The sequence below is a fragment of the Phalangium opilio genome, unplaced genomic scaffold, assembly GCF_054372755.1.
Source record: "Phalangium opilio isolate 3A_F unplaced genomic scaffold, DU_Popi_V2 ptg000056l_1, whole genome shotgun sequence".
NCBI lineage: Eukaryota > Metazoa > Arthropoda > Arachnida > Opiliones > Phalangiidae > Phalangium > Phalangium opilio.
This window is the reverse complement of record NW_028324175.1, coordinates 1,480,385-1,551,299: the sequence shown is the minus strand read 5'-3', so window position 1 is coordinate 1,551,299 and position 70,915 is coordinate 1,480,385. Positions and strand designations below refer to the sequence as shown.

At 45.6% G+C, this 70,915-nt stretch overlaps 10 non-coding genes across 10 annotated transcripts; all 10 read left to right on the top strand.

The window, feature by feature from the left end:
* Positions 1-21,472: 21,472 nt before the first annotated feature.
* On the top strand, positions 21,473-21,545 carry TRNAS-GCU (transfer RNA serine (anticodon GCU)). Its single transcript has one exon. It is a non-coding gene; the product is annotated as a tRNA-Ser (tRNA).
* A 13,621-nt stretch (positions 21,546-35,166) lies between these two features.
* On the top strand, positions 35,167-35,239 carry TRNAS-GCU (transfer RNA serine (anticodon GCU)). The gene has a single exon. It is a non-coding gene; the product is annotated as a tRNA-Ser (tRNA).
* Positions 35,240-35,607: 368 nt separating this feature from the next.
* Positions 35,608-35,680, top strand: TRNAS-GCU (transfer RNA serine (anticodon GCU)). Its single transcript has one exon. It is a non-coding gene; the product is annotated as a tRNA-Ser (tRNA).
* Positions 35,681-37,367: 1,687 nt separating this feature from the next.
* On the top strand, positions 37,368-37,440 carry TRNAS-GCU (transfer RNA serine (anticodon GCU)). Its single transcript has one exon. It is a non-coding gene; the product is annotated as a tRNA-Ser (tRNA).
* Positions 37,441-40,452: 3,012 nt separating this feature from the next.
* On the top strand, positions 40,453-40,525 carry TRNAS-GCU (transfer RNA serine (anticodon GCU)). The gene has a single exon. It is a non-coding gene; the product is annotated as a tRNA-Ser (tRNA).
* A 1,837-nt stretch (positions 40,526-42,362) lies between these two features.
* TRNAS-GCU (transfer RNA serine (anticodon GCU)) lies at positions 42,363-42,435 on the top strand. The gene has a single exon. It is a non-coding gene; the product is annotated as a tRNA-Ser (tRNA).
* An 11,684-nt stretch (positions 42,436-54,119) lies between these two features.
* TRNAT-GGU (transfer RNA threonine (anticodon GGU)) lies at positions 54,120-54,192 on the top strand. Its single transcript has one exon. It is a non-coding gene; the product is annotated as a tRNA-Thr (tRNA).
* Positions 54,193-56,425: 2,233 nt separating this feature from the next.
* On the top strand, positions 56,426-56,498 carry TRNAT-GGU (transfer RNA threonine (anticodon GGU)). The gene has a single exon. It is a non-coding gene; the product is annotated as a tRNA-Thr (tRNA).
* Positions 56,499-58,777: 2,279 nt separating this feature from the next.
* Positions 58,778-58,850, top strand: TRNAT-GGU (transfer RNA threonine (anticodon GGU)). The gene has a single exon. It is a non-coding gene; the product is annotated as a tRNA-Thr (tRNA).
* Positions 58,851-68,330: 9,480 nt separating this feature from the next.
* Positions 68,331-68,403, top strand: TRNAS-GCU (transfer RNA serine (anticodon GCU)). Its single transcript has one exon. It is a non-coding gene; the product is annotated as a tRNA-Ser (tRNA).
* Positions 68,404-70,915: the final 2,512 nt, after the last annotated feature.

Sequence of the window (70,915 nt, the reverse complement as noted above, 5' to 3'; positions counted from 1 at the left end):
ATACTAAAAACATTGAGCTATGACAAACAGGAGCCGAGATATTAAGCAAAATGTTCGTCAACTTTGGTATCGTCTCACTTATTTTTATTATGTTAATTATGATTTTTGCACTAAACTTTGGAGGCTCATAATTAACTCTTGTTCTACAAGAGATACTGGGATCTCCTTTGGATATGTTATAGTACTCTTTGCTCCCCATACAAGGATAATTTAAACTTGAGGCTACCTCAATATCGTCGTCAACTTACTTTTTGTCTCACTTATTGTTAGAAGGTTACTTTTGATTTTTGAAAATATACTTTGCAGGCTCGTAACTCTGTTTCTACTGGAGATACGGGGATGTCCTTTGAGTATGTTATAGACCAATTTGTCCTTCATCTAGCCATACTAAGAATTAGGGCTACGACAAACAGTAGTCGAGTAATTAAGCTAATCGTATACAAACAAACCCCTCCATAGGAAATACATTAGACTAAATTCTGGAGGCTCGTAACTCTGGTTTTACCAGAGATACGGGGATGTAAATAATGTGACCTTGACACAAATGTTCGGATAATTATAAAGGTCTTTGCACGTTCCAAGAAAAAAAAACTTCGTGGTTTCGAACCTGTGGCCTTCCGAGAGTGAGGCGGATGCGATAACCGCTACACTAAAGATATGTTATTATTTTTAATCGAAAGAACAGGGTCAAGTAATTAAGCAATACGTGAACAAACAAACCCCTCCATAGAAAATGCATTAGACTATGCTTTGCAGGCTCGTAACTCTGTTTCTACTGGAGATACGGGGATGTCCTTTGAGTATGTTATAGTCCAATTTGTCCCCCATCTAACCATACTAAAAACATTGAGCTACGACAAACAGTAGTCGAGTAATTAAGCTAATCGTAAACAAACAAACCCCTCCATAGGAAATGCATTAGACTATACTTTGCAGGCCCATAACTCTGTGTCTACTAAAGATAAGGGGATGACCTTAGGATATGCTATAGTCCAAATTGTCCCCCATCTAACCATACTAAAAATATTGAGCTACGACAAACAGGGGCCGAGATATTAAGCAAAATGTTCGTCAACTTTGGTATCGTCTCACTTATTTTTATTATGTTACTTATGATTTTTGCACTAAACTTTGGAGGCTCATAACTCTTGTTCTACAAGAGGTACTGGGATCTCCTTTGGATATGTTATAGTACTCTTTGCTCCCCATACAAGGATACTTTAAACTTGAGGCTACCTTAATATCGTCGTCAACTTACTTTTTGTCTCACTTATTGTTAGAAGGTTACTTTTGATTTTTGAAAATATACTTTGCAGGCTCGTAACTCTGTTTCTACTGGAGATACGGGGATGTCCTTAGGGTATGTTATAGTCCAAATTGTCCCCCATCTAACCATACTAAAAACATTGAGCTACGACAAACAGTAGTCGAGTAATTAAGCTAATCGTAAACAAACAAACCCCTCCATAGGAAATGCATTAGACTATACTTTGCAGGCCCATAACTCTGTGTCTACTAAAGATAAGGGGATGACCTTAGGATATGCTATAGTCCAAATTGTCCCCCATCTAACCATACTAAAAATATTGAGCTACGACAAACAAGGGCCGAGATATTAAGCAAAATGTTCGTCAACTTTGGTATCGTCTCACTTATTTTTATTATGTTACTTATGATTTTTGCACTAAACTTTGGAGGCTCATAACTCTTGTTCTACAAGAGGTACTGGGATCTCCTTTGGATATGTTATAGTACTCTTTGCTCCCCATACAAGGATACTTTAAACTTGAGGCTACCTCAATATCGTCGTCAACTTACTTTTTGTCTCACTTATTGTTAGAAGGTTACTTTTGATTTTTGAAAATATACTTTGCAGGCTCGTAACTCTGTTTCTACTGGAGATACGGGGATGTCCTTTGAGTATGTTATAGACCAATTTGCCCCCCATCTAGCCATACTAAGAATTAGGGCTTCGACAAACAGTAGTCGAGTAATTAAGCTAATCGTAAACAAACAAACCCCTCCATAGGAAAAACATTAGACTAAATTCTGGAGGCTGGTAACTCTGGTTCTACCAGAGATACGGGGATGTAAATAATGTGACCTTGACACAAATCTTCGGATAATTATAAAAAAAACTTCGCGGTTTCGAACCTGTGGCCTTCCGGGAGTGAGGCGGATGCGTTAACTGCTACACTAAAGATATGTTATTATTTTTAATCGAAAGAACAGGGTCAAGTAATTAAGCAATACGTGAACAAACAAACCCCTCCATAGAAAATGCATTAGACTATACTTTGCAGGCTCGTAACTCTGTTTCTACTGGAGATACGAGGATGTCCTTAGGGTATGTTATAGTCCAAATTGTCCCCCATCTAACCATACTAAAAACGTTGGGCTACGACAAACAGGGGCCGAGTAATTAAGTTAAACGTGAACAAACAAACCCCTCCATAGAAAATGCATTAGACTATACTTTGCAGGCTCGTAACTCTGTTTCTACTGGAGATACGGGGATGTCCTTTGAGTATGTTATAGTCCAATTTGTCCCCCATCTAACCATACTAAAAACATTGAGCTACGACAAACAGTAGTCGAGTAATTAAGCTAATCGTAAACAAACAAACCCCTCCATAGGAAATGCATTAGACTATACTTTGCAGGCCCATAACTCTGTGTCTACTAAAGATAAGGGGATGACCTTAGGATATGCTATAGTCCAAATTGTCCCCCATCTAACCATACTAAAAATATTGAGCTACGACAAACAAGGGCCGAGATATTAAGCAAAATGTTCGTCAACTTTGGTATCGTCTCACTTATTTTTATTATGTTACTTATGATTTTTGCACTAAACTTTGGAGGCTCATAACTCTTGTTCTACAAGAGGTACTGGGATCTCCTTTGGATATGTTATAGTACTCTTTGCTCCCCATACAAGGATACTTTAAACTTGAGGCTACCTCAATATCGTCGTCAACTTACTTTTTGTCTCACTTATTGTTAGAAGGTTACTTTTGATTTTTGAAAATATACTTTGCAGGCTCGTAACTCTGTTTCTACTGGAGATACGGGGATGTCATTTGAGTATGTTATAGACCAATTTGTCCCCCATCTAGCCATACTAAGAATTAGGGCTTCGACAAACAGTAGTCGAGTAATTAAGCTAATCGTAAACAAACAAACCCCTCCATAGGAAAAACATTAGACTAAATTCTGGAGGCTGGTAACTCTGGTTCTACCAGAGATACGGGGATGTAAATAATGTGACCTTGACACAAATGTTCGGATAATTATAAAAAAAACTTCGCGGTTTCGAACCTGTGGCCTTCCGGGAGTGAGGCGGATGCGTTAACTGCTACACTAAAGATATGTTACTATTTTTAATCGAAAGAACAGGGTCAAGTAATTAAGCAATACGTGAACAAACAAACCCCTCCATAGAAAATGCATTAGACTATACTTTGCAGGCTCGTAACTCTGTTTCTACTGGAGATACGAGGATGTCCTTAGGGTATGTTATAGTCCAAATTGTCCCCCATCTAACCATACTAAAAACGTTGGGCTACGACAAACAGGGGCCGAGTAATTAAGTTAAACGTGAACAAACAAACCCCTCCATAGAAAATGCATTAGACTATACTTTGCAGGCTCGTAACTCTGTTTCTACTGGAGATACGGGGATGTCCTTTGAGTATGTTATAGTCCAATTTGTCCCCCATCTAACCATACTAAAAACATTGAGCTATGACAAACAGGAGCCGAGATATTAAGCAAAATGTTCGTCAACTTTGGTATCGTCTCACTTATTTTTATTATGTTAATTATGATTTTTGCACTAAACTTTGGAGGCTCATAATTAACTCTTGTTCTACAAGAGATACTGGGATCTCCTTTGGATATGTTATAGTACTCTTTGCTCCCCATACAAGGATAATTTAAACTTGAGGCTACCTCAATATCGTCGTCAACTTACTTTTTGTCTCACTTATTGTTAGAAGGTTACTTTTGATTTTTGAAAATATACTTTGCAGGCTCGTAACTCTGTTTCTACTGGAGATACGGGGATGTCCTTTGAGTATGTTATAGACCAATTTGTCCTTCATCTAGCCATACTAAGAATTAGGGCTACGACAAACAGTAGTCGAGTAATTAAGCTAATCGTATACAAACAAACCCCTCCATAGGAAATACATTAGACTAAATTCTGGAGGCTCGTAACTCTGGTTTTACCAGAGATACGGGGATGTAAATAATGTGACCTTGACACAAATGTTCGGATAATTATAAAGGTCTTTGCACGTTCCAAGAAAAAAAAACTTCGTGGTTTCGAACCTGTGGCCTTCCGAGAGTGAGGCGGATGCGATAACCGCTACACTAAAGATATGTTATTATTTTTAATCGAAAGAACAGGGTCAAGTAATTAAGCAATACGTGAACAAACAAACCCCTCCATAGAAAATGCATTAGACTATGCTTTGCAGGCTCGTAACTCTGTTTCTACTGGAGATACGGGGATGTCCTTTGAGTATGTTATAGTCCAATTTGTCCCCCATCTAACCATACTAAAAACATTGAGCTACGACAAACAGTAGTCGAGTAATTAAGCTAATCGTAAACAAACAAACCCCTCCATAGGAAATGCATTAGACTATACTTTGCAGGCCCATAACTCTGTGTCTACTAAAGATAAGGGGATGACCTTAGGATATGCTATAGTCCAAATTGTCCCCCATCTAACCATACTAAAAATATTGAGCTACGACAAACAGGGGCCGAGATATTAAGCAAAATGTTCGTCAACTTTGGTATCGTCTCACTTATTTTTATTATGTTACTTATGATTTTTGCACTAAACTTTGGAGGCTCATAACTCTTGTTCTACAAGAGGTACTGGGATCTCCTTTGGATATGTTATAGTACTCTTTGCTCCCCATACAAGGATACTTTAAACTTGAGGCTACCTTAATATCGTCGTCAACTTACTTTTTGTCTCACTTATTGTTAGAAGGTTACTTTTGATTTTTGAAAATATACTTTGCAGGCTCGTAACTCTGTTTCTACTGGAGATACGGGGATGTCCTTAGGGTATGTTATAGTCCAAATTGTCCCCCATCTAACCATACTAAAAACGTTGGGCTACGACAAACAGGGGCCGAGTAATTAAGTTAAACGTGAACAAACAAACCCCTCCATACGAAATGCATTAGACTATACTTTGCAGGCCCATAACTCTGTGTCTACTAGAGATACGGGGATGTCCTTAGGGTATGATATAGCCCAGATTGTCCCCCATCTAACCATACTAAAAACTTTGGGCTACGACAAACAGGGGCCGAGTAATTAAGCTAAACGTAAACAAACAACCCCTCCATAGGAAATGCATTAGACTATACTTTGCAGGCTCGTAACTCTGTTTCTACTGGAGATACGGGGATGTCCTTTGAATATGTTTTAGTCCAATTTGTCCCCCATCTAACCATACAAGTAACCTTCTAACAATAAGTGAGACAAAAAGTAAGTTGACGACGATATTGAGGTAGCCTCAAGTTTAAAGAATCCTTGTATGGGGAGCAAAGAGTACTATAACATATCCAAAGGAGATCCCATTATCTCTTGTAGAACAAGAGTTATGAGCCTCCAAAGTTTAGTGCAAAAATCATATGTAACATAATAAAAATAAGTGAGACGATACCAAAGTTGACGAACATTTTGCTTAATATCTCGGCCCTTGTTTGTCGTAGCTCAATGTTTTTAGTATGGTTAGATGACGGACAATTTGGACTATAACATATCCTAAGGACATCCCCGTATCTCTAGTAGACACAGAGTTATGGGCCTGCAAAATATAGTCTACTGCATTTCCTATGGACGGGTTGTTTGTTTACGTTTAGCTTAATTACTCGGCCCCTGTTGGTCGTAGCTCAATATTTTTAGTATGGTTAGATGGGGGACAAATTGGACTATAACATACTCAAAGGACATCCCCGTATCTCCAGTAGAAACAGAGTTAGGAGCCTGCAAAGTATAGTCTAATGCATTTTCTATGGAGAGGTTTGTTTTTTCACGTATTGCTTAATTACTTGACCCTGTTCTTTCGATTAAAAATAATAACATATCTTTAGTGTAGCGGTTATCGCATCCGCCTCACTCCCGGAAGGCCACAGGTTCGAAACCGCGAAGTTTTTTTTTATAATTATCCGAACATTTGTGTCAAGGTCATATTATTTACATCCCCGTATCTCTGGTAGAACCAGAGTTACGAGCCTCCAGAATTTAGTCTAATGTATTTCCTATGGAGGGGGTTTGTTTGTTTACGATTAGCTTAATTACTCGACTACTGTTTGTCGTAGCCCTAATTCTTGGTATGGCTAGATGAAGGACAAATTGGTCTATAACATACTCAAAGGACATCCCCGTATCTCCAGTAGAAACAGAGTTACGAGCCTGCAAAGTATAGTCTAATGCATTTTCTATGGAGGGGTTTGTTTGTTCACGTATTGCTTAATTACTTGACCCTGTTCTTTCGATTAAAAATGATAACATATCTTTAGTGTAGCGGTTATCGCATCCGCCTCACTCTCGGAAGGCCACAGGTTCGAAACCGCGAAGTTTTTTTTTTGCTTGGAACATGCAAAGACCTTTATAATTATCCGAACATTTGTGTCAAGGTCACATTATTTACATCCCCGTATCTCTGGTAGAACCAGAGTTACGAGCCTGCAAAGTTTATTTTCAAAAATCAAAAGTAACCTTCTAACAATAAGTGAGACAAAAAATAAGTTGACGACGATATTGAGGTAGCCTCAAGTTTAAAGTATCCTTGTATGGGGAGCAAAGAGTACTATAACATATCCAAAGGAGATCCCAGTATCTCTTGTAGAACAAGAGTTATGAGCCTCCAAAGTTTAGTGCAAAAATCATAAGTAACATAATAAAAATAAGTGAGACGATACCAAAGTTGACGAACATTTTGCTTAATATCTCGGCCAATGTTTGTCGTAGCTCAATGTTTTTAGTATGGTTAGATGACGGACAATTTGGACTATAACATATCCTAAGGACATCCCCGTATCTCTAGTAGACACAGAGTTATGGGCCTGCAAAATATAGTCTACTGCATTTCCTATGGACGGGTTGTTTGTTTACGTTTAGCTTAATTACTCGGCCCCTGTTGGTCGTAGCTCAATATTTTTAGTATGGTTAGATGGGGGACAAATTGGACTATAACATACTCAAAGGACATCCCCGTATCTCCAGTAGAAACAGAGTTAGGAGCCTGCAAAGTATAGTCTAATGCATTTTCTATGGAGAGGTTTGTTTTTTCACGTATTGCTTAATTACTTGACCCTGTTCTTTCGATTAAAAATAATAACATATCTTTAGTGTAGCGGTTATCGCATCCGCCTCACTCCCGGAAGGCCACAGGTTCGAAACCGCGAAGTTTTTTTATAATTATCCGAACATTTGTGTCAAGGTCATATTATTTACATCCCCGTATCTCTGGTAGAACCAGAGTTACGAGCCTCCAGAATTTAGTCTAATGTATTTCCTATGGAGGGGGTTTGTTTGTTTACGATTAGCTTAATTACTCGACTACTGTTTGTCGTAGCCCTAATTCTTGGTATGGCTAGATGAAGGACAAATTGGTCTATAACATACTCAAAGGACATCCCCGTATCTCCAGTAGAAACAGAGTTACGAGCCTGCAAAGTATAGTCTAATGCATTTTCTATGGAGGGGTTTGTTTGTTCACTTATTGCTTAATTACTTGACCCTGTTCTTTCGATTAAAAATGATAACATATCTTTAGTGTAGCGGTTATCGCATCCGCCTCACTCTCGGAAGGCCACAGGTTCGAAACCGCGAAGTTTTTTTTTTGCTTGGAACATGCAAAGACCTTTATAATTATCCGAACATTTGTGTCAAGGTCACATTATTTACATCCCCGTATCTCTGGTAGAACCAGAGTTACGAGCCTGCAAAGTTTATTTTCAAAAATCAAAAGTAACCTTCTAACAATAAGTGAGACAAAAAATAAGTTGACGACGATATTGAGGTAGCCTCAAGTTTAAAGTATCCTTGTATGGGGAGCAAAGAGTACTATAACATATCCAAAGGAGATCCCAGTATCTCTTGTAGAACAAGAGTTATGAGCCTCCAAAGTTTAGTGCAAAAATGATAAGTAACATAATAAAAATAAGTGAGACGATACCAAAGTTGACGAACATTTTGCTTAATATCTCGGCCAATGTTTGTCGTAGCTCAATGTTTTTAGTATGGTTAGATGACGGACAATTTGGACTATAACATATCCTAAGGACATCCCCGTATCGCTAGTAGACACAGAGTTATGGGCCTGCAAAGTATAGTCTACTGCATTTCCTATGGACGGGTTGTTTGTTTACGTTTAGCTTAATTACTCGGCCCCTGTTGGTCGTAGCTCAATATTTTTAGTATGGTTAGATGGGGGACAAATTGGACTATAACATACTCAAAGGACATCCCCGTATCTCTTGTAGACACAGAGTTATGGGCCTGCAAAGTATAGTCTAATGCATTTCCTATGGACGGGTTGTTTGTTTACGTTTAGCTTAATTACTCGGCCCCTGTTTTTCGTAGCTCAATGTTTTTAGTATGGTTAGATGGGGGACAAATTGGACTATAACATACTCAAAGGACATCCCCGTATCTCCAGTAGAAACAGAGTTACGAGCCTGCAAAGTTTAGTCTAATGCATTTTCTATGGAGGGGTTTGTTTGTTCACGTATTGCTTAATTACTTGACCCTGTTCTTTCTATTAAAAATAATAACATATCTTTAGTGTAGCGGTTATCGCATCCGCCTCACTCCCGGAAGGCCACAGGTTCGAAACCGCGAAGTTTTTTTTTATAATTATCCGAACATTTGTGTCAAGGTCACATTATTTACATCCCCGTATCTCTGAGATCCCACAACGCCGCTCCCGGGTGGGCTCGAACCACTAAATTATTTGTTAACTGCTGAACGCGCTAACCATTGCGCCACGGAAGCTCAGAAATTAAATGGTTGTCACGTATTGTGGAAAAGTTTTGACTTTTTACGCTACATCTGAGACCCCACAACACCTCTCCCGGGTGGGCTCGAACCTTCAACCTTTCGATTAACAGCTGAGCGCTAATCATTGCGCCACGGAAGCCCAAAAATTAAATGGTCGTCAGGTATTGTGGAAAAACTTTGGCTTTCCACGTTACGTTTGAGATCCCACAACACCGCGCCCGGGTGGGCTCGAACCACTAACCTATTAGTTAACAGCCGAACGCGCTAACCATTGAGCCACGGAAGCTCAGAAATTAAATGGTTGTCACGTATTGTGGAAAAGTTTTGACTTTTTACGCTACATCTGAGACCCCACAACACCTCTCCCGGGTGGGCTCGAACCACCAACCTATTGGTTAACAGCCGAACGCGCTAACCATTGAGCCACGGAAGCTCAGAAATTAAATGGTTGTCACGTATTGTGGATAAGTTATGACTTATTAAGTTACATCTGAGACTCTACAACACCTCTCTCGGTTTGGCTCGAACCACCAACCTTTCGGTTAACAGCCGAACGCGCTAACCATTGCGCCAAGGAAGCCCAAAAAATAAATGGTCGTCAGGTATTGTGGAAAAACTTTGGCTTTCTACGTTACATTTGAGATCCCACAACACCGCTCCCGGGTGGGCTCGAACCACCAACCTATTGGCTAACAGCCGAACGCGCTAAGCATTGAGCCACGGAAGCTCAGAAATTAAATGGTTGTTACGTATTGTGGAAAAGTTTTGACATTTTACGCTACATCTGAGACCCCACAAAACCTCTCCCGGGTGGGCTCGAACCACCAACCTTTCGATTAACAGCTGAACGCGCTAAATATTGCGCCACGGAAGCCCAAAAAATTAAATGTTCGTCAGGTATTGTGGAAAAACTCTGACATTTTACGTTACATTCGAGACGTCACAACACCGCTCCCGGGAGGGCTCAAACCACCAGTCTTTTGAATAGCAGCTGAACGCGCTAACCATTTCGCCACGGAAGCCTAAATATTAAATGGTCGTCATGTATTGTGAAAAACTCTGACTTTTTACGTTACATCTGAGACCTCACAAAACGCTCCCGGATGGGCTCGAAAAACCAAAATTTCGGTTAAAAGCCGAAAGCGCTAGCCATTGAGCCACGGAAGCTCTGAAATTAAATGGTCGTCCGGTATTGTGGAAAAACTTTGACTTTTTACGTAACATACTTTTTGCTTTAATTCAAGCAATGTAACGATATTCATTCAAAAAACTGTTAAAATTCAATTTTCAGTAAGAAATCGTATTCACGGATTTTGTGTCTTGAAGAAGAAAAACCTGCGATTTTTTCGGTACTTTTTTGAATGAATTTTTTTCTGGAGAAATTTTTGACCGAATTCAGCTTAATTCCCTATAAAACACTCATTGAAAGTGATTTCATCTCGATTGAACAATAAATAAAAATGTACCTTGATTTTTAATAACATTTTCAAAATCGACGTAACTCGGCCTAAGAAAAACATTTTGAGTATTTGTTCACTGTTTTCAAATATAACCACTGAAACCATTATTTTTGTAATTTTTGCGTTAATTCAAGCAAATGTAACGATATTCATTCAACAAACTGTTAAAATTCAATTTTAAATAAGTAATCGTTGTCACGGATTTTGTATCTTGAAGAAAAAAAAACATGCGATTTTTTCGGTACACTTTTGAATGCATTTTTTTCTGGAGAAATGTTTGACCGAATTCAGCTTAATTCCCTATAAAACACTCATTGAAAGTGATTTCATCTCGATTGAACAATAATTAAAAATTTACCTCGATTTTTAATAACATTTTCAAAATCGACGTTTCACGGCCAAAGAAGCATATTTTGAGTATTTCTTCACTATTTTCAAAAATAACCACTGAAACCATTATTTTTATACTTTTTGCTTTAATTCAAGCAAATGTAACGATATTCATTTAACAAACTGTTAAAATTCAATTTTAAATAAGAAATCGTTGTCACGGATTTTGTATCCTGAAAAAAAAAACATGCGATTTTTTCGGTACTTTTTTGAATGCATTTTTTTCTGGAGAAATTTTTGACCGAATTCAGCTTAATTCCCTATAAAACACTCAATAAAAGTGATTTCATCTCGATTGAACAATAAATAAAAATGTACCTCGATTTTTAATAACATTTTCACAATCGACGTAACTCGGCCTAAGAAAAACATTTTGAGTTTATGTTCACTATTTTCAAATATGTTCACTGAAACCATTATTTTTATGCTTTTTGCTTTAATCCAAGCAAATGTAACGATATTCAATCAAAAAACTGTTAAAATTCAATTTTAAATAAGAAATCGTTGTCACGGATTTTGTATCTTGAAGAAGAAAAACATGCGATTTTTTCGGTACTTTTTTGAAGGCATTTTTTTCTGGAGAAATTTTTGACCGAATTCAGCTTAATTCCCTATAAAACACTCATTAAAAGTGATTTCATCTCGATTGAACAATAAATAAAAATGTACCTCGATTTTTAATAACATTTTCAAAATCGACGTTTCACGGCCAAAGAAGCTTACTTTGAGTATTTCTTCACTATTTTCAAATATGTTCACTGAAACCATTATTTTTATGCTTTTTGCTTTAATTCAAGCAAATGTAACGATGTTCAATCAAAAAACTGTTAAAATTCAATTTTAAATAAGAAATCGTTGTCACGGATTTTGTATCTTGAAGAAGAAAAACATGCGATTTTTTCGGTACTTTTTTGAATGCATTTTTTTCTGGAGAAATTTTTGACCGAATTCAGCTTAATTCCCTATAAAACACTCATTGAAAGTGATTTCATCTCGATTGAACAATAAATAAAAATGTACCTCGATTTTTAATAACATTTTCCAAATCGACGTAACTCGGCCTTAGAAAAACATTTTGAGTATTTGTTCACTGTTTTCAAATATAACCACTGAAACCATTATTTTTGTAATTTTTGCGTTAATTCAAGCAAATGTAACGATATTCATTCAACAAACTGTTAAAATTCAATTTTAAATAAGAAATCGTTGTCACGGATTTTGTATCTTGAAGAAAAAAAACATGCGATTTTTTCGGTACACTTTTGAATGCATTTTTTTCTGGAGAAATGTTTGACCGAATTCAGCCTAATTCCCTATAAAACACTCATTGAAAGTGATTTCATCTCGATTGAACAATAATTAAAAATTTACCTCGATTATTAATAACATTTTCAAAATCGACGTTTCACGGCCAAAGAAGCTTACTTTGAGTATTTCTTCACTATTTTCAAATATGTTCACTGAAACCATTATTTTTATCCTTTTTGCTTTAATTCAAGCAAATGTAACGATATTCAATCAAAAAACTGTTAAAATTAAATTTTTCAATAAGAAATCGTTGTCACGGATATTGTATCTTGAAGAAGAAAAACATGCGATTTTTCGGTACTTTTTTGAATGCATTTTTTTCAGGAGAAATTTTTGACCGAATTCAGCTTAATTCCCTATAAAACACTCAATAAAAGTGATTTCATCTCGATTGAACAATAAATAAAAATGTACCTCGATTTTTAATAACATTTTCAAAATCGACTTTTCACGGCCAAAGAAGCATATTTTGAGTATTTCTTCACTATTTTCAAAAATAACCACTGAAACCATTATTTTTATACTTTTTGCTTTAATGCAAGCAAATGTAACGATATTCATTCAACAAACTCTTAAAATTCAATTTTAAATAAGAAATCGTTGTCACGGATTTTGTATCTTGAAGATAAAAAACATGCGATTTTTTCGGTACTTTTTTGAATGCATTTTTTTCTGGAGAAATTTTTGACCGAATTCAGCTTAATTCCCAATAAAACACTCATTAAAAGTGATTTCATCTCGATTGAACAATAAATAAAAATGTACCTCGATTTTTAATAACATTTTCAAAATCGACGTAACTCGGCCTAAGAAAAATATTTTGAGTATTTGTTCACTATTTACAAATATATTCACTGAAACCATTATTTTTATACTTTTTGCTTTAATTCAAGCAAATGTAACGATATTCATTCAAAAAACTGTTAAAATTCAATTTTTCAATAAGAAATCGTTGTCACGGATTTTGTATCTTGAAGAAGAAAAAACATGCGATTTTTTCGGTACACTTTTGAATGCATTTTTTTCTGGAGAAATGTGTGACCGAATTCAGCTTAATTGCCTATAAAACACTCATTGAAAGTGATTTCATCTCGATTGAACAATAAATAAAAATGTACCTCGATTTTTAATAACATTTTGTAAAGTAGAAAGCCAAAGTTTTTCCACAATACCTGACGACCATTTAATTTTTGGGCTTCCGTGGCGCAATGGTTAGCGCGTTCGGCTGTTAACCAATAGGTTGGTGGTTCGAGCCCATCCGGGAGCGGTGTTGTGAGGTCTCAGATGTGACGTAAAAAGTCAAGGTTTTTACACAATACCTGACGAGCATTTAATTTTTGGGATTCCGTGGCGCAATGGTTAGCGCGTTCAGCTGTTAATCGAAAGGTTGGTGGTTCGAGCCCACCCGGGAGAGGTGTTGTGGGGTCTCAAATGTAACGTAGAAAGCCAAAGTTTTTCCACAACACCTGACAACCATTTAATTTCTGAGCTTCCGTGGCTCAATGGTTAGCGCGTTCGGCTGTTAACCAATAGGTTGGTGGTTCGAGCCCATCCGGGAGCGGTGTTGTGAGGTCTCAGATGTGACGTAAAAAGTCAAGGTTTTTACACAATACCTGACAAGCATTTAACTTTTGGGCTTCCGTGGCGCAATGGTTAGCGCGTTCGGCTGTTAACCAATAGGTTGGTGGTTCGACCCCATCCGGGAGCGGTGTTGTGAGGTCTCAGATGTGACGTAAAAAGTCAAGGTTTTTACATAATACCTGACGACCATTTAATTTTTGAGCTTCCGTGGCGCAATGGTTAGCGCGTTCTTCTGTTAATCGAAAGGTTGGTGGTTCGAGCCCACCCGCGAGAGGTGTTGTGGGGTCTCAGATGTAGCGTAAAAAGTCAAAACTTTTCCACAATACGTGACGAATATTTAATATTTGGGCTTCCTTGGCGCAATGTTTAGCGCGTTTGGCTGTTAACAGAAAGGTTGGTGGTTCGAGCACACCCGGGAGCGGTGCTATGAGGTCTCAGATGTTACGTAAAAAGTCAAAGTTTTTCCACAATACCGGACGACCATTTAATTTCAGAGCTTCCGTGACTCAATGGCTAGCGCTTTCGGCTTTTAACCGAAATTTTGGTTTTTCGAGCCCATCCGGGAGCGTTTTGTGAGGTCTCAGATGTAACGTAAAAAGTCAGAGTTTTTCCACAATACATGACGACCATTTAATATTTAGGCTTCCGTGGCGCAATGGTTAGCGCGTTCAGCTGCTATTCAAAAGACTGGTGGTTTGAGCTCTCCCGGGAGCGGTGTTGTGACGTCTCAAATGTAACATAAAATGTCAGAGTTTTTCCACAACACCTGTCGAACATTGAATTTTTGGGCTTCCGTGGCGCAATGGTTAGCGCGTTCAGCTGTTAATCGAGAGGTTGGTGGTACGAGCCCACCCGGGAGAGGTGTTGTGGGGTCTCAGATGTAGCGTAAAAAGTCAAAACTTTTCCACAATACGTGACAACCATTTAATTTCTGGGCTTCCGTGGCTCAATGATTAGCGCGTTCGGCTGTTAACCAATAGGTTTGTGGTTCGAGCCCATCCGGGATGCGGTGTTGTGAGGTCTCAGATGTAACGTAAAATGTCTGAGTTTTTCACAATACCTGACGAACATTTAATTTTTGGGCTTCCGTGGCGCAATGATTAGCGCGTTCAGCTGTTAATCGAAAGGTTGAAGGTTCGAGCCCACCCGGGAGAGGTGTTGTGGGGTCTCATATGTAGCGTAAAAAGTCAAAACTTATCCACAATACGTGACAATCATTTAATTTCTGAGCTTCCGTGGCTCAATGGTTAGCGCGTTCGGCTGTTAACCAATAGGTTGGTGGTTCGAGCTCATCCGGGAGCGGTGTTGTGAGGTCTCAGATGTGACGTAGAAAGCCAAAGTTTTTCCACAATACCTGACGACCATTTAATTTTTGGGCTTCCGTGGCGCAATGGTTAGCGCGTTCGGCTGTTAACCAATAGGTTGGTGGTTCGAGCCCATCCGGGAGCGGTGTTGTGAGGTCTCAGATGTGACGTAAAAAGTCAAGGTTTTTACACAATACCTGACGAGCATTTAATTTTTGGGATTCCGTGGCGCAATGGTTAGCGCGTTCAGCTGTTAATCGAAAGGTTGGTGGTTCGAGCCCACCCGCGAGAGGTGTTGTGGGGTCTCAAATGTAACGTAGAAAGCCAAAGTTTTTCCACAACACCTGACAACCATTTAATTTCTGAGCTTCCGTGGCTCAATGGTTAGCGCGTTCGGCTGTTAACCAATAGGTTGGTGGTTCGAGCCCATCCGGGAGCGGTGTTGTGAGGTCTCAGATGTGACGTAAAAAGTCAAGTTTTTTGCACAATACCTGACGAGCATTTAGGTTTTGGGCTTCCGTGGCGCAATGGTTAGCGCGTTCGGCTGTTAAGCAATAGGTTGGTGGTTCAAGCCCATCCGGGAGCGGTGTTGTGAGGTCTCAGATGTGACGTAAAAAGTCAAGGTTTTCCACAATACCTGACAACCATTTAATTTCTGAGCTCTGTGGCTCAATGGTTAGCGCGTTCGGCTGTTAACCAATAGGTTGGTGGTTCGAGCCCACCCGGGAGCGGTGTTGTGGGATCTGAAATGTAACGTAGAAAGCCAAAGTTTTTGCACAATAAATGACGACCATTTAATTTTTGGGCTTCCGTGGCGCAATGGTTAGCGCGTTCGGCTGTTAACCAATAGGTTGGTGGTTCGACCCCATCCGGGAGCGGTGTTGTGAGGTCTCAGATGTGACGTAAAAAGTCAAGGTTTTTACATAATACCTGACGAGCATTTAACTTTTGGGCTTCCGTGGCGCAATGATTAGCGCGTTAGGCTGTTAACCAATAGGTTGGTGGTTCGAGCCCATCCGGGAGCGGTGTTGTGTGATCTCAAATGTAACGTAGAAAGCCAAAGTTTTTCCACAATACCTGACGACCATTTAATTTTTGGGCTTCCGTGGCGCAATGATTAGCGCGTTCAGCTGTTAATCGAAAGGTTGAAGGTTCGAGCCCACCCGGGAGAGGTGTTGTGGGGTCTCAGATGTAGCGTAAAAAGTCAAAACTTTTCCACAATACGTGACAACCATTTAATTTCTGAGCTTCCGTGGCTCAATGGTTAGCGCTTTCAGCTGTTAACCAATAGGTTGGTGGTTCGAGCCCATCCGGGAGCGGTGTTGTGGGGTCTCAGATGTGACGTAAAAAGTCAAGGTTTTTCCACAATACCTGACGAGCATTTAATTTTTGGGCTTCCGTGGCGCAATGGTTAGCGCGTTCAGCAGTTAACAAATAGGTTAGTGGTTCGAGCCCACCAGGGAGCGGCGTTGTGGGATCTCAAACGTAACGTAGAAAGCCAAAGTTTTTCCACAATACCTGACGACCATTTAATTTTTGGGCTTCCGTGGCGCAATGGTTAACGCGTTCGGCTGCTATTCAAAAGACTGGTGGTTTGAGCCCTTCCGGGAGCGGTGTTGTGACGTCTCAGATGTAACATAAAATGTCAGAGTTTTTCCACAATACCTGACGAATATTGAACTTTTGGGCTTCCGTGGCGCAATGGTTAGTGCGTTCGGCTGTTAACCAGTAGGTTGGTGGTTCGCGCCCATCCGGGAGCGGTGTTGTGAGGTCTCAGATGTGACGTAAAAAGTCAAGGTTTTTCCACAATACCTGACGAGCATTTAATTTTTGGGCTTCCGTGGCGCAATGGTTAGCGCGTTCAGCAGTTAACAAATAGGTTAGTGGTTCGAGCCCACCCGGGAGCGGCGTTGTGGGATCTCAAACGTAACGTAGAAAGCCAAAGTTTTTCCACAATACCTGACGACCATTTAACTTTTGGGCTTCCGTGGCGCAATGGTTAACGCGTTCGGCTGTTAACCAATAGGTTGGTGGTTCGAGCCCACCCGGGAGCGGTGTTGTGGGATCTCAAATGTAACGTAGAAAGCCAAAGTTTTTCCACAATACGTGACGACCATTTAATTTCTGAGCTTCCGTGGCTCAATGGTTAGCGCGTTCGGCTGTTAACCAATAGGCTGGTTGTTCGAGCCCATCCGGGAGCGGTGTTGTGAGGTCTCAGATGTGACGTAAAAAGTCAAGGTTTTTCCACAATACCTGACGAACATTTAATTTTTGGGCTTCCATGGCGCAATGGTTAGCGCGTTCGGCTGTTAACCGAAAGGTTGGTGGTTCGAGCCCACCCGGGAGAGGTGTTGTGGGGTCTCAGATGTAGCGTTAAAAGTCAAAACGTTTCCACAATACGTGACAACCATTTAATTTCTGAGCCTCCGTGGCTCAATGGTTAGCGCGTTCGGCTGTTAACCAATAGGTTAGTGGTTCGAGCCCACCCGGGAGCGGCGTTGTGGGGTCTCAAATGTAACGTAGAAAGCCAAAGTTTTTCCACAATACCTGACGATCATTTAATTTTTGGGCTTCCGTGGCGCAATGGTTAGGGCGTTCGGCTGTTAACCATTAGGTTGGTGGTTCGAGCCCACCCGGGCGCGGTGTTGTGGGATCTCAAACGTAACGTAGAAAGCCAATGTTTTTCCACAATACCTGACGACCATTTAATTTTTGGGCTTCCGTGGGGCAATGATTAGCGCGTTCAGCTGTTAATCGAAAGGTTGAAGGTTCGAGCCCACCCGAGAGAGGTGTTGTGGGGTCTCAGATGTAGCGTAAAAAGTCAAAACTTTTCCGCAATACGTGAAAACTATTTAATTTCTGAGCTTCCGTGGCTCAATGGTTAGTGCGTTCGGCTGTTAACCAATAGGTTGGTGGTTCGAGCCCATCCGGGAGCGGTGTTGTGACGTCTCAGATGTGACGTAAAAAGTCCAGGTTTTTCCACAATACCGGACGACCATTTAATTTTGGGGCTTCCGTGGCGCAATCGTTAGCGCGTTCGGCTGTTAACAGAAAGGTTGGTGGTTCGAGCACACCCGGGAGCGGTGCTATGAGGTCTCAGATGTTACATAAAAAGTCCAGGTTTTTCCACAATACCGGACGACCATTTAATTTTTGGGCTTCCATGGCGCAATGGTTAGCGCGTTCAGCTGCTATTCAAAAGACTGGTGGTTTGAGCCCTTCCGGGAGCGGTGTTGTGACGTCTCAGATGTAACATAAAATGTCAGAGTTTTTCCACAATACCTGACGAATATTGAACTTTTGGGCTTCCGTGGCGCAATGGTTAGCAAGTTCGGCTGTTAACCAGTAGGTTGGTGGTTCGCGCCCATCCGGGAGCGGTGTTGTGAGGTCTCAGATGTGACGTAAAAAGTCAAGGTTTTTCCACAATACCTGACGAGCATTTAATTTTTGGGCTTCCGTGGCGCAATGGTTAGCGCGTTCAGCAGTTAACAAATAGGTTAGTGGTTCGAGCCCACCCGGGAGCGGCGTTGTGGGATCTCAAACGTAACGTAGAAAGCCAAAGTTTTTCCACAATACCTGACGACCATTTAATTTTTGGGCTTCCGTGGCGCAATGGTTAACGCGTTCGGCTGTTAACCAATAGGTTGGTGGTTCGAGCCCACCCGGGAGCGGTGTTGTGGGATCTCAAATGTAACGTAGAAAGCCAAAGTTTTTCCACAATACGTGACGACCATTTAATTTCTGAGCTTCCGTGGCTCAATGGTTAGCGCGTTCGGCTGTTAACCAATAGGTTGGTTGTTCGAGCCCATCCGGGAGCGGTGTTGTGAGGTCTCAGATGTGACGTAAAAAGTCAAGGTTTTTCCACAATACCTGACGAACATTTAATTTTTGGGCTTCCATGGCGCAATGGTTAGCGCGTTCGGCTGTTAACCGAAAGGTTGGTGGTTCGAGCCCACCCGGGAGAGGTGTTGTGGGGTCTCAGATGTAACGTAGAAAGCCAAAGTTTTTCCACAATACCTGACGATCATTTAATTTTTGGGCTTCCGTGGCGCAATGGTTAGGGCGTTCGGCTGTTAACCATTAGGTTGGTGGTTCGAGCCCACCCGGGAGCGGTGTTGTGAGGTCTCAGAAGTGACGTAAAAAGTCAAGGTTTTTACACAATACCTGACGAGCATTTAATTTTTGGGCTTCCGTGGCGCAATGGTTAGCGCGTTCAGCAGTTAACAAATAGGTTAGTGGTTCGAGCCCACCCGGGAGCGGCGTTGTGGGATCTCAAACGTAACGTAGAAAGCCAAAGTTTTTCCACAATACCTGACGACCATTTAATTTTTGGGCTTCCGTGGCGCAATGGTTAACGCGTTCGGCTGTTAACAAATAGGTTGGTGGTTCGAGCCCACCCGGGAGCGGTGTTGTGGGATCTCAAATGTAACGTAGAAAGCCAAAGTTTTTCCACAATACGTGACAACCATTTAATTTCTGAGCTTCCGTGGCTGAATGGTTAGCGCGTTCAGCTTTTAACCAATAGGGTGGGGGTTCGAGCCCACCCGGGAGCGGTGTTGTGGGATCTCAAATGTAACGTAGAAAGACAAAGTTTTTCCACAATACCTGACGACCATTTATTTTTTGGGCTTCCTTGGCGCAATGGTTAGCGCGTTCGGCTGTTAACCGAAAGGTTGGTGGTTCGAGCCAAACCGAGAGAGGTGTTGTAGGGTCTCAGATGTAACGTAATAAGTCATAACTTATCCACAACACCTGACAACCATTTAAACTCTGAGCTTCCGTGGCTCAATGGTTAGCGCGTTCGGCTCTTAACCAATAGGTTGGTGGTTCGAGCCCATCCAGGAGCGGTGTTGTGAGGTCTCAGATGTAACGTAAAATGTCAGAGTTTTTCCACAATACCTGACGAACATTTAATTTTTGGACTTCCGTGGCGCAATGGTTAGCGCGTTCGGCTGTTAACCATTAGGTTGGTGGTTCGAGCCCACCCGGGCGCGGTGTTGTGGGATGTCAAACGTAACGTAGAAAGCCAATGTTTTTCCACAATACCTGACGACCATTTAATTTTTGGGCTTCCGTGGGGCAATGATTAGCGCGTTCAGCTGTTAATCGAAAGGTTGAAGGTTCGAGCCCACCCGAGAGAGGTGTTGTGGGGTCTCAGATGTAGCGTAAAAAGTCAAAACTTTTCCGCAATACGTGAAAAGTATTTAATTTCTGAGCTTCCGTGGCCCAATGGTTAGCGCGTTCGGCTGTTAACCAATAGGTTGGTGGTTCGAGCCCATCCGGGAGCGGTGTTGTGACGTCTCAGATGTGACGTAAAAAGTCCAGGTTTTTCCACAATACCGGACGACCATTTAATTTTGGGGCTTCCGTGGCTCAATGGTTAGCGCGTTCGGCTGTTAACCAATAGGTTGGTGGTTCGAGCCCACCCGGGAGCGGTGTTGTGGGATCTCAAATGTAACGTAGAAAGCCAAAGTTTTTGCACAATAAATGACGACCATTTAATTTTTGGGCTTCCGTGGCGCAATGGTTAGCGCGTTCGGCTGTTAACCAATAGGTTGGTGGTTCGAGCCCATCCGGGAGCGGTGTTGTGAGGTCTCAGATGTGACGTAAAAAGTCAAGGTTTTTACACAATACCTGACGAGCATTTAACTTTTGGGCTTCCGTGGCGCTATGTTTAGCGCGTTCGGCTGTTAACCAATAGGTTGGTGGTTCGAGCCCATCCGGGAGCGGTGTTGTGAGGTCTCAGATGTGACGTAAAAAGTCAAGGTTTTTACACAATACCTGACGAGCATTTAATTTTTGGGCTCCCGTGGCGCAATGGTTAGCGCGTTCAGCTGTTAATCGAAAGGTTGGTGGTTCGAGCCCACCCGGGAAAGGTGTTGTGGGGTCTCAAATGTAACGTAGAAAGCCAAAGTTTTTCCACAATACCTGACGACCATTTAATTTTTGGGCTTCCGTGGCGCAATGGTTAGCACGTTCGGCTGTTAACCAATAGGTTGGTGGTTCGAGCCCATCCGGGAGCCGTGTTGTGAGGTCTCAGATGTGACGTAAAAAGTCAAGGTTTTCCACAATACCTGACAACCATTTAATTTCGGAGCTTCCGTGGCTCAAGGGTTAGCGCTTTCGGCTGTTAACCAATAGGTTGGTGGTTCGAGCCCACCCGGGAGCGGTGTTGTGGGATCTGAAATGTAACGTAGAAAGCCAAAGTTTTTGCACAATAAATGACGACCATTTAATTTTTGGGCTTCCGTGGCGCAATGGTTAGCGCGTTCGGCTGTTAACCAATAGGTTGGTGGTTCGACCCCATCCGGGAGCGGTGTTGTGAGGTCTCAGATGTGACGTAAAAAGTCAAGGTTTTTACATAATACCTGACGAGCATTTAACTTTTGGGCTTCCGTGGCGCAATGGTTAGCGCGTTCGGCTGCTAACCAATAGGTTGGTGGTTCGAGCCCATCCGGGAGCGGTGTTGTGAGGTCTCAGATGTGACGTAAAAAGTCAAGGTTTTTACACAATACCTGACGAGCATTTAACTTTTGGGCTTCCGTGGCGCAATGGTTAGCGCGTTCGGCTGTTAACCAATAGGTTGGTGGTTCGAGCCCACCCGGGAGCGGTGTTGTGTGATCTCAAATGTAACGTAGAAAGCCAAAGTTTTTGCACAATAAATGACGACCATTTAATTTTTGGGCTTCCGTGGCGCAGTGGTTAGCGCTTTCGGCTGTTAACCAATAGGTTGGTGGTTCGACCCCTTCCGGGAGCGGTGTTTTGAGGTCTCAGATTTGACGTAAAAAGTCAAGGTTTTTACACAATACCTGACGAGCATTTAACTTTTGGGCTTCCGTGGCGCAATGGTTAGCGCGTTCGGCTGTTAACCAATAGGTTGGTGGTTCGAGCCCATCCGGGAGCGGTGTTGTGAGGTCTCAGATGTGACGTAAAAAGTCAAGGTTTTTACACAATACCTGACGAGCATTTAATTTTTTGGGTTTCCGTGGCGCTATGTTTAGCGCGTTCGGCTGTTAACCAATAGGTTGGTGGTTCGAGCCCATCCGGGAGCGGTGTTGTGAGGTCTCAGATGTGACGTAAAAAGTCAAGGTTTTTACACAATACCTGACGAGCATTTAATTTTTGGGCTCCCGTGGCGCAATGGTTAGCGCGTTCAGCTGTTAATCGAAAGGTTGGTGGTTCGAGCCCACCCGGGAAAGGTGTTGTGGGGTCTCAAATGTAACGTAGAAAGCCAAAGTTTTTCCACAATACCTGACGACCATTTAATTTTTGGGCTTCCGTGGCGCAATGGTTAGCACGTTCGGCTGTTAACCAATAGGTTGGTGGTTCGAGCCCATCCGGGAGCCGTGTTGTGAGGTCTCAGATGTGACGTAAAAAGTCAAGGTTTTCCACAATACCTGACAACCATTTAATTTCGGAGCTTCCGTGGCTCAAGGGTTAGCGCGTTCGGCTGTTAACCAATAGGTTGGTGGTTCGAGCCCCCCCGGGAGCGGTGTTGTGGGATCTGAAATGTAACGTAGAAAGCCAAAGTTTTTGCACAATAAATGACGACCATTTAATTTTTGGGCTTCCGTGGCGCAATGGTTAGCGCGTTCGGCTGTTAACCAATAGGTTGGTGGTTCGACCCCATCCGGGAGCGGTGTTGTGAGGTCTCAGATGTGACGTAAAAAGTCAAGGTTTTTACATAATACCTGACGAGCATTTAACTTTTGGGCTTCCGTGGCGCAATGGTTAGCGCGTTCGGCTGTTAACCAATAGGTTGGTGGTTCGACCCCATCCCGGAGCGGTGTTGTGAGGTCTCAGATGTGACGTAAAAAGTCAAGGTTATAAAGATGAAGGTTAATTTGTCTCACTTAATTTAAATTCGAATTTTTTAACTAGCACTCTCGGCAACGGCCATATCTTAGGCCGAGTTACGTCGATTTTGAAAATGTTATTAAAAATCGAGGTACATTTTTATTTATTGTTCAATCGAGATGAAATCACTTTTAATGAGTGTTTTATTGGAATTAAGCTGAATTCGGTCAAAAATTTCTCCAGAAAAAAATGCATTCAAAAAAGTACCGAAAAAATCGCAGGTTTTTCTTCTTCAAGACACAAAATCCGTGAATACGATTTCTTATTGAAAATTGAATTTTAACAGTTTTTTGAATGAATATCGTTACATTGCTTGAATTAAAGCAAAAAGTATAAAAATAATGGTTTCAGTGGTTATATTTGAAAATAGTGTAGAAATACTCAAAATATGCTTCTTTGGCCGTGAAACGTCGATTTTGAAAATGTTATTAAAAATCGAGGTACATTTTTATTTATTGTCCTGACGAACATTTAATTTTTGGGCTTCCGTGGCTCAATGTTAGCGCGTTCGGCTGTTAATCGAAAGGTTGGTGGTTCGAGGCCATCCGGGAGCGGTGTTTTGGGATCTCAAATGTAACGTAAATAGCCAAAGTTTTTCCACAATACCTGACGACCATTTAATTTTTGGGCGTCCGTGGCGCAATGGTTAGCGCGTTCGGCTGTTAACCGAAAGGTGGTGGTTCGAGCCCAGCCGGGAGCGGTGTTGTGAGGTCTCAGATGTGAAGTAAAAAGACAAAGTTTTACCTCAATACCTGACGACCATTTAATATTTGGGCTTCCGTTGCGCAATGGTTAGCGCGTTCGGCTGTTAACCGAAAGTTTGGTGGTTCGAGCCCACCCGGGAGCGGTGTTGTGGGATCTCTAATGTAACGTAAAAAGCCAAAGTTTTTCCACAATACCTGACGACCATTTTTTTTTGGGCGTCCGTGGCGCAATGGTTAGCGCGTTCGGCTGTTAACCGAAAGGTTGGTGGTTCGAGCCCATCCGGGAGCGGTGTTGTGACGTCTCAGATGTTACGTAAAATGTCAGAGTTTTTCCACAATACCTGACGAACATTTAATTTGAGACCTCACAACACCGCTCCCGGATGGGCTCGAACCACCAACCTATTGGTTAACAGCCGAACGCGCTAACCATTGCGCCACGGAAGCCCAAAAGTTAAATGCTCGTCAGGTATTGTGTAAAAACCTTGACTTTTTACGTCAAATCTGAGACCTCAAAACACCGCTCCCGGAAGAAGTCGAACCACCAACCTATTGGTTAACAGCCGAACGCGCTAACCACTGCGCCACGGAAGCCCAAAAATTAAATGGTCGTCATTTATTGTGCAAAAACTTTGGCTTTCTACGTTACATTTGAGATCACACAACACCGCTCCCGGGTGGGCTCGAACCACCAACCTATTGGTTAACAGCCGAACGCGCTAACCATTGCGCCACGGAAGCCCAAAATCTAAATGCTCGTCAGGTGTTGTGCAAAAAACTTGACTTTTTACGTCACATCTGAGACCTCACAACACCGCTCCCGGATGGGCTCGAGCCACCAACCTATTGGTTAACAGCCGAACGCGCTAACCATTGCGCCACGGAAGCCCAAAAGTTAAATGCTCGTCAGGTATTGTGTAAAAACCTTGACTTTTTACGTCACATCTTAGACCTCACAACACCGCTCCCGGATGGGCTCGAACCACCAACCTATTGGTTAACAGCCGAACGCCCTAACCATTGAGCCACGGAAGCTCAGAAATTAAATTGTTGTCAGGTATTGTGGAAAAACTTTGGCTTTCTACGTTACATTTGAGACCCCACAACACCTCTCCCGGGTTGGCTCGAACCACCAACCTTTCGATTAACAGCTGAACGCGGTAACCATTGTGCCACGGAAGCCCAAAAATTAAATGCTCGTCAGGTATTGTGTAAAAACCTTGACTTTTTACGTCACATCTGAGACCTCACAACACCGCTCCCGGATGGGCTCGAACCACCAACCTATTGGTTAACAGCCGAACGCGCTAACCATTGCGCCACGGAAGCCCAAAAATTAAATGGTCGTCAGGTATTGTTCAAAAACTTTGGCTTTCTACGTTACACTTGAGATCACACAACACCGCTCCCGGGTGGGCTCGAACCACCAACCTATTGGTTAACAGCTGAACGCGCTAACCATTGAGCCACGGAAGCTCAGAAATTAAACGGTTGTCAGGTATTGTGGAAAAATTTTGGCTTTTTACTTCACATCTGAGACCTCACAACACCGCTCCCGGATGGGCTCGAACCACCAACCTTTCGGTTAACAGCCGAACGCGCTAACCATTGCGCCACGGACGCCCAAAACAAAATGGTCGTCAGGTATTGCGGAAAAACTTTGGCTATTTACGTTACATTTGAGATCCAAAAACACCGCTCCCGGGTGGGCTCGAACCACCAAGCTATTGGTTAACAGCCGAACGCGCTAACCATTGAGCCACGAAAGATCAGAAAATAAATGGTTATCACGTATTATGGAAAAAGTTTGACTTTTCACGCTACATCTGAGACCTCTCAACACCTCTCCCGGGTGGGCTTGAACCACCAACCTTTCGATTAACAGCTGAACGCGCTAACCATTGCGCCACGGAAGCCCAAAAATTAAATGCTCGTCAGGTATTGTGGAAAAACTCTGACATTTTACGTTACATCTGAGACGTCACAACACTTCTCCCGGATGGGCTCGAACCACCAACCTATTGGTTAATAGCCGAACGCGCTAACCATTGCGCCACTGAAGCCCAAAAATTAAATTTTCGTCAGGTATTGTGGAAAAACTTTGGCTATTTACGTTACATTTGAGATCCCAAAACACCGCTCCCGGATGGGCTCGAACCACCAACCTTTCGATTAACAGCCGAACGCGCTAACATTGAGCCACGGAAGCCCAAAAATTAAATGTTCGTCAGGACAATAAATAAAAATGTACCTCGATTTTTATTAACATTTTCAAAATCGACGTTTCACGGCCAAAGAAGCATATTTTGAGTATTTCTACACTATTTTCAAATATAACCACTGAAACCATTATTTTTATACTTTTTGCTTTAATTCAAGCAATGTAACGATATTCATTCAAAAAACTGTTAAAATTCAATTTTCAATAAGAAATCGTATTCACGGATTTTGTGTCTTGAAGAAGAAAAACCTGCGATTTTTTCGGTACTTTTTTGAATGCATTTTTTTCTGGAGAAATTTTTGACCGAATTCAGCTTAATTCCAATAAAACACTCATTAAAAGTGATTTCATCTCGATTGAACAATAAATAAAAATGTACCTCGATTTTTAATAACATTTTCAAAATCGACGTAACTCGACCTAAGATATGGCCGTTGCCGAGAGTGCTAGTTAAAAATTCGAATTTAAATTAAGTGAGACAAATTAACCTTCATCTTTATAACCTTGACTTTTTACGTCACATCTGAGACCTCACAACACCGCTCCGGGATGGGGTCGAACCACCAACCTATTGGTTAACAGCCGAACGCGCTAACCATTGAGCCACGGAAGCTCAGAAATTAAATGGTTGTCAGGTATTGTGGAAAACCTTGACTTTCTACGTCACATCTGAGACCTCACAACACCGCTCCCGGATGGGCTCGAACCACCAACCTATTGGTTAACAGCCGAACGCGCTAACCATTGCGCCACGGAAGCCCAAAAGTTAAATGCTCGTCAGGTATTATGTAAAAACCTTGACTTTTTACGTCACATCTGAGACCTCACAACACCGCTCCCGGATGGGGTCGAACGACCAACCTATTGGTTAACAGCCGAACGCGCTAACCATTGCGCCACGGAAGCCCAAAAATTAAATGGTCGTCATTTATTGTGCAAAAACTTTGGCTTTCTACGTTACATTTCAGATCCCACAACACCGCTCTCGGGTGGGCTCGAACCACCAACCTATTGGTTAACAGCCGAACGCGCTAACCATTGCGCCACGGAAGCCCAAAAGTTAAATGCTCGTCAGGTATTGTGTAAAAACCTTGACTTTTTACGTCACATCTGAGACCTCACAACACCGCTCCCGGATGGGCTCGAACCACCAACCTATTGGTTAACAGCCGAACGCGCTAACCATTGCGCCACGGAAGCCCAAAAGTTAAATGCTCGTTAGGTATTGTGTAAAAACCTTGACTTTTTACGTCACATCTGAGACCTCACAACACCGCTCCCGGATGGGCTCGAACCACCAACCTATTGGTTAACAGCCGAACGCGCTAACCATTGCGCAACGGAAGCCCAAAAGTTAAATGCTCGTCAGGTATTATGTAAAAACCTTGACTTTTTACGTCACATCTGAGACCTCACAACACCGCTCCCGGATGGGGTCGAACCACCAACCTATTGGTTAACAGCCGAACGCGCTAACCATTGCGCCACGGAAGCCCAAAAATTAAATGGTCGTCATTTATTGTGCAAAAACTTTGGCTTTCTACGTTACATTTGAGACCCCACAACACCTTTCCCGGGTGGGCTCGAACCACCAACCTTTCGATTAACAGCTGAACGCGCTAACCATTGCGCCACGGGAGCCCAAAAATTAAATGCTCGTCAGGTATTGTGTAAAAACCTTGACTTTTTACGTCACATCTGAGACCTCACAACACCGCTCCCGGATGGGCTCGAACCACCAACCTATTGGTTAACAGCCGAACGCGCTAACCATTGCGCCACGGAAGCCCAAAAATTGAATGGTCGTCAGGTATTGTGGAAAAACTTTGGCTTTTTACTTCACATCTGAGACCTCACAACACCGCTCCCGGATGGGCTCAAACCACCAACCTTTCGGTTAACAGCCGAACGCGCTAACCATTGCGCCACGGACGCCCAAAAAAAAATGGTCGTCAGGTATTGCGGAAAAACTTTGGCTATTTACGTTACATTTGAGATCCAAAAACACCGCTCCCGGGTGGGCTCGAACCACCAATCTATTGGTTAACAGCCGAACGCGCTAACCATTGAGCCACGGAAGCTAAGAAATTAAATGGTTGTCAGGTATTGTGGAAAAACTTTGGCTTTCTACGTTACATTTGAGATCACACAACACCGCTCCCGGGTGGGCTCGAACCACCAACCTATTGGTTAACAGCCGAACGCGCTAACCATTGCGCCACGGAAGCCCAAAAGCTAAATGCTCGTCAGGTGTTGTGCAAAAAACTTGACTTTTTACGTCACATCTGAGACCTCACAACACCGCTCCCGGATGGGCTCGAACCACCAACCTATTGGTTAACAGCCGAACGCGCTAACCATTGCGCCACGGAAGCCCAAAAGTTAAATTCTCGTCAGGTATTGTGTAAAAACCTTGACTTTTTACGTCACATCTGAGACCTCACAACACCGCTCCCGGATGGGCTCGAACCACCAACCTATTGGTTAACAGCCGAACGCGCTAACCATTGAGCCACGGAAGCTCAGAAATTAAATTGTTGTCAGGTATTGTGGAAAAACTTTGGCTTTCTACGTTACATTTGAGACCCCACAACACCTCTCCCGGGTGGGCTCGAACCACCAACCTTTCGATTAACAGCTGAACGCGGTAACCATTGTGCCACGGAAGCCCAAAAATTAAATGCTCGTCAGGTATTGTGTAAAAACCTTGACTTTTTACGTCACATCTGAGACCTCACAACACCGCTCCCGGATGGGCTCGAACCACCAACCTATTGGTTAACAGCCGAACGCGCTAACCATTGCGCCACGGAAGCCCAAAAATTAAATGGTCGTCAGGTATTGTGGAAAAACTTTGGCTTTTTACTTCACATCTGAGACCTCACAACACCGCTCCCGGATGGGCTCAAACCACCAACCTTTCGGTTAACAGCCGAACGCGCTAACCATTGCGCCACGGACGCCCAAAAAAAAATGGTCGTCAGGTATTGCGGAAAAACTTTGGCTATTTACGTTACATTTGAGATCCAAAAACACCGCTCCCGGGTGGGCTCGAACCACCAAGCTATTGGTTAACAGCCGAACTCGCTAACCATTGAGCCACGAAAAATCAGAAAATAAATGGTTATCACGTATTATGGAAAAAGTTTGACTTTTCACGCTACATCTGAGACCTCACAACACCTCTCCCGGGTGGGCTTGAACCACCAACCTTTCGATTAACAGCTGAACGCGCTAACCATTGCGCCACGGAAGCCCAAAAATTAAATGGTCGTCAGGTATTGTGGAAAAACTTTGGCTATTTACGTTAAATTTGAGATCCAAAAACACCGCTCCCGGGTGGGCTCGAACCACCAACCTATTGGTTAACAGCCGAACGCGCTAACCATTGAGCCACGGAAGATAAGAAATTAAATGGTTGTCACGTATTGTGGAAAAGTTTTGACTTTTAACGCTACATCTGAGACCCCACAACACCTCTTCCGGGTGGGCTCGAACCACCAACCTTTCGATTAAGAGCTGGACGCGCTAATTACTGCGCCACGGAAGCCCAAAAATTAAATGTTCGTCAGGTATTGTGGAAAAACTCTGACATTTTACGTAACATCTGAGACGTCACAACACCGCTCCCGGATGGGCTCGAACCACCAACCTTTCGGTTAACAGCCGAACGCGCTAGCCATTGCGCCACGGACACCCAAAAATTAAATGGTTGTCAGGTATTGTTGAAAAGTTACGAATTTTCACGCTACATCTGAGACCCCACAAAACCTCTCTCGTTTGGGCTCGAACCACCAACCTTTCGGTTAACAGCTGAACGCGCTGACCATTGCGCTACTGAAGCCCAAAAATTAAATGTTCGTCAGGTATTGTGGAAAAACTCCGACATTTTACGTTACATCTGAGACGTCACAACACTTCTCCCGAATGGGCTCGAACCACCAACCTATTGGTTAATAGCCGAACGCGCTAACCATTGCGCCACTGAAGCCCAAAAATTAAATTTTCGTCAGGTATTGAGGTAAAACTTTGACTTTTTACTTCACATCTGAGGCCTCACAACACCGCTCCCGGATGGGCTCGAACCACCAACCTTTCGGTTAACAGCCGAACGCGCTAACCATTGCGCCACGGACGCCCAAAAAAAATGGTCGTCAGGTATTGCGGAAAAACTTTGGCTATTTACGTTACATTTGAGATCAAAAACACCGCTCCCGGGTGGGCTCGAACCACCAAGCTATGGGTTAACAGCCGAACGCGCTAACCATTGAGCCACGAAAGATCAGAAAATAAATGGTTGTCACGTATTATGGAAAAAGTTTGACTTTTCACGCTACATCTGAGACCCCACATCACCTCTTCCGGATGGGCTCGAACCACCAACCTTTCGATTAACAGCTGAACGCGCTAACCATTGCGCCACGGAAGCCCAAAAATTAAATGTTCGTCAGGTATTGTGGAAAAACTCTGACATTTTACGTTACATCTGAGACGTCACAACACTTCTCCCGGATGGGCTCGAACCACCAACCTATTGGTTAATAGCCGAACGCGCTAACCATTGCGCCACTGAAGCCCAAAAATTAAATTTTCGTCAGGTATTGAGGTAAAACTTTGACTTTTTACTTCACATCTGAGGCCTCACAACACCGCTCCCGGATGGGCTCGAACCACCAACCTTTCGGTTAACAGCCGAACGCGCTAACCATTCGCCACGGACGCCCAAAAATTAAATGGTCGTCAGGTATTGTTGAAAAACTCTGACATTTTACGTTACATCTGAGACGTCACAACACTTCTCCCGGATAGGCTCGAAAAACCAACCAATTGGTTAACAGCCGAACGCGCTAACCATTGAGCCACAGAAGCTCAGAAATTAAATGGTTGTTAGGTTTTGTGGATAAGTTATGACTTTTTACGTTACATCTGAGACCCTACAACACCTCTCCCAGGTGGGCTCGAACCACCATCCTTTCGGTTAACAGCCGAACGCGCTAACCATTGCGCCAAGGAAGCCCAAAAATGAAATGGTCGTCAGGTATTGTGGAAAAACTTTGGCTATTTACGTTACATTTGAGATCCCAAAACACCGCTCCCGGGTGGGCTCGAACCATCAACCTTTCGATTAACAGCCGAACGCGCTAACATTGAGCCACGGAAGCCCAAAAATAAAATGTTCGTCAGGACAATAAATAAAAATGTACCTCGATTTTTAATTTTCAGCTGTTAACCAAAATGTTGGTGGTTCGAGCCCTCCCGGGAGCGGTGTTGTGACGTCTCAGATGTAACGTAAAATGTCTGAGTTTTTCCACAATACCTGACGAGCATTTAATTTTTGGGCTTCCGTGGCGCAATGGTTAGCGCGTTCAGCTGTTAATCGAAAGGTTGGTGGTTCGAGCCCACCCGGGAGAGGTGTTGTGAGGTCTCAGATGTAGCGTGAAAAGTCAAACTTTTTCCATAATACGTGATAACCATTTATTTTCTGATCTTTCGTGGCTCAATGGTTAGCGCGTTCTGCTGTTAACCAATAGCTTGGTGGTTCGAGCCCACCCGGGAGCGGTGTTTTTGGATCTCAAATGTAACGTAAATAGCCAAAGTTTTTCTACAATACCTGACGACCATTTAATTTTTGGGCTTCCGTGGCGCAATGGTTAGTGCGTTCAGCTGTTAACCGAAAGGTTGGTGGTTCGAGCCCAAACGAGAGAGGATTTGTGGGGTCTCAGATGTAGCGTGAAAAGTCGTAACTTTTCAACAATACCTGACAACCATTTAATTTTTGGGCGTCCGTGGCGCAATGGCTAGCGCGTTCGGCTGTTAACCGAAAGGTTGGTGGTTCGAGCCCATCCGGGAGCGGTGTTGTGACGTCTCAGATGTTACGTAAAATGTCAGAGTTTTTCCACAATACCTGACGAACATTTAATTTTTGGGCTTCCGTGGCGCAGTAATTAGCGCGTCCAGCTCTTAATCGAAAGGTTGGTGGTTTGAGCCCACCCGGAAGAGGTGTTGTGGGGTCTCAGATGTAGCGTTAAAAGTCAAAACTTTTCCACAATACGTGACAAACATTTAATTTCTGATCTTCCGTGGCTCAATGGTTAGCGCGTTCGGCTGTTAACCAATAGGTTGGTGGTTCGAGCCCACCCGGGAGCGGTGTTTTTGGATCTCAAATGTAACGTAAATAGCCAAAGTTTTTCCACAATACCTGACGACCATTTAATTTTTGGGCGTCCGTGGCGAATGGTTAGCGCGTTCGGCTGTTAACCGAAAGGTTGGTGGTTCGAGCGCATCCGGGAGCGCTGTTGTGAGGTCTCAGATGAGAAGTAAAAAGTCAAGGTTTTACCTCAATACCTGACGAAAATTTAATTTTTGGGCTTCAGTGGCGCAATGATCAGCGCGTTCAGCTGTTAACCGAAAGGTTGGTGGTTCGAGCCCATCCGGGAGCGGTGTTGTGAGGTCTCAGATGTGACGTAAAAAGTCAAGGTTTTTACACAATACCTGACGAGCATTTAATTTTTGGGATTCCGTGGCGCAATGGTTAGCGCGTTAAGCTGTTAATCGAAAGGTTGGTGGTTCGAGCCCACCCGGGAGAGGTAATGTGGGGTCTCAAATGTAACGTAGAAAGCCAAAGTTTTTCCACAACACCTGACAACCATTTAATTTCTGAGCTTCCGTGGCTCAATGGTTAGCGCGTTCGGCTGTTAACCAATAGGTTGGTGGTTCGAGCCCATCCGGGAGCGGTGTTGTGAGGTCTCAGATGTGACGTAAATAGTCAAGGTTTTTACACAATACCTGACGAGCATTTAACTTTTGGGCTTCCGTGGCGCAATGGTTAGCGCGTTCGGCTGTTAACCAATAGGTTGGTGGTTCAAGCCCATCCGGGAGCGGTGTTGTGAGGTCTCAGATGTGACGTAAGAAGTCAAGGTTTTTACACAATACCTGACGAGTATTTAACTTTTGGGCTTCCGTGGCGCAATGGTTAGCGCGTTCGGCTGTTAACCAATAGGTTGGTGGTTCGAGCCCATCCGGGAGCGGTGTTGTGAGGTCTCAGATGTGACGTAAAAAGTCAAGTTTTTTGCACAATACCTGACGAGCATTTAGGTTTTGGGCTTCCGTGGCGCAATGGTTAGCGCGTTCGGCTGTTAAGCAATAGGTTGGTGGTTCGAGCCCATCCGGGAGCGGTGTTGTGGGGTCTCAGATGTGACGTAAAAAGTCAAGGTTTTTACACAATACCTGACGAGCATTTAAATTTTGGGCTTCCTTGGCGCAATGGTTAGCGCGTTCGGCTGTTAACCAATAGGTTGGTGGTTCGAGCCCACCCGGGAGCGGTGTTGTGTGATCTCAAATGTAACGTAGAAAGCCAAAATTTTTCCACAATACCTGACGACCATTTAATTTTTGGGCTTCCGTGGCGCAATGGTTAGCACGTTCGGCTGTTAACCAATAGGTTGGTGGTTCGAGCCCATCCGGGAGCGGTGTTGTGAGGTCTCAGATGTGACGTTAAAAGTCAAGGTTTTCCACAATACCTGACAACCATTTAATTTCTGAGCTTCCGTGGCTCAATGGTTAGCGCGTTCGGCTGTTAACCAATAGGTTGGTGGTTCGAGCCCACCCGGGAGCGGTGTTGTGTGATCTCAAATGTAACGTAGAAAGCCGAAGTTTTTCCACAATACCTGACGACCATTTAATTTTTGGGCTTCCTTGGCGCAATGGTTAGCGCGTTCGGCTGTTAACCAATAGGTTGGTGGTTCGAGCCCACCCGGGAGCGGTGTTGTGTGATCTCAAATGTAACGTAAAAAGCCAAAATTTTTCCACAATAACTGACGACCATTTAATTTTTGGGCTTCCGTGGCGCAATGGTTAGCACGTTCGGCTGTTAACCAATAGGTTGGTGGTTCGAGCCCATCCGGGAGCGGTGTTGTGAGGCCTCAGATGTGACGTTAAAAGTCAAGGTTTTCCACAATACCTGACCATTTAATTTCTGAGCTTCCGTGGCTCAATGGTTAGCGCGTTCGGCTGTTGACCAATAGGTTGGTGGTTCGAGCCCACCCGGGAGCGGTGTTGTGGGATCTGAAATGTAACGTAGAAAGCCAAAGTTTTTGCACAATAAATGACGACCATTTAATTTTTGGGCTTCCGTGGCGCAATGGTTAGCGCGTTCGGCTGTTAACCAATAGGTTGGTGGTTCGACCCCATCCGGGAGCGGTGTTGTGAGGTCTCAGATGTGACGTAAAAAGTCAAGGTTTTTACATAATACCTGACGAGCATTTAACTTTTGGGCTTCCGTGGCGCAATGGTTAGCGCGCTCGGCTGTTAACCAATAGGTTGGTGGTTCGAGCCCACCCGGGAGCGGTGTTGTGTGATCTCAAATGTAACGTAGAAAGCCAAAGTTTTTCCACAATACCTGACGACCATTTAATTTTTGGGCTTCCGTGGCGCAATGGTTAGCGCGTTCAGCTGCTATTCAAAAGACTGGTGGTTTGAGCTCTCCCGGGAGCGGTGTTGTGACGTCTCAAATGTAACATAAAATGTCAGAGTTTTTCCACAATACCTGTCGAACATTGAATTTTTGGGCTTCCATGGCGCAATGGTTAGCGCGTTCAGCTGTTAATCAAGAGGTTGGTGGTACGAGCCCACCCGGGAGAGGTGTTGTGGGGTCTCATATGTAGCGTAAAAAGTCAAAACTTTTCCACAATACGTGACAACCATTTAATTTCTGGGCTTCCGTGGCTCAATGATTAGCGCGTTCGGCTGTTAACCAATAGGTTTGTGGTTCGAGCCCATCCGGGATGCGGTGTTGTGAGGTCTCAGATGTAACGTAAAATGTCTGAGTTTTTCACAATACCTGACGAACATTTAATTTTTGGGCTTCCGTGGCGCAATGATTAGCGCGTTCAGCTGTTAATCGAAAGGTTGAAGATTCGAGCCCACCCGGGAGAGGTGTTGTGTGGTCTCATATGTAGCGTAAAAAGTCAAAACTTATCTACAATACGTGACAATCATTTAATTTCTGAGCTTCCGTGGCTCAATGGTTAGCGCGTTCGGCTGTTAACCAATAGGTTGGTGGTTCGAGCTCATCCGGGAGCGGTGTTGTGAGGTCTCAGATGTGACGTAGAAAGCCAAAGTTTTTCCACAATACCTGACGACCATTTAATTTTTGGGCTTCCGTGGCTCAATGGTTAGCGTGTTCGGCTGTTAACCAATAGATTGGTGGTTCGAGCCCATCCGGGAGCGGTGTTGTGTGATCTCAAATGTAACGTAGAAAGCCAAAGTTTTTGCACAATAAATGACGACCATTTAATTTTTGGGCTTCCGTGGCGCAATGGTTAGCGCGTTCGGCTGCTAACCAATAGGTTGGTGGTTCGACCCCATCCGGGAGCGGTGTTGTGAGGTCTCAGATTTGACGTAAAAAATCAAGGTTTTTACACAATACCTGACGAGCATTTAACTTTTGGGCTTCCGTGGCGCAATGGTTAGCGCGTTCGGCTGTTAACCAATAGGTTGGTGGTTCGAGCCCATCCGGGAGCGGTGTTGTGAGGTCTCAGATGTGACGTAGAAAGCCAAAGTTTTTCCACAATACCTGACGACCATTTAATTTTTGGGCTTCCGTGGCTCAATGGTTAGCGTGTTCGGCTGTTAACCAATAGATTGGTGGTTCGAGCCCATCCGGGAGCGGTGTTGTGTGATCTCAAATGTAACGTAGAAAGCCAAAGTTTTTGCACAATAAATGACGACCATTTAATTTTTGGGCTTCCGTGGCGCAATGGTTAGCGCGTTCGGCTGCTAACCAATAGGTTGGTGGTTCGACCCCATCCGGGAGCGGTGTTGTGAGGTCTCAGATTTGACGTAAAAAATCAAGGTTTTTACACAATACCTGACGAGCATTTAACTTTTGGGCTTCCGTGGCGCAATGGTTAGCGCGTTCGGCTGTTAACCAATAGGTTGGTGGTTCGAGCCCACCCGGGAGCGGTGTTGTGTGATCTCAAATGTAACGTAAAAAGCCAAAATTTTTCCACAATAACTGACGACCATTTAATTTTTGGGCTTCCGTGGCGCAATGGTTAGCACGTTCGGCTGTTAACCAATAGGTTGGTGGTTCGAGCCCATCCGGGAGCGGTGTTGTGAGGCCTCAGATGTGACGTTAAAAGTCAAGGTTTTCCACAATACCTGACCATTTAATTTCTGAGCTTCCGTGGCTCAATGGTTAGCGCGTTCGGCTGTTGACCAATAGGTTGGTGGTTCGAGCCCACCCGGGAGCGGTGTTGTGGGATCTGAAATGTAACGTAGAAAGCCAAAGTTTTTGCACAATAAATGACGACCATTTAATTTTTGGGCTTCCGTGGCGCAATGGTTAGCGCGTTCGGCTGTTAACCAATAGGTTGGTGGTTCGACCCCATCCGGGAGCGGTGTTGTGAGGTCTCAGATGTGACGTAAAAAGTCAAGGTTTTTACATAATACCTGACGAGCATTTAACTTTTGGGCTTCCGTGGCGCAATGGTTAGCGCGCTCGGCTGTTAACCAATAGGTTGGTGGTTCGAGCCCACCCGGGAGCGGTGTTGTGTGATCTCAAATGTAACGTAGAAAGCCAAAGTTTTTCCACAATACCTGACGACCATTTAATTTTTGGGCTTCCGTGGCGCAATGGTTAGCGCGTTCAGCTGCTATTCAAAAGACTGGTGGTTTGAGCTCTCCCGGGAGCGGTGTTGTGACGTCTCAAATGTAACATAAAATGTCAGAGTTTTTCCACAATACCTGTCGAACATTGAATTTTTGGGCTTCCGTGGCGCAATGGTTAGCGCGTTCAGCTGTTAATCAAGAGGTTGGTGGTACGAGCCCACCCGGGAGAGGTGTTGTGGGGTCTCATATGTAGCGTAAAAAGTCAAAACTTTTCCACAATACGTGACAACCATTTAATTTCTGGGCTTCCGTGGCTCAATGATTAGCGCGTTCGGCTGTTAACCAATAGGTTTGTGGTTCGAGCCCATCCGGGATGCGGTGTTGTGAGGTCTCAGATGTAACGTAAAATGTCTGAGTTTTTCACAATACCTGACGAACATTTAATTTTTGGGCTTCCGTGGAGCAATGATTAGCGCGTTCAGCTGTTAATCGAAAGGTTGAAGGTTCGAGCCCACCCGGGAGAGGTGTTGTGTGGTCTCATATGTAGCGTAAAAAGTCAAAACTTATCTACAATACGTGACAATCATTTAATTTCTGAGCTTCCGTGGCTCAATGGTTAGCGCGTTCGGCTGTTAACCAATAGGTTGGTGGTTCGAGCTCATCCGGGAGCGGTGTTGTGAGGTCTCAGATGTGACGTAGAAAGCCAAAGTTTTTCCACAATACCTGACGACCATTTAATTTTTGGGCTTCCGTGGCTCAATGGTTAGCGTGTTCGGCTGTTAACCAATAGATTGGTGGTTCGAGCCCATCCGGGAGCGGTGTTGTGTGATCTCAAATGTAACGTAGAAAGCCAAAGTTTTTGCACAATAAATGACGACCATTTAATTTTTGGGCTTCCGTGGCGCAATGGTTAGCGCGTTCGGCTGCTAACCAATAGGTTGGTGGTTCGACCCCATCCGGGAGCGGTGTTGTGAGGTCTCAGATTTGACGTAAAAAATCAAGGTTTTTACACAATACCTGACGAGCATTTAACTTTTGGGCTTCCGTGGCGCAATGGTTAGCGCGTTCGGCTGTTAACCAATAGGTTGGTGGTTCGAGCCCATCCGGGAGCGGTGTTGTGAGGTCTCAGATGTGACGTAAAAAGTCAAGGTTTTTACACAATACCTGACGAGCATTTAGCTTTTGGGCTTCCGTGGCGCAATGTTTAGCGCGTTCGGCTGTTAACCAATAGGTTGGTGGTTCGAGCCCATCCGGGAGCGGTGTTGTGAGGTCTCAGATGTGACGTAAAAAGTCAAGGTTTTTACACAATACCTGACGAGCATTAAACTTTTGGGCTTCCTTGGCGCAATGGTTAGCGCGTTCGGCTGTTACCCAATAGGTTGGTGGTTCGAGCCCATCCGGGAGCGGTGTTGTGAGGTCTCAGATGTGACGTAATAAGTCAAGGTTTTTACACAATACCTGACGAGTATTTAACTTTTGGGCTTCCGTGGCGCAATGGTTAGCGCGTTCGGCTGTTAACCAATAGGTTGGTGGTTCGAGCCCATCCGGGAGCGGTGTTGTGAGGTCTCAGATGTGACGTAAAAAGTCAAGGTTTTTACACAATACCTGACGAGCATTTAATTTTTGGGATTCCGTGGCGCAATGGTTAGCGCGTTCAGCTGTTAATCGAAAGGTTGGTGGTTCGAGCCCACCCGGGAGAGGTGTTGTGGGGTCTCAAATGTAACGTAGAAAGCCAAAGTTTTTCCACAACACCTGACAACCATTTAATTTCTGAGCTTCCGTGGCTCAATGGTTAGCGCGTTCGGCTGTTAACCAATAGGTTGGTGGTTCGAGCCCATCCGGGAGCGGTGTTGTGAGGTCTCAGATGTGACGTAAAAAGTCAAGGTTTTTACACAATACCTGACAAGCATTTAACTTTTGGGCTTCCGTGGCGCAATGGTTAGCGCGTTCGGCTGTTAACCAATAGGTTGGTGGTTCGAGCCCATCCGGGAGCGGTGTTGTGAGGTCTCAGATGTGACGTAAAAAGTCAAGTTTTTTGCACAATACCTGACGAGCATTTAGGTTTTGGGCTTCCGTGGCGCAATGGTTAGCGCGTTCGGCTGTTAAGCAATAGGTTGGTGGTTCGAGCCCATCCGGGAGCGGTGTTGTGAGGTCTCAGATGTGACGTAATAAGTCAAGGTTTTTACACAATACCTGACGAGTATTTAACTTTTGGGCTTCCGTGGCGCAATGGTTAGCGCGTTCGGCTGTTAACCAATTGGTTGGTGGTTCGAGCCCATCCGGGAGCGGTGTTGTGAGGTCTCAGATGTGACGTAAAAAGTCAAGGTTTTTACACAATACCTGACGAGCATTTAATTTTTGGGATTCCGTGGCGCAATGGTTAGCGCGTTCAGCTGTTAATCGAAAGGTTGGTGGTTCGAGCCCACCCGGGAGAGGTAATGTGGGGTCTCAAATGTAACGTAGAAAGCCAAAGTTTTTCCACAACACCTGACAACCATTTAATTTCTGAGCTTCCGTGGCTCAATGGTTAGCGCGTTCGGCTGTTAACCAATAGGTTGGTGGTTCGAGCCCATCCGGGAGCGGTGTTGTGAGGTCTCAGATGTGACGTAAATAGTCAAGGTTTTTACACAATACCTGACGAGCATTTAACTTTTGGGCTTCCGTGGCGCAATGGTTAGCGCGTTCGGCTGTTAACCAATAGGTTGGTGGTTCAAGCCCATCCGGGAGCGGTGTTGTGAGGTCTCAGATGTGACGTAAGAAGTCAAGGTTTTTACACAATACCTGACGAGTATTTAACTTTTGGGCTTCCGTGGCGCAATGGTTAGCGCGTTCGGCTGTTAACCAATAGGTTGGTGGTTCGAGCCCATCCGGGAGCGGTGTTGTGAGGTCTCAGATGTGACGTAAAAAGTCAAGTTTTTTGCACAATACCTGACGAGCATTTAGGTTTTGGGCTTCCGTGGCGCAATGGTTAGCGCGTTCGGCTGTTAAGCAATAGGTTGGTGGTTCGAGCCCATCCGGGAGCGGTGTTGTGGGGTCTCAGATGTGACGTAAAAAGTCAAGGTTTTTACACAATACCTGACGAGCATTTAAATTTTGGGCTTCCTTGGCGCAATGGTTAGCGCGTTCGGCTGTTAACCAATAGGTTGGTGGTTCGAGCCCACCCGGGAGCGGTGTTGTGTGATCTCAAATGTAACGTAGAAAGCCAAAATTTTTCCACAATACCTGACGACCATTTAATTTTTGGGCTTCCGTGGCGCAATGGTTAGCACGTTCGGCTGTTAACCAATAGGTTGGTGGTTCGAGCCCATCCGGGAGCGGTGTTGTGAGGTCTCAGATGTGACGTTAAAAGTCAAGGTATTCCACAATACCTGACAACCATTTAATTTCTGAGCTTCCGTGGCTCAATGGTTAGCGCGTTCGGCTGTTAACCAATAGGTTGGTGGTTCGAGCCCACCCGGGAGCGGTGTTGTGTGATCTCAAATGTAACGTAGAAAGCCGAAGTTTTTCCACAATACCTGACGACCATTTAATTTTTGGGCTTCCTTGGCGCAATGGTTAGCACGTTCGGCTGTTAACCAATAGGTTGGTGGTTCGAGCCCATCCGGGAGCGGTGTTGTGAGGTCTCAGATGTGACGTTAAAAGTCAAGGTTTTCCACAATACCTGACAACCATTTAATTTCTGAGCTTCCGTGGCTCAATGGTTAGCGCGTTCGGCTGTTAACCAATAGGTTGGTGGTTCGAGCTCATCCGGGAGCGGTGTTGTGAGGTCTCAGATGTGACGTAGAAAGCCAAAGTTTTTCCACAATACCTGACGACCATTTAATTTTTGGGCTTCCGTGGCTCAATGGTTAGCGTGTTCGGCTGTTAACCAATAGATTGGTGGTTCGAGCCCATCCGGGAGCGGTGTTGTGTGATCTCAAATGTAACGTAGAAAGCCAAAGTTTTTGCACAATAAATGACGACCATTTAATTTTTGGGCTTCCGTGGCGCAATGGTTAGCGCGTTCGGCTGCTAACCAATAGGTTGGTGGTTCGACCCCATCCGGGAGCGGTGTTGTGAGGTCTCAGATTTGACGTAAAAAATCAAGGTTTTTACACAATACCTGACGAGCATTTAACTTTTGGGCTTCCGTGGCGCAATGGTTAGCGCGTTCGGTTGTTAACCAATAGGTTGGTGGTTCGAGCCCATCCGGGAGCGGTGTTGTGAGGTCTCAGATGTGACGTAAAAAGTCAAGGTTTTTACACAATACCTGACGAGCATTTAACATTTGGGCTTCCGTGGCGCAATGTTTAGCGCGTTCGGCTGTTAACCAATAGGTTGGTGGTTCGAGCCCATCCGGGAGCGGTGTTGTGAGGTCTCAGATGTGACGTAAAAAGTCAAGGTTTTTACACAATACCTGACGAGCATTTAGCTTTTGGGCTTCCGTGGCGCAATGTTTAGCGCGTTCGGCTGTTAACCAATAGGTTGGTGGTTCGAGCCCATCCGGGAGCGGTGTTGTGAGGTCTCAGATGTGACGTAAAAAGTCAAGGTTTTTACACAATACCTGACGAGCATTAAACTTTTGGGCTTCCTTGGCGCAATGGTTAGCGCGTTCGGCTGTTACCCAATAGGTTGGTGGTTCGAGTCCATCCGGGAGCGGTGTTGTGAGGTCTCAGATGTGACGTAATAAGTCAAGGTTTTTACACAATACCTGACGAGTATTTAACTTTTGGGCTTCCGTGGCGCAATGGTTAGCGCGTTCGGCTGTTAACCAATAGGTTGGTGGTTCGAGCCCATCCGGGAGCGGTGATGTGAGGTCTCAGATGAGACGTAAAAAGTCAAGGTTTTTACACAATACCTGACGAGCATTTAATTTTTGGGATTCCGTGGCGCAATGGTTAGCGCGTTCAGCTGTTAATCGAAAGGTTGGTGGTTCGAGCCCACCCGGGAGAGGTGTTGTGGGGTCTCAAATGTAACGTAGAAAGCCAAAGTTTTTCCACAACACCTGACAACCATTTAATTTCTGAGCTTCCGTGGCTCAATGGTTAGCGCGTTCGGCTGTTAACCAATAGGTTGGTGGTTCGAGCCCACCCGGGAGCGGTGTTGTGTGATCTCAAATGTAACGTAGAAAGCCAAAATTTTTCCACAATACCTGACGACCATTTAATTTTTGGGCTTCCGTGGCGCAATGGTTAGCACGTTCGGCTGTTAACCAATAGGTTGGTGGTTCGAGCCCATCCGGGAGCGGTGTTGTGAGGTCTCAGATGTGACGTTAAAAGTCAAGGTTTTCCACAATACCTGACAACCATTTAATTTCTGAGCTTCCGTGGCTCAATGGTTAGCGCGTTCGGCTGTTAACCAATAGGTTGGTGGTTCGAGCCCACCCGGGAGCGGTGTTGTGTGATCTCAAATGTAACGTAGAAAGCCGAAGTTTTTCCACAATACCTGACGACCATTTAATTTTTGGGCTTCCTTGGCGCAATGGTTAGCGCGTTCGGCTGTTAACCAATAGGTTGGTGGTTCGAGCCCACCCGGGAGCGGTGTTGTGTGGTCTCATATGTAGCGTAAAAAGTCAAAACTTATCTACAATACGTGACAATCATTTAATTCCTGAGCTTCCGTGGCTCAATGGTTAGCGCGTTCGGCTGTTAACCAATAGGTTGGTGGTTCGAGCTCATCCGGGAGCGGTGTTGTGAGGTCTCAGATGTGACGTAGAAAGCCAAAGTTTTTCCACAATACCTGACGACCATTTAATTTTTGGGCTTCCGTGGCTCAATGGTTAGCGTGTTCGGCTGTTAACCAATAGATTGGTGGTTCGAGCCCATCCGGGAGCGGTGTTGTGTGATCTCAAATGTAACGTAGAAAGCCAAAGTTTTTGCACAATAAATGACGACCATTTAATTTTTGGGCTTCCGTGGCGCAATGGTTAGCGCGTTCGGCTGCTAACCAATAGGTTGGTGGTTCGACCCCATCCGGGAGCGGTGTTGTGAGGTCTCAGATTTGACGTAAAAAATCAAGGTTTTTACACAATACCTGACGAGCATTTAACTTTTGGGCTTCCGTGGCGCAATGGTTAGCGCGTTCGGCTGTTAACCAATAGGTTGGTGGTTCGAGCCCATCCGGGAGCGGTGTTGTGAGGTCTCAGATGTGACGTAAAAAGTCAAGGTTTTTACACAATACCTGACGAGCATTTAACATTTGGGCTTCCGTGGCGCAATGTTTAGCGCGTTCGGCTGTTAACCAATAGGTTGGTGGTTCGAGCCCATCCGGGAGCGGTGTTGTGAGGTCTCAGATGTGACGTAAAAAGTCAAGGTTTTTACACAATACCTGACGAGCATTTAGCTTTTGGGCTTCCGTGGCGCAATGTTTAGCGCGTTCGGCTGTTAACCAATAGGTTGGTGGTTCGAGCCCATCCGGGAGCGGTGTTGTGAGGTCTCAGATGTGACGTAAAAAGTCAAGGTTTTTACACAATACCTGACGAGCATTAAACTTTTGGGCTTCCTTGGCGCAATGGTTAGCGCGTTCGGCTGTTACCCAATAGGTTGGTGGTTCGAGCCCATCCGGGAGCGGTGTTGTGAGGTCTCAGATGTGACGTAATAAGTCAAGGTTTTTACACAATACCTGACGAGTATTTAACTTTTGGGCTTCCGTGGCGCAATGGTTAGCGCGTTCGGCTGTTAACCAATAGGTTGGTGGTTCGAGCCCATCCGGGAGCGGTGATGTGAGGTCTCAGATGTGACGTAAAAAGTCAAGGTTTTTACACAATACCTGACGAGCATTTAATTTTTGGGATTCCGTGGCGCAATGGTTAGCGCGTTCAGCTGTTAATCGAAAGGTTGGTGGTTCGAGCCCACCCGGGAGAGGTGTTGTGGGGTCTCAAATGTAACGTAGAAAGCCAAAGTTTTTCCACAACACCTGACAACCATTTAATTTCTGAGCTTCCGTGGCTCAATGGTTAGCGCGTTCGGCTGTTAACCAATAGGTTGGTGGTTCGAGCCCATCCGGGAGCGGTGTTGTGAGGTCTCAGATGTGACGTAAAAAGTCAAGGTTTTTACACAATACCTGACAAGCATTTAACTTTTGGGCTTCCGTGGCGCAATGGTTAGCGCGTTCGGCTGTTAACCAATAGGTTGGTGGTTCGAGCCCATCCGGGAGCGGTGTTGTGAGGTCTCAGATGTGACGTAAAAAGTCAAGTTTTTTGCACAATACCTGACGAGCATTTAGGTTTTGGGCTTCCGTGGCGCAATGGTTAGCGCGTTCGGCTGTTAAGCAATAGGTTGGTGGTTCGAGCCCATCCGGGAGCGGTGTTGTGAGGTCTCAGATGTGACGTAATAAGTCAAGGTTTTTACACAATACCTGACGAGTATTTAACTTTTGGGCTTCCGTGGCGCAATGGTTAGCGCGTTCGGCTGTTAACCAATAGGTTGGTGGTTCGAGCCCATCCGGGAGCGGTGTTGTGAGGTCTCAGATGTGACGTAAAAAGTCAAGGTTTTTACACAATACCTGACGAGCATTTAATTTTTGGGATTCCGTGGCGCAATGGTTAGCGCGTTCAGCTGTTAATCGAAAGGTTGGTGGTTCGAGCCCACCCGGGATAGGTGTTGTGGGGTCTCAAATGTAACGTAGAAAGCCAAAGTTTTTCCACAACACCTGACAACCGTTTAATTTCTGAGCTTCCGTGGCTCAATGGTTAGCGCGTTCGGCTGTTAACCAATAGGTTGGTGGTTCGAGCCCATCCGGGAGCGGTGTTGTGAGGTCTCAGATGTGACGTAAAAAGTCAAGGTTTTTACACAATACCTGACAAGCATTTAACTTTTGGGCTTCCGTGGCGCAATGGTTAGCGCGTTCGGCTGTTAACCAATAGGTTGGTGGTTCGAGCCCATCCGGGAGCGGTGTTGTGAGGTCTCAGATGTGACGTAAAAAGTGAAGTTTTTTGCACAATACCTGACGAGCATTTAGGTTTTGGGCTTCCGTGGCGCAATGGTTAGCGCGTTCGGCTGTTAAGCAATAGGTTGGTGGTTCGAGCCCATCCGGGAGCGGTGTTGTGAGGTCTCAGATGTGACGTAAAAAGTCAAGGTTTTCCACAATACCTGACAACCATTTAATTTCTGAGCTTCTGTGGCTCAATGGTTAGCGCGTTCGGCTGTTAACCAATAGGTTGGTGGTTCGAGCCCACCCGGGAGCGGTGTTGTGGGATCTGAAATGTAACGTAGAAAGCCAAAGTTTTTGCACAATAAATGACGACCATTTAATTTTTGGGCTTCCGTGGCGCAATGGTTAGCGCGTTCGGCTGTTAACCAATAGGTTGGTGGTTCGACCCCATCCGGGAGCGGTGTTGTGAGGTCTCAGATGTGACGTAAAAAGTCAAGGTTTTTACATAATACCTGACGAGCATTTAACTTTTGGGCTTCCGTGGCGCAATGGTTAGCGCGTTCAGCTGCTATTCAAAAGACTGGTGGTTTGAGCTCTCCCGGGAGCGGTGTTGTGACGTCTCAAATGTAACATAAAATGTCAGAGTTTTTCCACAATACCTGTCGAACATTGAATTTTTGGGCTTCCGTGGCGCAATGGTTAGCGCGTTCAGCTGTTAATCGAGAGGTTGGTGGTACGAGCCCACCCGGGAGAGGTGTTGTGGGGTCTCAGATGTAGCGTAAAAAGTCAAAACTTTTTCACAATACGTGACAACCATTTAATTTCTGGGCTTCCGTGGCTCAATGATTAGCGCGTTCGGCTGTTAACCAATAGGTTTGTGGTTCGAGCCCATCCGGGATGCGGTGTTGTGAAATCTCAGATGTAACGTAAAATGTCAGAGTTTTTCACAATACCTGACGAACATTTAATTTTTGGGCTTCCGTGGCGCAATGATTAGCGCGTTCGGCTGTTAACCAATAGGTTGGTGGTTCGAGCCCATCCGGGAGCGGTGTTGTGAGGTCTCAGATGTGACGTAAAAAGTCAAGGTTTTTACACAATACCTGACAAGCATTTAACTTTTGGGCTTCCGTGGCGCAATGGTTAGCGCGTTCGGCTGTTAACCAATAGGTTGGTGGTTCGAGCCCATCCGGGAGCGGTGTTGTGAGGTCTCAGATGTGACGTAAAAAGTCAAGTTTTTTGCACAATACCTGACGAGCATTTAGGTTTTGGGCTTCCGTGGCGCAATGGTTAGCGCGTTCGGCTGTTAAGCAATAGGTTGGTGGTTCGAGCCCATCCGGGAGCGGTGTTGTGAGGTCTCAGATGTGACGTAAAAAGTCAAGGTTTTCCACAATACCTGACAACCATTTAATTTCTGAGCTTCTGTGGCTCAATGGTTAGCGCGTTCGGCTGTTAACCAATAGGTTGGTGGTTCGAGCCCACCCGGGAGCGGTGTTGTGGGATCTGAAATGTAACGTAGAAAGCCAAAGTTTTTGCACAATAAATGACGACCATTTAATTTTTGGGCTTCCGTGGCGCAATGGTTAGCGCGTTCGGCTGTTAAGCAATAGGTTGGTGGTTCGAGCCCATCCGGGATGCGGTGTTGTGAGGTCTCAGATGTAACGTAAAATGTCAGAGTTTTTCACAATACCTGACGAACATTTAATTTTTGGGCTTCCGTGGCGCAATGATTAGCGCGTTCGGCTGTTAACCAATAGGTTGGTGGTTCGAGCCCATCCGGGAGCGGTGTTGTGTGATCTCAAATGTAACGTAGAAAGCCAAAGTTTTTCCACAATACCTGACGACCATTTAATTTTTGGGCTTCCGTGGCGCAATGGTTAGCGCGTTCAGCTGTTAATCGAGAGGTTGGTGGTACGAGCCCACCCGGGAGAGGTGTTGTGGGGTCTCAGATGTAGCGTAAAAAGTCAAAACTTTTCCACAATACGTGACAACCATTTAATTTCTGAGCTTCCGTGGCTCAATGGTTAGCGCTTTCAGCTGTTAACCAATAGGTTGGTGGTTCGAGCCCATCCGGGAGCGGTGTTGTGAGGTCTCAGATGTGACGTAAAAAGTCAAGGTTTTTCCACAATACCTGACGACCATTTAATTTTTGGGCTTCCGTGGCGCAATGGTTAGCGCGTTCAGCATTTAACAAATAGGTTAGTGGTTCGAGCCCACCCGGGAGCGGCGTTGTGGGATCTCAAACGTAACGTAGAAAGCCAAAGTTTTTCCACAATACCTGACGACCATTTAATTTTTGGGCTTCCGTGGCGCAATGGTTATTGCGTTCGGCTGTTAACCAATAGGTTGGTGGTTCGAGCCCACCCGGGAGCGGTGTTGTGGGATCTCAAATGTAACGTAGAAAGCCAAAGTTTTTCCACAATACGTGACGACCATTTAATTTCTGAGCTTCCGTGGCTCAATGGTTAGCGCGTTCGGCTGTTAACCAATAGGTTGGTTGTTCGAGCCCATCCGGGAGCGGTGTTGTGAGGTCTCAGATGTGACGTAAAAAGTCAAGGTTTTTCCACAATACCTGACGAACATTTAATTTTTGGGCTTCCATGGCGCAATGGTTAGCGCGTTCGGCTGTTAACCGAAAGGTTGGTGGTTCGAGCCCACCCGGGAGAGGTGTTGTGGGGTCTCAGATGTAGCGTTAAAAGTCAAAAAGTTTCCACAATACGTGACGACCATTTAATTTCTGAGCTTCCGTGGCTCAATGGTTAGCGCGTTCGGCTGTTAACCAATAGGTTGGTGGTTCGAGCCCATCCGGGAGCGGTGTTGTGAGGTCTCAGATGTGACGTAAAAAGTCAAGTTTTTTGCACAATACCTGACGAGCATTTAGGTTTTGGGCTTCCGTGGCGCAATGGTTAGCGCGTTCGGCTGTTAAGCAATAGGTTGGTGGTTCGAGCCCATCCGGGAGCGGTGTTGTGAGGTCTCAGATGTGACGTAAAAAGTCAAGGTTTTCCACAATACCTGACAACCATTTAATTTCTGAGCTTCTGTGGCTCAATGGTTAGCGCGTTCGGCTGTTAACCAATAGGTTAGTGGTTCGAGCCCACCCGGGAGCGGCGTTGTGGGATCTCAAATGTAACGTAGAAAGCCAAAGTTTTTCCACAATACCTGACGATCATTTAATTTTTGGGCTTCCGTGGCGCAATGGTTAGGGCGTTCGGCTGTTAACCGAAAGGTTGGTGGTTCGAGCCCAACCGAGAGAGGTGTTGTAGGGTCTCAGATGTAACGTAATAAGTCATAACTTATCCACAACACCTGACAACCATTTAATCTCTGGGCTTCCGTGGCTCAATGGTTAGCGCGTTCGGCTGTTAACCAATAGGTTGGTGGTTCGAGCCCATCCGGTAGCGGTGTTGTGAGGTCTCAGATGTAACGTAAAATGTCAGAGTTTTTCCACAATACCTGACGAACATTTAATTTTTGGGCTTCCGTGGCGCAATGATTAGCGCGTTCGGCTGTTAACCAATAGGTTGGTGGTTCGAGCCCATCCGGGAGCGGTGTTGTGTGATCTCAAATGTAACGTAGAAAGCCAAAGTTTTTCCACAATACCTGACGACCATTTAATTTTTGGGCTTCCGTGGCGCAATGATTAGCGCGTTCAGCTGTTAATCGAAAGGTTGAAGGTTCGAGCCCACCCGGGAGAGGTGTTGTGGGGTCTCAGATGTAGCGTAAAAAGTCAAAACTTTTCCACAATACGTGACAACCATTTAATTTCTGAGCTTCCGTGGCTCAATGATTAGCGCTTTCAGCTGTTAACCAATAGGTTGGTGGTTCGAGCCCATCCGGGAGCGGTGTTGTGAGGTCTCAGATGTGACGTAAAAAGTCAAGGTTTTTCCACAATACCTGACGACCATTTAATTTTTGGGCTTCCGTGGCGCAATGGTTAGCGCGTTCAGCAGTTAACAAATAGGTTAGTGGTTCGAGCCCACCCGGGAGCGGCGTTGTGGGATCTCAAACGTAACGTAGAAAGCCAAAGTTTTTGCACAATACCTGACGACCATTTAATTTTTGGGCTTCCGTGGCGCTATGGTTATTGCGTTCGGCTGTTAACCAATAGGTTGGTGGTTCGAGCCCACCCGGGAGCGGTGTTGTGGGATCTCAAATGTAACGTAGAAAGCCAAAGTTTTTCCACAATACGTGACGACCATTTAATTTCTGAGCTTCCGTGGCTCAATGGTTAGCGCGTTCGGCTGTTAACCAATAGGTTGGTTGTTCGAGCCCATCCGGGAGCGGTGTTGTGAGGTCTCAGATGTGACGTAAAAAGTCAAGGTTTTTCCACAATACCTGACGAACATTTAATTTTTGGGCTTCCATGGCGCAATGGTTAGCGCGTTCGGCTGTTAACCGAAAGGTTGGTGGTTCGAGCCCACCCGGGAGAGGTGTTGTGGGGTCTCAGATGTAGCGTTAAAAGTCAAAACGTTTCCACAATACGTGACAACCATTTAATTTCTGAGCCTCCGTGGCTCAATGGTTAGCGCGTTCGGCTGTTAACCAATAGGTTGGTGGTTCGAGCCCATCCGGTAGCTGTGTTGTGAGGTCTCAGATGTAACGTAAAATGTCAGAGTTTTTCCACAATACCTGACGAACATTTAATTTTTGGGCTTCCGTGGCGCAATGGTTAGCGCGTTCGGCTGTTAACCAATAGGTTGGTGGTTCGAGCCCATCCGGGAGCGGTGTTGTGAGGTCTCAGATGTGACGTAAAAAGTCAAGGTTTTTACACAATACCTGACGAGCATTTAATTTTTAGCTTCCGTGGCGCAATGGTTAGCGCGTTCAGCAGTTAACAAATAGGTTAGTGGTTCGAGCCCACCCGGGAGCGGCGTTGTGGGATCTCAAACGTAACGTAGAAAGCCAAAGTTTTTCCACAATACCTGACGACCATTTAATTTTTGGGCTTCCGTGGCGCAATGGTTAACGCGTTCGGCTGTTAACCAATAGGTTGGTGGTTCGAGCCCACCCGGGAGCGGTGTTGTGGGATCTCAAATGTAACGTAGAAAGCCAAAGTTTTTCCACAATACGTGACGACCATTAAATTTCTGAGCTTCCGTGGCTCAATGGTTAACGCGTTCGGCTGTTAGCCAATAGGTTGGTGGTTCGAGCCCATCCGGGAGCGGTGTTGTGACGTCTCAGATGTGACGTAAAAAGTCCAGGTTTTTCCACAATACCGGACGACCATTTAATTTTGGGGCTTCCGTGGCGCAATCGTTAGCGCGTTCGGCTGTTAACAGAAAGGTTGGTTTTTCGAGCACACCCGGGAGCGGTGCTATGAGGTCTCAGATGTTACGTAAAAAGTCCAGGTTTTTCCACAATACCGGACGACCATTTAATTTTTGGGCTTCCGTGGCGCAATGGTTAGCGCGTTCAGCAGCTATTCAAAAGACTGGTGGTTTGAGCCCTTCCGGGAGCGGTGTTGTGACGTCTCAGATGTAACATAAAATGTCAGAGTTTTTCCACAATACCTGACGAATATTGAACTTTTGGGCTTCCGTGGCGCAATGGTTAGCGCGTTCGGCTGTTAACCAATAGGTTGGTGGTTCGAGCCCATCCGGGAGCGGTGTTGTGAGGTCTCAGAAGTGACGTAAAAAGTCAAGGTTTTTACACAATACCTGACGAGCATTTAATTTTTGGGCTTCCATGGCGCAATGGTTAGCGCGTTCGGCTGTTAACGGAAAGGTTGGTGGTTCGAGCCCAACCGGGAGAGGTGTTGTGGGGTCTCAGATGTAGCGTAAAAAGTCAAAACTTTTCCACAATACGTGACAACCATTTAATTTCTGAGCTTCCGTGGCTGAATGGTTAGCGCGTTCAGCTTTTAACCAATAGGGTGGTGGTTCGAGCCCATCCGGGAGCGGTGTTGTGAGGTCTTAGATGTAACGTAAAATGTCAGAGTTTTTCCACAATACCTGACGAACATTTAATTTTTGGGCTTCCGTGGCGCAATGGTTAGCGCGTTCGGCTGTTAACCAATAGGTTGGTTGTTCGAGCCCATCCGGGAGCGGTGTTGTGAGGTCTCAGATGTGACGTAAAAAGTCAAGGTTTTTACACAATACCTGACGAGCATTTAACTTTTGGGCTTCCGTGGCGCAATGGTTAGCGCGTTCGGCTGTTAACCAGTAGGTTGGTTGTTCGAGCCCATCCGGGAGCGGTGTTGTGAGGTCTCAGATGTGACGCAAAAAGTCAAGGTTTTTACACAATACCTGACGAGCATTTAATTTTTGGGCTTCCGTGGCTCAATGGTTAGCGCGTTCGGCTCTTAACCTAAAGGTTGGTGGTTCGTGCCCATCCGGGAGCGGTGTTGTGGCGTCTCAGATGTAACGTAAAATGTCAGAGTTTTTCCACAATACATGACGAACATTTAATTTTTGGGCTTCCTTGGCGCAATTATTAGCGCGTTCAACTGTTAATCGAAAGGCTGGTGGTTCAAGCCCACCCGGAAGAGGTGTTGTGGGGTCTCAGATGTAGCGTAAAAAGTCAAAACTTATCCACAATACGTGACAACCATTTAATTTCTGAGATTCCGTGGCTCAATGGTTAGCGCGTTCGGCTGTTAACCAATAGGTTGGTGGTTCGAGCCCACCCGGGAGCGGTGGTGTGGGATCTCAAATGTAACGTAGAAAGCCAAATTTTTGCCACAATACCTGACGACCATTAAATTTTTGGGCTTCCTTGGCGCAATTGTTAGTGCGTTCGGCTGTTAACCGAAAGGTTGGTGGTTCGTGCCCAACCGGAAGAGGTGTTGTAGGGTCTCAGATGTAACGTAAAAAGTCATAACTTATCTACAATACCTGACAACCATTTAATTTGTGAGCTTCCGTGGCTCAAAGGTTAGCGCGTTCGGCTGTTAACTAATAGGTGTGTGGTTCGAGCCCATCCGGGAGCGGTGTTGTGACGTCTCAGATGTGATGTAAAAAGTCAAGGTTTTTTCCACAACACCTGACGACCATTTAAATTTTGGGCTTCCGTGGCGCAATGGTTAGCGCGTTCGGATGTTAACCAATAGGTTGGTGGTTCGAGCCCATCCGGGAGCGGTGTTGTGAGGTCTCAGATGTAACGTAAAATGTCAGAGTTTTTCCACAATACCTGACGAACATTTAATTTTTGGGCTTCCTTGGCGCAATTGTTAGTGCGTTCGGCTGTTAATCGAAAGGTTGAAGGTTCGAGCCCACCCGGGAGAGGGTTGTAGGGTCTCAGATGTAACGTAAAAAGTCTTAACTTATCTACAATACCTGACAACCGTTTAATTTCTGAGCTTCCGTGGCTCAAAGGTTAGCGCGTTCGGCTGTTAACCAATAGGTGTGTGGTTCGAGCCCATCCGGGAGCGGTGTTGTGACGTATCAGATGTGAAGTAAAAAGTCAAGGTTTTTTCCACAACACCTGACGACCATTTAAATTCTGAGCTTCCGTTGCTCAATGGTTAGCGAATTCGGCTGTTAACAAATAGGTTGGTGGTTCGAGCCCACCCGGGAGCGGTGTTTTGGGATCTCAAATGTAACGTTGAAAGCCAAAATTTTTTCACAATACCTGACGACCATTTAATTTTTGGGCTTCCGTGGCGCAATGGTCTGCGCGTTCAGCTGTTAACCGAAAGGTTAATGTTCGAGCCCATCCGGGAGCGGTGTTGTGACGTCTCAGATGTAACGTAAAATGTCAGAGTTTTTCCACAATACCTGACGAACATTTAATTTTTGGGCTTCCTTGGCGCAATTATTAGCGCGTTCAACTGTTAATCGAAAGGCTGGTGGTTCAAGCGCACCCGGAAGAGGTGTTGTGGGGTCTCAGATGTAGCGTAAAAAGTCAAAACTTATCCACAATACGTGACAACCATTTAATTTCTGAGCTTCCGTGGCTCAAAGGTTAGCGCGTTCGGCTGTTAACCAATAGGTGTGTGGTTCGAGCCCATCCGGGAGCGGTGTTGTGACGTATCAGATGTGAAGTAAAAAGGCAAGGTTTTTTCCACAACACCTGACGACCATTTAAATTCTGAGCTTCCGTTGCTCAATGGTTAGCGAATTCGGCTGTTAACAAATAGGTTGGTGGTTCGAGCCCACCTGGGAGCGGTGTTTTGGGATCTCAAATGTAACGTAGAAAGCCAAAGTTTTGCCACAATACCTGACGACCATTAAATTTTTGGGCTTCCTTGGCGCAATTGTTAGTGCGTTCGGCTGTTAACCGAAAGGTTGGTGGTTCGTGCCCAACCGGAAGAGGTGTTGTAGGGTCTCAGATGTAACGTAAAAAGTCATAACTTATCTACAATACCTGACAACCATTTAATTTGTGAGCTTCCGTGGCTCAAAGGTTAGCGCGTTCGGCTGTTAACTAATAGGTGTGTGGTTCGAGCCCATCCGGGAGCGGTGTTGTGACGTCTCAGATGTGATGTAAAAAGTCAAGGTTTTTTCCACAACACCTGACGACCATTTAAATTTTGGGCTTCCGTGGCGCAATGGTTAGCGCGTTCGGATGTTAACCAATAGGTTGGTGGTTCGAGCCCATCCGGGAGCGGTGTTGTGAGGTCTCAGATGTAACGTAAAATGTCAGAGTTTTTCCACAATACCTGACGAACATTTAATTTTTGGGCTTCCTTGGCGCAATTGTTAGTGCGTTCGGCTGTTAATCGAAAGGTTGAAGGTTCGAGCCCACCCGGGAGAGGGTTGTAGGGTCTCAGATGTAACGTAAAAAGTCTTAACTTATCTACAATACCTGACAACCATTTAATTTCTGAGCTTCCGTGGCTCAAAGGTTAGCGCGTTCGGCTGTTAACCAATAGGTGTGTGGTTCGAGCCCATCCGGGAGCGGTGTTGTGACGTATCAGATGTGAAGTAAAAAGTCAAGGTTTTTTCCACAACACCTGACGACCATTTAAATTCTGAGCTTCCGTTGCTCAATGGTTAGCGAATTCGGCTGTTAACAAATAGGTTGGTGGTTCGAGCCCACCCGGGAGCGGTGTTTTGGGATCTCAAATGTAACGTTGAAAGCCAAAATTTTTTCACAATACCTGACGACCATTTAATTTTTGGGCTTCCGTGGCGCAATGGTCTGCGCGTTCAGCTGTTAACCGAAAGGTTAATGTTCGAGCCCATCCGGGAGCGGTGTTGTGACGTCTCAGATGTAACGTAAAATGTCAGAGTTTTTCCACAATACCTGACGAACATTTAATTTTTGGGCTTCCTTGGCGCAATTATTAGCGCGTTCAACTGTTAATCGAAAGGCTGGTGGTTCAAGCGCACCCGGAAGAGGTGTTGTGGGGTCTCAGATGTAGCGTAAAAAGTCAAAACTTATCCACAATACGTGACAACCATTTAATTTCTGAGCTTCCGTGGCTCAATGATTAGCGCGTTCGGCTGTTAACCAATAGGTTGGTGGTTCGAGCCCACCCGGGAGCGGTGTTGTGGGATCTCAAATGTAACGTAGAAAGCCAAAGTTTTTCCACAATACCTGACGACCATTTAATTTTTGGGCTTCCGTGGCGCAATGGTTAGCGCGTTCGGCTGTTAACCGAAAGGTTGGTGGTTCAAGCCCATCCGGGAGCGGTGTTGTGACGTCTCAGATGTTACGTAAAAAGTCAAGGTTTTTCCACAATACCTGACGACCATTTAATTTTTGGGCTTCCGTGGCTCAATAGTTAGCGCGTTCGGCTGTTAACCAATAGGTTGGTGGTTCGAGGCCACCCGGGAGCGGTGTTGTGGGATCTCACATGTAACGTGGAAAGCCAAAGTTTTTCCACAATACCTGACGACCATTTAATTTTTGGGCTTCCGTGGCGCAATGGTTAGCGCGTTCGGCTGGTAACCGAAAGGTTGGTGGTTCGAGCCCACCCGGGAGCGGTGTTGTGGGATCTCAAATGTAACGTAGAAAGCCAAAGTTTTTCCACAATACCTGACGACCATTTAATTTTTGAGCTTCCGTGGCGCAATGGTTAGCGCGTTCTTCTGTTAATCGAAAGGTTGGTGGTTCGAGCCCACCCGGGAGAGGTGTTGTGGGGTCTCAGATGTAGCGTAAAAAGTCAAAACTTTTCCACAATACGTGACAACGATTTAATTTCTGAGCTTCCGTGGCTCAATGTTTAGCGCGTTCGGCTGTTAGCCAATAGGCTGGTGGTTCGAGCCCACCCGGGAGCGGAGTTGTAGGATCTCAAATGTAATGTAGAAAGCCAAAGTTTTTCCACAATACCTGACGACCATTTAATTTCTGAGCTTCCGTGGCTCAATGGTTAGCGCGTTCGGCTGTTAACCAATAGTTTGGTAGTTCGAGCCCATCCGGGAGCGGTGTTGTGAGGTCTCAGATGTGACGTAAAAAGTCAAGGTTTTTCCACAATACCTGACGACCATTTAATTTTTGAACTTTCCCTGGCGCAATGGTTAGCGCGTTCTTCTGTTAATCGAAAGGTTGGTGGTTCGAGCCCACCCGGGAGAGGTGTTGTGGGGTCTCAGATGTAGCGTAAAAAGTCAAAACATTTCCACTATACGTGACAACCATATAATTTCTGAGCTTCCGTGGCTCAATGGTTAGCGCGTTTGGCTGTTAACCAATAGGTTGGTGGTTCGAGCCCATCCGGGAGCGGTATTGTGACGTCTCAGATGTGACGTTAAAAGTCAAGGTTTTTCCAAAATACCTGACGACCATTTAATTTTTGGGCTTCCGTGGCGCAATGGTTAGCGCGTTCAGCTGCTATTCAAAAGACTGGTGGTTTGAGCTCTCCCGGGAGCGGTGTTGTGACGTCTCAAATGTAACATAAAATGTCAGAGTTTTTCCACAATACCTGTCGAACATTGAATTTTTGGGCTTCCGTGGCGCAATGGTTAGCGCGTTCAGCTGTTAATCGAAAGGTTGGTGGTACGAGCCCACCCGGGAGAGGTGTTGTGGGGTCTCAGATGTAGCGTAAAAAGTCAAAACTTTTCCACAATACGTGACAACCATTTAATTTCTGGGCTTCCGTGGCTCAATGATTAGCGCGTCGGCTGTTAACCAATAGGTTGGTGGTTCGAGCCCACCCGGGAGCGGTGTTGTGGGATCTCAAATGTAACGTAAAAATTCAAGGTTTTTCCACAATACCTGACGAACATTTAATTTTTGGGCTTCCTTGGGGCAATGGTTAGCGCGTTCGGCTGTTAACCGAAAGGTTGGTGGTTCGATCCCAACCGGGAGAGGTGTTGTAGGGTATCAGATGTAACGTAATAAGTCATAACTTATCCACAATACCTGACAACCATATAATTTCTGAGCTTCCGTGGCTCAATGGTTAGCGCGTTTGGCTGTTAACCAATAGGTTGGTGGTTCGAGCTCATCCGGGAGCGGTGTTGTGAGGTCTTAGATGTGACGTAAAAAGTCAAGGTTTTTACGCAAAACCTGACGAGCATTTAATTTTTGGGCTTCCGTGGCGCAATGGTAAGCGCGTTCTGCTGTTGACCCATAGGTTGGTGGTTCGAGCCCACCCGGGAGCGGTGTTGTGGGATCTCAAATGTAACGTAGAAAGCCAAAGTTTTTCCACAATACCTGACGACCATTTAATTTCTGAGCTTCCGTGGCTCAATGGTTAGCGCGTTCAGCTGTTAATCGAAAGGTTGGTGGTTGTGGGGTCTCAAATGTAACGTAGAAAGCCAAAGTTTTTCCACAATACCTGACGACCATTTAATTTCTGAGCTTCCGTGGCTCAATGGTTAGCGCGTTCAGCTGTTAATCGAAAGGTTGGTGGTTGTGGGGTCTCAAATGTAACGTAGAAAGCCAAAGTTTTTCCACAATACCTGACGACCATTTAATTTTTGGGCTTCCGTGGCGCAATGGTTAGCGCGTTCGGCTGTTAACCGAAAGGTTGGTGGTTGAAGCCCATCCGGGAGCGGTGTTGTGACGTCTCAGATGTTACGTAAAAAGTCAAGGTTTTTCCACAATACCTGACGACCATTCAATTTTTGGGCTTCCGTGGCTCAATAGTTAGCGCGTTCGGCTGTTAACCAATAGGTTGGTGGTTCGAGGCCACCCGGGAGCGGTGTTGTGGGATCTCACATGTAACGTGGAAAGCCAAAGTTTTTCCACAATACCTGACGACCATTTAATTTTTGGGCTTCCGTGGCGCAATGGTTAGCGCGTTCGGCTGGTAACCGAAAGGTTGGTGGTTCAAGCCCACCCGGGAGCGGTGTTGTGGGATCACGAATGTAACGTAGAAAGCCAAAGTTTTGCCAGAATACCTGACGACCATTTAATTTTTGGGCTTCCGTGGCGCAATAATTAGCGCGTTCAGCTGCTAATCGAAAGGTTGGTGGTTCGGGCCCACCCGAGAGAGGTGTTGTGGGGTCTCAGATGTAGCGTAAAAAGTCAAAACTTTTCCACAATACGTGACAACCATTTAATTTCTGAGCTTTCGTGGCTCAATGGTTAGCGCGTTCGGCTGTTAGCCAATAGGTTGGTGGTTCGAGCCCACCCGGGAGCGGTGTTGTGGGATCTCAAATGTAACGTAGAAAGCCAAAGTTTTTCCACAATACCTGACGACCATTTAATTTTTGGGCTTCCGGGGCGCAATGGTTAGCGCGTTCAGCTGTTATTCAAAAGACTGGTGGTTTGAGCCCTCCCGGGAGCGGTGTTGTGACGTCTCGAATGTAACGTAAAATGTCAGAGTGTTTCCACAATACCTGACGAACATTTAATTTTTGGGCTTCCTTGGCGCAATTATTAGCGCGTTCAACTGTTAATCGAAAGGCTGGTGGTTCAAGCCCACCCGGAAGAGGTGTTGTGGGGTCTCAGATGTAGCGTAAAAAGTCAAAACTTATCCACAATACGTGACAACCATTTAATTTCTGAGATTCCGTGGCTCAATGGTTAGCGCGTTCGGCTGTTAACCAATAGGTTGGTGGTTCGAGCCCACCCGGGAGCGGTGGTGTGGGATCTCAAATGTAACGTAGAAAGCCAAAGTTTTGCCACAATACCTGACGACCATTTAATTTTTGGGCTTCCTTGGCGCAATGGTTAGCGCGTTCGGCTGTTAACCAATAGTTTAGTAGTACGAGCCCATCCGGGAGCGGTGTTGTGAGGTCTCAGATGTGACGTAAAAAGTCAAGGTTTTTCCACAATACCTGACGACCATTTAATTTTTGAGCTTCCGTGGCGCAATGGTTAGCGCGTTCTTCTGTTAATCGAAAGGTTGGTGGTTCGAGCCCACCCGCGAGAGGTGTTGTGGGGTCTCAGATGTAGCGTAAAAAGTCAAAACTTTTCCACAATACGTGACGACGATTTAATTTCTGAGCTTCCGTGGCTCAATGTTTAGCGTGTTCGGCTGTTAACCAATAGGTTGGTGGTTCGGGCCCACCCGGGAGCGGTGTTGTGAGTTCTCAGATGTGACGTAAAATGTCAGAGTTTTTCCACAATACCTGACGAATATTTAATATTTGGGCTTCCTTGGCGCAATGTTTAGCGCGTTTGGCTGTTAACAGAAAGGTTGGTGGTTCGAGCACACCCGGGAGCGGTGCTATGAGGTCTCAGATGTTACGTAAAAAGTCAAAGTTTTTCCACAATACCGGACGACCATTTAATTTCAGAGCTTCCGTGGCTCAATGGCTAGCGCTTTCGGCTTTTAACCGAAATTTTGGTTTTTCGAGCCCATCCGGGAGCGTTTTGTGAGGTCTCAGATGTAACGTAAAAAGTCAGAGTTTTTCCACAATACATGACGACCATTTGATTTCTGAGCTTCCGTGGCTCAATGGTTAGCGCGTTCGGCTGTTAACTAATAGGTTAGTGGTTCGAGCCCACCCGGGAGCGGCGTTGTGGGATCTCAAATGTAACGTAGAAAGCCAAAGTTTTGCCACAATACCTGACGACCATTTAAATTTTGGGCTTCCGTGGCGCAATGGTTAGCGCGTTCGGCTGTTAACCGAAAGGTTGGTGGTTCGAGCCCAACCGGAATAGATGTTGTGACGTCTCAGATGTGACGTAAAAAGCCAAGGTTTTTTCCACAACACCTGACGACCATTTAATTTTTGGGCTTCCGTGGCGCAATGGTTAGCGCGTTCGGCTGTTAGCCAATAGGTTGGTGCTTCAAGCATACCCGGGAGCGGTGTTGTGGGATCTCGAATGTAACGTAGAAAGCCAAAGTTTTTCCACAATACCTGACGACCATTTAATTTTTGGGCTTCCGTGGCGCAATGGTTAGCGCGTTCGGCTGTTAACCGAAAGGTTGGTGGTTGAAGCCCATCCGGGAGCGGTGTTGTGACGTCTCAGATGTTACGTAAAAAGTCAAGGTTTTTCCACAATACCTGACGACCGTTTAATTTTTGGGCTTCCGTGGCTCAATAGTTAGCGCGTTCGGCTGTTAACCAATAGGTTGGTGGTTCGAGGCCACCCGGGAGCGGTGTTGTGGGATCTCACATGTAACGTGGAAAGCCAAAGTTTTTCCACAATACCTGACGACCATTTAATTTTTGGGCTTCCGTGGCGCAATGGTTAGCGCGTTCGGCTGGTAACCGAAAGGTTGGTGGTTCAAGCCCACCCGGGAGCGGTGTTGTGGGATCACGAATGTAACGTAGAAAGCCAAAGTTTTGCCAGAATACCTGACGACCATTTAATTTTTGGGCTTCCGTGGCGCAATAATTAGCGCGTTCAGCTGCTAATCGAAAGGTTGGTGGTTCGGGCCCACCCGAGAGAGGTGTTGTGGGGTCCCAGATGTAGCGTAAAAAGTCAAAACTTTTCCACAATACGTGACAACCATTTAATTTCTGAGCTTTCGTGGCTCAATGGTTAGCGCGTTCGGCTGTTAGCCAATAGGTTGGTGGTTCGAGCCCACCCGGGAGCGGTGTTGTGGGATCTCAAATGTAACGTAGAAAGCCAAAGTTTTTCCACAATACCTGACGACCATTTAATTTTTGGGCTTCCGGGGCGCAATGGTTAGCGCGTTCAGCTGTTATTCAAAAGACTGGTGGTTTGAGCCCTCCCGGGAGCGGTGTTGTGACGTCTCGAATGTAACGTAAAATGTCAGAGTTTTTCCACAATACCTGACGAACATTTAATTTTTGGGCTTCCTTGGCGCAATTATTAGCGCGTTCAACTGTTAATCGAAAGGCTGGTGGTTCAAGCCCACCCGGAAGAGGTGTTGTGGGGTCTCAGATGTAGCGTAAAAAGTCAAAACTTATCCACAATACGTGACAACCATTTAATTTCTGAGATTCCGTGGCTCAATGGTTAGCGCGTTCGGCTGTTAACCAATAGGTTGGTGGTTCGAGCCCACCCGGGAGCGGTGGTGTGGGATCTCAAATGTAACGTAGAAAGCCAAAGTTTTGCCACAATACCTGACGACCATTAAATTTTTGGGCTTCCTTGGCGCAATGGTTAGCGCGTTCGGCTGTTAACCAATAGTTTAGTAGTACGAGCCCATCCGGGAGCGGTGTTGTGAGGTCTCAGATGTGACGTAAAAAGTCAAGGTTTTTCCACAATACCTGACGACCATTTAATTTTTGAGCTTCCGTGGCGCAATGGTTAGCGCGTTCTTCTGTTAATCGAAAGGTTGGTGGTTCGAGCCCACCCGCGAGAGGTGTTGTGGGGTCTCAGATGTAGCGTAAAAAGTCAAAACTTTTCCACAATACGTGACGAATATTTAATATTTGGGCTTCCTTGGCGCAATGTTTAGCGCGTTTGGCTGTTAACAGAAAGGTTGGTGGTTCGAGCACACCCGGGAGCGGTGCTATGAGGTCTCAGATGTTACGTAAAAAGTCAAAGTTTTTCCACAATACCGGACGACCATTTAATTTCAGAGCTTCCGTGGCTCAATGGCTAGCGCTTTCGGCTTTTAACCGAAATTTTGGTTTTTCGAGCCCATCCGGGAGCGTTTTGTGAGGTCTCAGATGTAACGTAAAAAGTCAGAGTTTTTCCACAATACATGACGACCATTTAATATTTAGGCTTCCGTGGCGCAATGGTTAGCGCGTTCAGCTGCTATTCAAAAGACTGGTGGTTTGAGCCCTCCCGGGAGCGGTGTTGTGACGTCTCGAATGTAACGTAAAATGTCAGAGTTTTTCCACAATACCTGACGAACATTTAATTTTTGGGCTTCTTTGGCGCAATTATTAGCGCGTTCAACTGTTAATCGAAAGGCTGGTGGTTCAAGCCCACCCGGAAGAGGTGTTGTGGGGTCTCAGATGTAGCGTAAAAAGACAAAACTTATCCACAATACGTGACAACCATTTAATTTCTGAGATTCCGTGGCTCAATGGTTAGCGCGTTCGGCTGTTAACCAATAGGTTGGTGGTTCGAGCCCACCCGGGAGCGGTGGTGTGGGGTCTCAAATGTAACGTAGAAAGCCAAAGTTTTGCCACAATACCTGACGACCATTTAAATTTTGGGCTTCCGTGGCGCAATGGTTAGCGCGTTCGGCTGTTAACCGAAAGGTTGGTGGTTCGAGCCCAACCGGAATAGGTGTTGTGACGTCTCAGATGTGACGTAAAAAGCCAAGGTTTTTTCCACAACACCTGACGACCATTTAATTTTTGGGCTTCCGTGGCGCAATGGTTAGCGCGTTCAGCTTTTAACCAATAGGTTGGTGGTTCGAGCCCATCCGGGAGCGGTGTAGTGAGGTCTCAGATGTAACGTAAAATGTCAGAGTTTTTCCACAATACCTGACGAACATTTAATTTTTGGGCTTCCGTGCCGCAATGACTAGCGCGTTCAGCTGTTAATCGAAAGGTTGAAGGTTCGAGCCCACCCGGGAGAGGTGTTGTGGGGTCTCAGATGTAGCGTAAAAAGTCAAAACTTTTCCACAATACGTGACAACCATTTAATTTCTGAGCTTCCGTGGCTCAATGGTTAGCGCGTTCGGCTGTTAACCAATAGGTTGGTGGTTCGAGCCCATCCGGGAGCGGTGTTGTGACGTCTCAGATGTGACGTAAAAAGTCAAGGTTTTTCCACAATACCGGACGACCATTTAAATTTTGGGCTTCCGTGGCGCAATCGTTAGCGCGTTCGGCTGTTAAAAGAAAGGTTGGTGGTTCGAGCACACCCGGGAGCGGTGCTATGAGGTCTCAGATGTTACGTAAAAAGTCAAAGTTTTTCCACAATACCGGACGAACATTTAATATTTGGGCTTCCGTGGCGCAATGGTTAGCGCGTTCAGCTGCTATTCAAAAGACTGGTGGTTTGAGCCCTCCCGGGAGCGTTGTTGTGACGTCTCAGATGTATCATAAAATGTCAGAGTTTTTCCACAATACCTGACGAACATTGAAATTTTGGGCTTCCGTGGCGCAATGGTTAGCGCGTTCAGCTGTTAATCGAAAGGTTGGTGGTTCGAGCCCACCCGGGAGAGGTGTTGTGGGGTCTCAGATGTAGCGTAAAAAGTCAAAACTTTTCCACAATACGTGACAACCATTTAATTTCTGAGCTTCCGTGGCTCAATGGTTAGCGCGTTCGGCTGTTAACTAATAGGTTAGTGGTTCGAGCCCACCCGGGAGCGGCGTTGTGGGATCTCAAATGTAACGTAGAAAGCCAAAGTTTTTCCACAATACCTGACGATCATTTAATTTTTGGGCTTCCGTGGCGCAATGGTTAGGGCGTTCGGCTGTTAACCAATAGGTTGGTGGTTCGAGCCCACCCGGGCGCGGTGTTGTGGGATCTCAAACGTAACGTGGAAAGCCAAAGTTTTTCCACAATACCTGACGACCATTTAATTTTTGGGCTTCCGTGGCGCAATGATTAGCGCGTTCAGCTGTTAATCGAAAGGTTGGTGGTTAGAGCCCATCCGGGAGCGGTGTTGTGAGGTCTCAGATGTAACGTAAAATGTCAGAGTTTTTCCACAATACCTGACGAACATTTAATTTTTGGGCTTCCCTGGCGCAATTATTAGCGCGTTCAACTGTTAATCGAAAGGCTGTTGGTTCAGGCCCACCCGGAAGAGGTGTTGTGGGGTCTCAGGTGTAGCGTAAAAAGTCAAAACTTATCCACAATACGTGACAACCATTTAATTTCTGAGCTTCCGTGGCTCAATGGTTAGCGCGTTCGGCTGTTAACCAATAGGTTGGTGGTTCGAGCCCATCCAGGAGCGGTATTTTGTGATCTCAAATGTAACGTAGAAAGCCAAAGTTTTGCCACAATACCTGACGACCATTAAATTTTTGGGATTTCTTGGCGCAATGGCTAGCGCGTTCGGCTGTTAACCGAAAGGTTGGTTGTTCGAGCCCAACCGGAAGAGGTGTTGTAGGGTCACACATGTAACGTAAAAAGTCATAACTTATCCACAATACCTGACAACAATTTAATTTCTGAGCTTCCGTGGCTCAAAGGTTAGCGCGTTCGGCTGTTAACCAATAGGTGTGTGGTTCGAGCCCATCCAGGAGCGGTTTTGTGACGTCTCAGATGTGACGTAAAAAGTCAAGGTTTTTTACACAACACCTGACGACCATTTAATTTTTGGTCTTCCGTGGCGCAATGGTTAGCGCGTTCGGCTGTTAACCAATAGGTTGGTGGTTCGAGCCCATCCGGGAGCGGTGTTGTGAGGTCTCAGATGTAACGTAAAATGTCAGAGTTTTTCCACAATACCTGACGAACATTTAATTTTTGGGCTTCCGTGGCGCAATGATTAGCGCGTTCAGCTGTTAACCGAAAGGTTGGTGGTTCGAGCCCATCCGGGAGCGGTGTTGTGACGTCTCAGATGTAACGTAAAATGTTAAAACTTTTCCACAATATGTGACAACCACTTAAATTCTGAGCTTCCGTGGCTCAATGGTTAGCGAATTCGGCTGTTAACCAATAGGTTGGTGGTTCGAGCCCACCCGGGAGCGGTATTTTGTGATCTCAAATGTAACGTTGAAAGCCAAAATTTTTCCACAATACCTGACGACCATTTAATTTTTGGGCTTCCGTGGCGCAATGGTCAGTGCCTTCAGCTGTTAATCGAAAGGCTGGCGGTTCAAGCCCACCCGGAAGAGGTGTTGTGGGGTCTCAGATGTAGTGTAAAAAGTCAAAGCCTATCCACAATACGTGACAACCATTTAATTTCTGAGCTTTCGTGGCTCAATGGTTAGCGCGTTCGGCTGTTAACCAATAGGTTGGTGGTTCGAGCCCACCCGGGACCGGTGGTGTGGGATCTCAAATGTAACGTAGAAAGCCAAGGTTTTGCCACAATACCTGACGACCATTAAATTTTTGGGCTTCCTTGGCTCAAAGGTTAGCGCGTTCGGCTGTTAACGAATAGGTGTGTGGTTCGAGCCCATCCGGGAGCGGTGTTGTGACGTCTCAGATGTGACGTAAAAAGTCAAGTTTTTTTCCACAGCACCTGACGACCATTTAATTTTTGGGCTTCCGTGGCGCAATGATTAGCGCGTTCAGCTGTTAATCGAAAGGTTGAAGGTTCGAGCCCACCCGAGAGAGGTGTAGTGGGGTCTCAGATGTAGCGTAAAAAGTCAAAACTTTTCCGCAATACGTGACAACCATTTAAATTCTGAGCTTCCGTGGCTCAATGGTTAGCGCGTTCGCCTGTTAACCAATAGGTTGGTGGTTCGAGCCCATCCGGGAGCGGTGTTGTGACGTCTCAGATGTGACGTAAAAAGTCAAGGTTTTTCCACAATACCGGACGACCATTTAATTTTTGGGCTTCCGTGGCGCAATCGTTAGCGCGTTCGGCTGTTAACAGAAAGGTTGGTGGTTCGAGCACACCCGGGAGCGGTGCTATGAGGTCTCAGATGTTACGTAAAAAGTCAAAGTTTTTCCACAATACCGGACGACCATTTAATTTTTGGGCTTCCGTTGCGCAATGGTTAGCGCGTTCAGCTGCTGTTCAAAAGACTGGTGGTTTGAGCCCTCCCGGGAGCGGTGTTGTGACGTCTCAGATGTAACATAAAATGTCAGAGTTTTTCCACAATACCTGACGAACATTGAATTTTTGGCCTTCCGTGGCGCAATGGTTAGCGCGTTCAGCTGTTAATCGAAAGGTTCGTGGTTCGAGCCCACCCGGGAGAGGTGTTGTGGGGTCTCAGATGAAGCGTAAAAAGTCAAAACGTTTCCACAATACGTGACAACCATTTAATTTCTGAGCCTCCGTGGCTCAATGGTTAGCGCGTTCGGCTGTTAACCAATAGGTTAGTGGTTCGAGCCCACCCGGGAGCGGCGTTGTGGGATCTCAAATGTAACGTAGAAAGCCAAAGTTTTTCCACAATACCTGACGATTTAATTTTTGGGCTTCCGTGGCGCAATGGTTAGGGCGTTCGGCTGTTAACCAATAGGTAGGTGGTTCGAGCCCTCCCGGGCGCGGTGTTGTGGGATCTAAAACGAAACGTAGAAAGCCAAAGTTTTTCCACAATACCTGACGACCATTTAATTTTTGGGCTTCCGTGGCGCAATGATTAGCGCGTTCAGCTGTTAATCGAAAGGTTGAAGGTTCGAGCCCACCCGGGAGAGGTGTTGTGGGGTCTCAGATGTAGCGTAAAAATTCAAAACTTTTCCACAATACGTGACAACCATTTAATTTCTGAGCTTCCGTGGCTCAATGGTTAGCGCTTTCGGCTGTTAACCAATAGGTGGGTTGTTCGAGCCCATCCGGGAGCGGTGTTGTCAGGTCTCAGATGTGACGCAAAAAGTCAAGGTTTTTACACAATACCTGACGAGCATTTAATTTTTGGTTTTCCGTGGCGCAATGGTTAGCGCGTTCAGCAGTTAAGAAATAGGCTAGTGGTTCGAGCCCACCCGGGAGCGGCGTTGTGGGATCTCAAACGTAACGTAGAAAGCCAAAGTTTTTCCACAATACCTGACGACCATTTAATTTTTGGGCTTCCGTGGCGCAATGGTTAACGCGTTCGGCTGTTAACCAATAGGTTGGTTTTTGAAGCCCACCCGGGAGCGGTGTTGTGGGATCTCAAATGTAACGTAGAAAGCCTAAGTTTTTCCACAATACGTGACGACCATTTAATTTCTGAGCTTCCGTGGCTAAATGGTTAGCGCGTTCGGCTGTTAACCAATAGGTTGGTGGTTCGAGCCCATCCGGGAGCGGTGTTGTGAGGTCTCAGAAGTGACGTAAAAAGTCAAGGTTTTTCCACAATACCTGACGAACATTCAATTCTTGGGCTTCTTTGGCGCAACGGTTAGCGCGTTCGGGTGTTAACCGAAAGGTTGGTGGTTCGAGCCCAACCGGGAGAGGTGTTGTAGGGTCTCAGATGTAACGTAATAAGTCATAACTTATCCACAATACCTGACAACCATTTAATTTCTGAGCTTCCGTGGCTCAATGGTTAGCGCGTTCGGCTGTTAACCAATAGGTTGGTGGTTCGAGCCCATCCGGGAGCGGTGTTGTGAGGTCTCAGATGTAACGTAAAATGTCAGAGTTTTTCCACAATACCTGACGAACATTTAATTTCTGAGCTTCCGTGGCTCAATGGTTAGCGCGTTCGGCTGTTAACCAATAGGTGGGTTGTTCGAGCCCATCCGGGAGCGGTGTTGTCAGGTCTCAGATGTGACGCAAAAAGTCAAGGTTTTTACACAATACCTGACGAGCATTTAATTTTTGGGCTTCCGTGGCTCAATGGTTAGCGCGTTCGGCTGTTAACCAATAGGTTGGTGATTCGAGCCCACCCGGGAGCGGTGGTGTGGGATCTCATATGTAACGTAGAAAGCCAAAGTTTTGCCACAATACCTGACGGCCATTAAATTTTTGGGCCTTCTTGGCGCAATTGTTAGTGCGTTCGGCTGTTAACCGAAAGGTTGGTGGTTCGAGCCCAACCGGAAGAGGTGTTGTAGGGTCTCAGATGTAACTTAAAAAGTCATAACTTATCTACAATACCTGACAACCATTTAATTTCTGAGCTTCCGTGGCTCAAAGGTTAGCGCGTTCGGCTGTTAACCAATAGGTGTGTGGTTCGAGCCCATCCGGGAGCGGTGTTGTGACGTCTCAGAAGTGACGTAAAAAGTCAAGGTTTTTCCACAATACCTGACGAACATTTAATTCTTGGGCTTCTTTGGCGCAACGGTTAGCGCGTTCGGCTGTTAACCGAAAGGTTGGTGGTTAGAGCCCAACCGGGAGAGGTGTTGTAGGGTCTCAGATGTAACGTAATAAGTCATAACTTATCCACAATACCTGACAATCATTTAATTTCTGAGCTTCCGTGGCTCAATGGTTAGCGCTTTCGGCTGTTAACCAATAGGTTGGTGGTTCGAGCCCACCCGGGAGCGGTGTTGTGAGGTCTCAGATGTGACTTAAAAAGTCAAGGTTTTTACACAATACCTGACGAGCATTTAAATTTTGGGCTTCCTTGGCGCAATGGTTAGCGCGTTCGGCTGTTAACCAATAGGTTGGTGGTTCGAGCCCACCCGGGAGCGGTGTTGTGTGATCTCAAATGTAACGTAGAAAGCCAAAATTTTTCCACAATACCTGACGACCATTTAATTTTTGGGCTTCAGTGGCGCAATGGTTAGCACGTTCGGCTGTTAACCAATAGGTTGGTGGTTCGAGCCCATCCGGGAGCGGTGTTGTGAGGTCTCAGATGTGACGTTAAAAGTCAAGGTTTTCCACAATACCTGACAACCATTTAATTTCTGAGCTTCCGTGGCTCAATGGTTAGCGCGTTCGGCTGTTAACCAATAGGTTGGTGGTTCGAGCCCACCCGGGAGCGGTGTTGTGGGATCTGAAATGTAACGTAGAAAGCCAAAGTTTTTGCACAATAAATGACGACCATTTAATTTTTGGGCTTCCGTGGCGCAATGGTTAGCGCGTTCGGCTGTTAACCAATAGGTTGGTGGTTCGACCCCATCCGGGAGCGGTGTTGTGAGGTCTCAGATGTGACGTAAAAAGTCAAGGTTTTTACATAATACCTGACGAGCATTTAGCTTTTGGGCTTCCGTGGCGCAATGGTTAGCGCGCTCGGCTGTTAACCAATAGGTTGGTGGTTCGAGCCCACCCGGGAGCGGTGTTGTGTGATCTCAAATGTAACGTAGAAAGCCAAAGTTTTTCCACAATACCTGACGACCATTTAATTTTTGGGCTTCCGTGGCGCAATGGTTAGCGCGTTCAGCTGCTATTCAAAAGACTGGTGGTTTGAGCTCTCCCGGGAGCGGTGTTGTGACGTCTCAAATGTAACATAAAATGTCAGAGTTTTTCCACAATACCTGTCGAACATTGAATTTTTGGGCTTCCGTGGCTCAATGGTTAGCGCGTTCGGCTGTTAACCAATAGGTTGGTGGTTTGAGCTCTCCCGGGAGCGGTGTTGTGACGTCTCAAATGTAACATAAAATGTCAGAGTTTTTCCACAATACCTGTCGAACATTGAATTTTTGGGCTTCCGTGGCGCAATGGTTAGCGCGTTCAGCTGTTAATCGAGAGGTTGGTGGTACGAGCCCACCCAGGAGAGGTGTTGGGGGGTCTCAGATGTAGCGTAAAAAGTCAAAACTTTTCCACAATACGTGACAACCATTTAATTTCTGGGCTTCCGTGGCTCAATGATTAGCGCGTTCGGCTGTTAACCAATAGGTTTGTGGTTCGAGCCCATCCGGGATGCGGTGTTGTGAGGTCTCAGATGTAACGTAAAATGTCTGAGTTTTTCACGATACCTGACGAACATTTAATTTTTGGGCTTCCGTGGCGCAATGATTAGCGCGTTCAGCTGTTAATCGAAAGGTTGAAGGTTCGAGCCCACCCGGGAGAGGTGTTGTGGGGTCTCATATGTAGCGTAAAAAGTCAAAACTTATCCACAATACGTGACAATCATTTAATTTCTGAGCTTCCGTGGCTCAATGGTTAGCGCGTTCGGCTGTTAACCAATAGGTTGGTGGTTCGAGCTCATCCGGGAGCGGTGTTGTGAGGTATCAGATGTGACGTAGAAAGCCAAAGTTTTTCCACAATACCTGACGACCATTTAATTTTTGGGCTTCCGTGGCTCAATGGTTAGCGCGTTCGGCTGTTAACCAATAGGTTGGTGGTTCGAGCCCATCCGGGAGCGGTGTTGTGTGATCTCAAATGTAACGTAGAAAGCCAAAGTTTTTGCACAATAAATGACGACCATTTAATTTTTGGGCTTCCGTGGCGCAATGGTTAGCGCGTTCGGCTGCTAACCAATAGGTTGGTGGTTCGACCCCATCCGGGAGCGGTGTTGTGAGGTCTCAGATTTGACGTAAAAAATCAAGGTTTTTACACAATACCTGACGAGCATTTAACTTTTGGGCTTCCGTGGCGCAATGGTTAGCGCGTTCGGCTGTTAACCAATAGGTTGGTGGTTCGAGCCCATCCGGGAGCGGTGTTGTGAGGTCTCAGATGTGACGTAAAAAGTCAAGGTTTTTACACAATACCTGACGAGCATTTAACATTTGGGCTTCCGTGGCGCAATGTTTAGCGCGTTCGGCTGTTAACCAATAGGTTGGTGGTTCGAGCCCATCCGGGAGCGGTGTTGTGAGGTCTCAGATGTGACGTAAAAAGTCAAGGTTTTTACACAATACCTGACGAGCATTTAACTTTTGGGCTTCCGTGGCGCAATGTTTAGCGCGTTCGGCTGTTAACCAATAGGTTGGTGGTTCGAGCCCATCCGGGAGCGGTGTTGTGAGGTCTCAGATGTGACGTAAAAAGTCAAGGTTTTTACACAATACCTGACGAGCATTAAACTTTTGGGCTTCCTTGGCGCAATGGTTAGCGCGTTCGGCTGTTACCCAATAGGTTGGTGGTTCGAGCCCATCCGGGAGCGGTGTTGTGAGGTCTCAGATGTGACGTAAGAAGTCAAGGTTTTTACACAATACCTGACGAGTATTTAACTTTTGGGCTTCCGTGGCGCAATGGTTAGCGCGTTCGGCTGTTAACCAATAGGTTGGTGGTTCGAGCCCATCCGGGAGCGGTGTTGTGAGGTCTCAGATGTGACGTAAAAAGTCAAGGTTTTTACACAATACCTGACGAGCATTTAATTTTTGGGATTCCGTGGCGCAATGGTTAGCGCGTTCGGCTGTTAAGCAATAGGTTGGTGGTTCGAGCCAATCCGGGAGCGGTGTTGTGAGGTCTCAGATGTGACGTAAAAAGTCAAGGTTTTTACACAATACCTGACGAGCATTTAAATTTTGGGCTTCCTTGGCGCAATGGTTAGCGCGTTCGGCTGTTAACCAATAGGTTGGTGGTTCGAGCCCACCCGGGAGCGGTGTTGTGTGATCTCAAATGTAACGTAGAAAGCCAAAATTTTTCCACAATACCTGACGACCATTTAATTTTTGGGCTTCAGTGGCGCAATGGTTAGCACGTTCGGCTGTTAACCAATAGGTTGGTGGTTCGAGCCCATCCGGGAGCGGTGTTGTGAGGTCTCAGATGTGACGTTAAAAGTCAAGGTTTTCCACAATACCTGACAACCATTTAATTTCTGAGCTTCCGTGGCTCAATGGTTAGCGCGTTCGGCTGTTAACCAATAGGTTGGTGGTTCGAGCCCACCCGGGAGCGGTGTTGTGGGATCTGAAATGTAACGTAGAAAGCCAAAGTTTTTGCACAGTAAATGACGACCATTTAATTTTTGGGCTTCCGTGGCGCAATGGTTAGCGCGTTCGGCTGTTAACCAATAGGTTGGTGGTTCGACCCCATCCGGGAGCGGTGTTGTGAGGTCTCAGATGTGACGTAAAAAGTCAAGGTTTTTACACAATACCTGACGAGCATTTAACATTTGGGCTTCCGTGGCGCAATGTTTAGCGCGTTCGGCTGTTAACCAATAGGTTGGTGGTTCGAGCCCATCCGGGAGCGGTGTTGTGAGGTCTCAGATGTGACGTAAAAAGTCAAGGTTTTTACACAATACCTGACGAGCATTTAACTTTTGGGCTTCCGTGGCGCAATGTTTAGCGCGTTCGGCTGTTAACCAATAGGTTGGTGGTTCGAGCCCATCCGGGAGCGGTGTTGTGAGGTCTCAGATGTGACGTAAAAAGTCAAGGTTTTTACACAATACCTGACGAGCATTAAACTTTTGGGCTTCCTTGGCGCAATGGTTAGCGCGTTCGGCTGTTACCCAATAGGTTGGTGGTTCGAGCCCATCCGGGAGCGGTGTTGTGAGGTCTCAGATGTGACGTAAGAAGTCAAGGTTTTTACACAATACCTGACGAGTATTTAACTTTTGGGCTTCCGTGGCGCAATGGTTAGCGCGTTCGGCTGTTAACCAATAGGTTGGTGGTTCGAGCCCATCCGGGAGCGGTGTTGTGAGGTCTCAGATGTGACGTAAAAAGTCAAGGTTTTTACACAATACCTGACGAGCATTTAATTTTTGGGATTCCGTGGCGCAATGGTTAGCGCGTTCGGCTGTTAAGCAATAGGTTGGTGGTTCGAGCCAATCCGGGAGCGGTGTTGTGAGGTCTCAGATGTGACGTAAAAAGTCAAGGTTTTTACACAATACCTGACGAGCATTTAAATTTTGGGCTTCCTTGGCGCAATGGTTAGCGCGTTCGGCTGTTAACCAATAGGTTGGTGGTTCGAGCCCACCCGGGAGCGGTGTTGTGTGATCTCAAATGTAACGTAGAAAGCCAAAATTTTTCCACAATACCTGACGACCATTTAATTTTTGGGCTTCAGTGGCGCAATGGTTAGCACGTTCGGCTGTTAACCAATAGGTTGGTGGTTCGAGCCCATCCGGGAGCGGTGTTGTGAGGTCT